Source organism: Rhinatrema bivittatum, unplaced genomic scaffold (genome assembly GCF_901001135.1).
Source record: "Rhinatrema bivittatum unplaced genomic scaffold, aRhiBiv1.1, whole genome shotgun sequence".
Lineage (NCBI taxonomy): Eukaryota > Metazoa > Chordata > Amphibia > Gymnophiona > Rhinatrematidae > Rhinatrema > Rhinatrema bivittatum.
This window is the reverse complement of record NW_021821452.1, coordinates 1-69,156: the sequence shown is the minus strand read 5'-3', so window position 1 is coordinate 69,156 and position 69,156 is coordinate 1. Positions and strand designations below refer to the sequence as shown.

Genomic DNA, 69,156 nt, shown 5'->3' with positions numbered 1-69,156 from the left:
CCAGCTGGCCATTTTATCAGATACAGACCCTTGCCCCTCAGCCATCAAGAGTATTATTTAGCCCCATGACAGTCCTGATCAAAATCCCCGGGTCTCCTACATAATCCCCTGGAATATACCTTTTTGAAGCAAGTAAACTACATGTTTAATTTTAGATGACTCAAAATCCACATTGAGCACACAGGGTCATAACTCCTTATTTTGTGCATCTGGGTCCCAACTAAGCTTCTGAAAACAGGACCCCTCTATGTACGTCTGCAGAGCAATATCTACTGTAGGTAGCTCCAAGGCATAAAGTTGGGCAGGGAGTAAGGTCTGATGTGTGTAAGGTTGGAGCATAATATCTGATATTGGTGCTTTTGGAGTGTCTCATGCAAATAGCACTGGAACATTTATTTATTTAGTAAAATTTATGAATCGCCTTCCAGACTCCAAAGAATCACCCAACGCAATGTACAAAATTAAAACAAATGCAATAAAAACACAAACAAAGAGGATAAACCAGGAATTAATACAAAGAACAATGCAAAACTCTTCTCCACCAACATCAACAACTTAACCGAATGTCAGAGAAATGACGGCGCATTCATTTTACAACTTCCGCATTTCTGACATCATCAGCCACGTTTTTAACTTCTTCCAAAAAGTCTAAAGGTAAATCATTCCACATCTTTCGCACCACTGTAGAGAATGCTCTGTTCTGAAATTTAAACTAACGAAAAGCCTCCACTGAGGGGAGCCGAAGTTGGCCATTGATACTGTGATCGTAACAATCTATTAGGTTTAGCCCAGCAAACTCAATTATTTATTTATTTGAAGCTTTTTTTAAACCAAAATTAGTAGCAACATCATATCGGTTTACATTAGAACTAAAGGTTGAAGGTTTACAAATAACAGGTTGCGGGGATGGAAGGAACCAAGGTGCACAAAGGAGCTGAGAAAGCAAGCAGAGAAAGCTGCTGAAAGTAAAGGCATAACAGTTGCAAAAAGGAACATAGCAACAATGAAACAGTAAGAGTATGAAAGTGTAACAATGTAACTGAAAGATATACAATGCTAAATGTCTTTATACAAGGGTCTGGATGGGGTGTTGGAGAAAGAGGGCAGGAACCTAATGTGGGTAGGCTTGTTTGAAGAGCCAGGTCTTCAAATTAGTTTTGAATCTAGTAGCGCTCGGCTCAAGTCGAAGGGTCGTAGGTAGTGTATTCCAGAGTGTGGGTCCGGCTCGTTCCCTGGTAGATGTAAGGTGTGCTTTTTCTTTAGGGGAGGGTACATGGAGGGTCCCTTTGTTGGTGGTTCTAGTGGGGCAGATGCGAGTATATTGGAAAGGTTCGTCTAGCCTGTCGGAGTTGTGGGTGTACATGGCTTTGTGTATAATATTAAGGGTTTTGTAGAGGATGCAAGAGGGGATTGGGAGCCAATGTAAATCCTTGAGGATGGGGGTGATGTGTTCCTGTTTACGAGTGTTGGGGATAGTCCTAGTTATGTAAATGAGGGGGACATGGTCCTCTCAAACTTTTGAATGCCAGCACTAAGACGGTAACTTTCAAAGCGGTGCACGGGCGCACATTGGCACATGCGTGTCAGCGAGAGCCCAGGGACGCCACAGTTTTATAACTTGCACACCCATTATGCACGTACATTATAAAATAACCTGACGACACGCTCACGTGCACCCAACTTTAAGTGGGCACACGCCTAGGCGTGCATATCCCGATTCTACCACATAGGTTAGAGTATTTTACAATAGGAGCACATCCACACCATTGCCAGTTCCAACAGTTCATCTACCAGTTTGCTAGGTCCTCCAAAACCCCTGGTTTGATAGCCTGCACTCCCTACAGTCACCCCAGACCCTTTAAACCTGGTAGAAATAGCTAATTTCTTTTATTCTTTTACACCTCCTCCACAGCAGAAGTAAAGTTTTGTGATGGTGGACCTGAGTTGCCCGTTAGGGTGTGTAAAATTTTATGCACACATCTCTTGGCTGTGCCCTGAAACATCCATGCCCCACTCACACCACGTGCCTTTTTGAATCGAAGAAAAGATGTGCGTGTTACTGGAACTACGCACGCATCTGGGCTGATCTTAAAATTCAGTGGGCATGTGCGAGCCTGACTTGTGCACGCAGCTCCTGATTTTGGTGCACGCCGGGCTTATAAAATTCACTTTTAAGATTTTAAACTTGCAATGCAGTTTAATGATGAAGCTTCCGGAGCAGTGGAACTGCTGGTGGTGTTCTCAGGCAACCCAAAACTACTCTGGCTGCCATGTTCGGGATTACTTGTAAACGCTGGGTAATTACATCTGGCAACCGCCAATAAACTGCATTGCAATAATCAATTATAGCTACAACCAAGGCATAGGTCACAAATTTTAGAGCCTGATAATTCGAAAAAGGATGCATCTGTCTAACCAATCTAATGCGAACATAAGACATCCTGAGCACTGCTGAGACTTGTTGTTCTAAATACAAGTGACTGTCCAATCAGACACTGAAGGACCTTCATGGTATCAACAGCTGTTACTTTAGCCCCTCAATAAGCAAGCAAATTTTTTTTAGCATCTTCCCAATTTGTAATACTTTCGCCTTTTTAGAATTTAGGACCAATTTACTTTTTTTCAACCAAACACTTAGGGCCAGATTTTCGAACCTACGTGCAGGCATAGATTTGTGGCACAACCCATTTTGCCCCGTCCCTTTTGTCGAGCCCCGGGACATACGCGCAGCTTTCCTCCGTTCCCTCCAAGGCCGCTCTGAAATTGGAGCGGCCTCGGAGGGAACTTTCCTTCCGCCCCCACCTTCCCCTCCCTTCCCCTACCTAACCCACCCCCTAGCCCTACCTAAAACCCCCCCCCCCCATACCTTTATCTTATAAGTTGCACCTGCCTTTGGGCAGGCGTAGATTGTGTGCGCTGGCCAACAGCCGGCCTGCGATCCCGGGCACAGCAGCAAATGGAAATAGGCTTGGCGCACGCAGGAGCAGGGATTCATGGTTACGCGCGTAATATACACACGTGAACCCTTTTAAAATCCGCCCCAAAATGATCAAATCAGTTCCCCAAAGGGTGTCATGTAGATGTTAAAAAGTAGGGGTGAAAGAGAGGATCCCCTGTGACCTAGCCTTTAAAAAATTGGTCACCCACTGCACAGGAAGATCCTCTAAACCCAACTCTTTACAACATGCTTTCAATATAGTATGGGCCACCAAGTCAAAAGTACTAGATAAATCCAACGAAACAGTCAGGGTGGTAAATCCTTTATCTAACTCCTGCAAAGTTACATCCATCAAATCCACCATGATTATTTCGGTACGACAGCCCCGCCTAAACCCAGCCTAGGTGCAAGCCAATTTCCTCCCAGTTCCAAGAACTCAGATAACTGAGCTGTAACAAAGGGGAGATTTGCTACTGGTCTATAATTAGCACAGTCTCTAGGATCAAGGTCTTCCTTTTTTTTTAAACTGGAGTTACTACCTACTACTACAGTTTTCAAAACTTCTGGAACCTTGCTTCAAGCATTGAAAAATGTATGAATTTCCACAAATCCTGCAAGATTGAATCAGGAAAACCTTCTCAACAAATACAAAGGGAAGGACGTAGAAGAAAAATCCCATTTTTTTACTTTCTTCATGAAAAACCTGAATCCCATGACCGGTGTCAAATTTTTCAATGTGAGCTGTGAACCTAAGTCCCCCACCCTAATGCTAATATTCTTTCACATTTCCATTACCCACGATTGGACTATTCTCATCTCATTATCCATCCTCAGAATTATCTCCTCCCCAACATCTCTTGACAGGCCCCTGCTGCAAATTGTGTGTCTTCTCCTCAAAATAATAGACTGTTTAGCAGAGGTACTCCTGGGGTACAAGGATCTGGTTCTGATTTCCCTAGGAAAAGGCGGAACTACATCTCCATGTGCTGTTACCCACAGGAAGGGATCTTACTTCACAGCAGAGAGAATTTCCTTTCAGATTGTGCAAGAAGAAGACGATGCAAAGAGATGGAGCACTGTGTTCCTTCATGAACAGTTTAGTTGCAAATAACCTCCAGTCTTTCTGATCAGTGACTATGACAACAGAGTCTGTGTTCTCACAACAGGAAGGGAAAATGAGAAGAATAAAGGGGCCCCTGTGGTTTTTCATCTGCCTTCCTAGTCAGTACTTCTTTAGGCTTCTTTGAGATTCAAGGGCAACGTCCTGGTGCAGGATCAAAGCCTAAGGAAGAGAGCGGGTTGCCCTGAAGATGCTTAAACGGTTCTCATTTTGCAGTTGTCGTACTAGATGTTTACAATTCAAATGGAATGCATTTCAAAAGGCGTTCGCTCTCATTTGAGGCAATATTGAACGACTACAAAATTGCTGTGTGGACTCCAGACCTTGGAGCCAGCACATGTCTCCTCCACTGGGAAGATGTAAGGTGCTCAGAGGAGCCAAATAGCCCAGTTACGTTGTACATTTTAGCCTTTTTTGACACCTAAATTCCCCCTCTATTGAAACTACAGCGGACTAAAAGTAACGATTTACCATCTTCTACAGCCCGAGTTCCAAACAGTGCCTTTAGCATCTACAGACCTCAAACGTTGCTAACCTGTTTGGAAAGTATTAAAGATTGGCATTGCAGGAGGAGTTTAAAGGGCTCTTTTTGAAATCCAAATTGTTCCAGTTCTCTCCCTACCCACCCCACTCCCAGCTATCCTAAGTCCAGCTTTCTCTGTATAGCCCACATAGGGTGGAGTATTGATTGAAGTTATCACCATGATCAGCCCTGAGGCTTTCAACGCCTTAAGGATCACCCTAAATCAACACTCCTTCCTGCCCGATCCTTTTTCTTACACGAGCCTTCCTCTTCCCAAGTCTAACCCTCCCCAACTTTTATCCCACAGCAAATCCAAGCCAAACAATTTCACTGCTCCCATTTCCCACCCTCCCTTCTGACCTGTCCTTTGCAGTTGAGACATTTGTTCCTCTGTCACAATTCTGAGTCTTTTATTTCGCTCATCTGTGTGTTCTCACTAGGTTGTAAGTACCATGGAGCAGGAGCTATACCTTGTGCGTGTCTGCACAGTGCAGTCTATGCCTTGTAGCACCATATACATGAAAGTAATGGGAAATTATTCCTCACCTGATAAATAAGTCACAACTTTTATTTCAGAACCTTCTCTTCCTCCTTCTAGCAAGGGTAAATCCTTAGCCCTGACCCCTGATCTCATGCTCCCTATCTACTTCTTACAATGGAATTCACCTGCCCTTTCTTTCCTCATTCTTTGCTTCTGCTCTCTCTCTAATGCATGAGAGAGATTTGAATATAATGGAGATGTTGTGTTTGTGGCATTGTATTTGGTTGCTGTGGAGATGACTCCGCCCATGGGAGGGGCCCCGTGGGGAACCACAGCGATAGGCTAAACTCAGATAGCAGACACAGAATGAATGGAAGGCTTTATTGTACTGCTGTAGATAGATTGTATAAAGCAGGAAGGTAAGGCACTGAGGTCTCGAGGTGCCAATATGTTCAACAGTCTCAGATGTAGAATCTCACCCAGATGTTCAAGAGAGGTGGGGACCCGCGGGGTGGGCAACGCCGAGCCTGGTGGGTGGAGTTGGAGCACCGGATCGTAGAGGTACTCACAGGAGTGTAGGCATCTTCTGGTAGTGAGATGGTGGACCGAAGGTCTGTGGTACAGGATACATAGACTGGTAGGCCCTCGAGGAGCGAGTACCTGATAGTCCGGAGATCCTGAAAAGAAAAGAAGAGAGAGAGACCCCCAATGAGCGGTTGTCTCAGTTAGTAGAGGCCACAAAGTGTGATGGAAGCAAGAGACCCCCGAGGAGCGGGTGTCTTGAGCTTCTGAAGGAGCGAGGCCTTTGGAGTGTAGAGTGGCGTCTAAGCGAGCAGCTTAGACCGGTCAGAGTAGCTTAAACCGAAGTCCTTGCTAACTCAGGTGGTAGCGAAGCAGAGGCTTTAAATACCCAGAGGTATTGACGTCATGCGGTGGGGACGCCCCCGAGGTTCCCGCCATGATGTGTATTTGAGCGTAGGAGATGTGTCGCGCGCACCCTAGGAGGCCACGGGATTGAGCATTGCGGACTGGAACGCCCATGCTAGGTTGGAGACGCCGAGGCACTCTGCACCGGAGGCAGCCATCTTGCCCAGGGAGGAGGAAAAGGGAAGAAAAGAGGTAAGGCAGAGCGGTCGCAGCTGTCTGTACATGCAAATCTGTCTGATACATATTCACTGCAGACATCCTGAAAACCAGACTGGCTGAGCGGGTCCAGTAGACTGGGTTGAGAACCTTTGCTCCTAATAATGAGCTCTCCACCACACCTGCACTTTCACCGAGTTTGGTGGAGCGTTTTCCTTCGGCGTGGGAGTGTGAGGACCTGCTTCTCTACACAGGTTCTTGCAGGCAAATGTGGAGAAGTGTGGGACAAGAACAGGCGGTCGCTGGAGCATCCTCTGAACGGGGCAGTGCTTGCTAGCACTAACCATGAGGGAAACAAAAGCCCTGGGCATGTTAGTCAAGATTAAGCCACTTTGATAAGTTTTGATAAAGCAGGCCACAACAGCTTGTCACAGAAGTGGTATCAGAGGAAATGCAAACAAAATTGGGGAGTGTGCCACCTATCTCCCTGGTACGGGTAGCGACTGACTGATAAACAGGGCAAGGACCCAGAGTCACTGGCTGCAGCACTGCACTAGGGTATAGTAAGTCCACTCCGTTGACCTCCCCCCCCCCCTCCCCCTCCCCCAGTAGTAAAAAAAAACAACAAAAACCCCAGTAATCCCTTAGTTGTTTTCGGCTGTGACTGGCAGTGTTATTTTCTCACAGCAAACAGGTGCAATGTGTGAGTATAAAGGTTGATTTTTACATTCCCTTCCTTTTTTTCTTAATAAATAAATTAAAGCTTTTGATACGGACCTACAGGAGGTTCTTGAATAAAATGAGGACCTTGGGTGGTGGCAGTGGATTACTAACTGGGATGACTGACAGAGCCCAACCTGTCTGGTAAATGGAACCTGCTCTGACTAGAGAACAGTATTAAGCGGATCACATCAAGAATCAGTTTTGGGACCGGTTCTGTTACTATCTCCGTGAGCAACATTGCGGAGGAGTTAGAAGGAAAGGTTTGCCTTTTTGTGGATGGTACTAAGATCTGCAACAGAATTAAGAAAAAAATATGAAGGGAATGTAAAAATCAACCTTTATACTCACACATTGCACCTGCTTGCTGTGAGAAAATAACACTGCCAGTCACAGGGATTACTGGGTTGTTTGTTTTTTTTTACTACTGGGGGAGGGGGAGGTCAACGGAGTGGACTTACTGTTCCCTAGTGCAGTGCGGCAGCTGGTCAGTCAGGTAGTCCGAGGTTCTGTGTCCTTGCCTGAAGAAGTAGAGAAAATGAAAAGCAGTTTGAGAAAACTTGAAGGGTGGTTGAAGATTTGACAGCTGGGATTCAATGCCAAGAAGTGCAGAGTCGTGCACCTGGGGAGCAGTATGATGGGGGCCAAAGACCCCCATCAGTCTGGCAGTCTGAAGGCAGTGAAACAATGTGACAAGGCGATAGCTAAAGCCAGAAGGATTCTGGGCTGGATAGAGAGAGGAATAGCGAGTAAGAAAAGGGAATGATTATCCCCTTGTACAGGTCCTTGGTGAGACCTCACCTGGAGTACTGTGTTCAGGTCTGGAGACCGTATCTCCGAAGAGACAGAGACAGGATGGAGGCGGTCCAGAGAAGGGTGACCAAAAAGGTGGAGGGTCTTCATCGAATGACATGAGGAGAGATTGAAGAATCTAAATATGTACACCCTGGAGGAAAGGAGGAGCAGAGGTGATATGATACAGACTTTCAGATACTTGAAAGGTTTTAATGATCCAAAGACAACGACAAACCTTTTCCGTCCGAAAAAAATCAGCAGAACCAGGGGTCACAATTTGAAGCTCCAGGGAGGAAGACTCAGAACCAATGTCAGGAAGTATTTCTTCACGGAGAGGGTGGTGGATGCCTGGAATGCCCTCTCGGAAGAGGTGGTTAAGACGAGAACAGTTAATGAATTTGAAAGGGCATGGGACAAACACTGCGGATCGTTAAAGGCTTGAAGAAAGGGCTGGTGTAACATTCTGCATGGGGGTAACTTGCACGGCGCGGCAGTTACTAGCATAAGCTAATTGCGGGGCAGACTAGATGGACCATTTGGTCTTTAACTGCCATCATTTCTATGTTACTAGGTTATGTAATTGTTTAACTCTTGCCTGCTGCCTTTTCTCACACTCAGTTTTGCCATGTGAAAAAGGCTCCTGAAGGAATAAAATAAAATGTTTAAAGACAAAGTTAATAATGTTGAAAATAATGGTAAAGGGCAGGGGATGGCACATCTTTTTTATGAGCTATGAAGATGATGTGAAATTTGTGGGCATCACAGAGGATAACTTCAGGAAAGAGTAGAGCAGGAAACTACAAAGCAGAATAAAAAGTGGCAAGAAATACTAGTGGAGAAAAAAGCAAATGAGCTGGGCTCAGTATGGCATCTCTTATCTTATGTTCACTTCCCTGCCTGTCTAGTTCTTCTTGCCCACCCCACACTCCGAGGCTGGTGCCAGTGCAAAACTTCAAAAGTGCCAGGTCCTTAGGGCTCCTTCCTCCCCTAGCCAGTTGGGTTGTCATGATTATGCCTATTCATTTGCGTGCACTGCCTCTAATGTATGCAAATATATGGGGTAGATTTTATAAAAGTATGCCCGTGAGTAGTTTTGTTTGCGCACCAGGCGCAAACAAAAGTACGCCGGATTTTAATAGATACGCGCGTATCCTTTAAAATCCGGGGTCGGCGCACGCAAGGCTGCCCAAAATCGGCAGCCTGCACGCGCTGAGCCGCGCAGCCTGCCTCCGTTCCCTCCGAGGCCACACCGAAATCGGAGCGGCCTCAGAGGGAACTTTCCTTCCACCCCCCTGCACCTTCCCCTCCCTAACCCATCGACCCAGCCCTATCTAACCCCCCCTACCTTTGTTAGAAAAGTTACGCCTGGCCTGGGAGCGGTGTCGGAGGCCTCGGCCACCCTGAAATGCCCCTGGGCCTGAACCATGCCCGCGGCCACGCCCCCAAATGTCGCACCACTGCAACACGCCCCCCTAGAAAAGCCCCGGGACTTACGCGCATCCCGGGGCTTGCGCGCGCCACCGAGCCTATTCAACATAGGCTCGGCGCGCGCAGGGGGAGGTTGGGGCAGGTTTTCTGGGGGTACATGTGTATCTTACCCATGTACCCCTTTGAAAATCTGCCCCATAATTTGCTATGAATATCCTGAAAACCCAATTGGCTAGTGGCGGGCAAGGAGATGGGGGTGCAAGGAATGATTTGGGTCCAGGCTGGATCCACAGTCATCGCCCCTTTCACACATGGGGGACCCAGCATAGACGTGTGTAGCCTCCCACGATACATGCTCCCTTTCTAAACAGGAAGCACCTGGGCAAGGAGGTGGGCCAGCGGAGGCACCTTGAGTGCCAGAACCCCTGTTGTGTCCCCATGCTAATAAACAGGTTGATGCAATACTGGTGTGCGTTAAACGGGCGCTCATGACTGAGCGCCCACTCCCTTAACATGCTTTGATCCACCTCTCCCGGGTGCCTGATTTAATATTTAAAACGGGTGCTGCGGTAAAAAGGGGGTGCTAGGGGAAATTGTGCCCCCAGGAGAGGTGGTGGTGGTCAGGTTATTTTATTTTATTTTATTTATTTATTTAGTCAGATTTATATACCGACTTTCAAATTCATATCAAGTCGGTTTACAATAGCAAGATCAAAAGCAATCAAATCACCAAACACATTACATAAATTAACACCCAATACATCCTAAATTAATTACTATCCTAGGACAGTAATTGCAATTCACTATTCTCATCACAATTTAAAAAATATCATAAATTGATTTTAAAAATAAATTAAAAAAATTAAACATAAAAAAACCACAATACAACATTTTAAGTAAAAAGCACCAAAATTAAATTAAAATTAAAGAGCACTAAAATTAAAACCTAAAATAAACTGCACTGTAGCTAAGCAGCTGAATAGATCGAAGGCAGCCAGATTCCAAGACCTATCAATCAACATGATTAAAAGCCTGATCAAACAACCAGGTTTTTATCATTTTTTTGAAACTCTTAATATTTTCCTCAGTACGAATGGAAACTGGCAATGAGTTCCACAGCTTTGATCCAGCCAATGACAGAGCTCTCTCACTAACTGAAACAAGATGGGTCAATTTAGGAGAAGGTATTGTCAACAGAGCCTGTCCTAAGATCTAAGATACGAGTTGGAACATGAATGCAAAGCGAAGCGTTCAGCCATTCAGTGTTGTGACCATAGATGGCTTGTGAATTAAAGTGAGACATTTATACTTAATTCTAAACTGAACGGGCAACCAATGTAATTTCATCAACACCGGAGAAACATGATCAAATTTCTTGGTCCCAGATAAAAGCCTTGCCGCGGCATTTTGCACCAGCTGCAAAGGTCTAATCGTGGATATTGGTACGCCCAATATAGGGCGTTACAGTAATCCAACTTTGGCAAGATCAGAGCCTGCAGTACCATCCGAAAATCATTTTCGTGGAGAAGTGGTTTCATTTTTTTCAATATATGCAATTTATAGAAGGTTAGGAGAATGGATACTCAATTTTATGCCTGTGAGTCGCTGGCAGAGAGAGAAGTCCCACCGCTGGTCTTCCACTTGCAGTCTCAGTATTAAGTTGTGGCAAACCTAGGAGAACTGGGACGACAAGCACTAGGCAGAGCAGTCAGCCCTGGACTGCCAGAAGCCGTGAGTGGCGTGGAACAGCAGGAGGCTAATTACAGCATTCGTGAAGAGGATGAGCTGACATCTGGGTCACAATCCAAGGAAAAAAAAAATGGCCAGTCTGTCTCGGGGACTGTTGGATGAAGTCCTGCGCGAGGAGCTTCCGTCTCGACCTCGCTTGAGGGATCTGCCACGTCCGTTACTTCAAGGTCAGTACTTTGTGGTTCGAGTACAAATACATTTCAGTTGGACACTTGTCTAGTCATTATGCTGAACGACAGCTACAATACTAGCCATATGACTGGCTTATGGTTTTTACATTCACCAACTCAGTGATAAACGTTTGGAGCTCTAAATGCATAGGCAGTCATTTTCAGGGGCAAGGCACAGGTTACTTTTCTACCCATGTAAATCTCAGCGAATTTTCAAAGAAAAGCTACCCGGGTTAACTTCGATAAATGCTCTGATCCAAAAGCCCCCACCACCACCCTATGCTTTAAAAGTGACTGAATACAGCCTTTTAGTAAAACTCGGTAGCTGTTTGTGGTCCCTCTAGGAGAAAGCAGTTTCACCCTATGGGATCTGGATGGATAAATCAGCCTCCTTCATGTTTGTTTTCTTTTAGATGGCTAAAAACGTTGAGAGTTAAAGGGGAGTAAAGTATCCCTGGCGCACAGATAAACCCAGTAGGATGAGATGGTTTTAGAGTTATACTGACGAAAGATTAAAAGGTTGGTCCTGCCAACACAATTGGTGATTGCTTCAGCCAAAGGCCCTGCTGCTCTGAGACAGGATGCCTTGGGGTCCCTGAAACCAGATTCTGAGGCTGGCGGGCAAAGGCGGCGATATATATTATTACACGGTCTGCCATTTGCACATGGAGGGCGAAACAAAAACCCAAAAAAAAGAAAAGTGTAGAGGAAGTTACGTTGTACAGGAACTGCTGTGGGCGGTGAAAGGGAAATCAGACTTTGGTTTAGTGCAGGGCCGGGTTGGAGGCAGGGGAGAAGCAGGGACCCGCCACCTTCAGCACAGGTTCTAGTCCTGAACGTCCGAGGTCGGCTCCAGCCTTGGTTCCCATTGAAGAGGTGAATCTTGTCACCCACAGCTTTTGCAGACTTCCATTCCCACACAATTAGTATCAGGTCGAAAGAAGACTACAGAAGGCACCATCCAGCCCCAGCTTTTTCTGATTGCCGAACCTGTGTGCGTTGATCCAGGGGAGGCAGGAAAAGGCCCGGGGGGGAAGGGACACTCTGTGTACCACAGATCCATCCATGCACGCGTGGTCCTCCAGTGTCATTCACAGGCCCTGCTGTTTATATACGCTGCCTCACAGGCCGAGGAAACAAAGCGCAGGTTAAAAAAAAAAAAGTGCCTCCAAAAAACACGTTAGCGAGAAATTGTGCATCCCTAGCTCGGCCATGGCACCGGGGTGCCCAGGAGCTGAGGCTGCGCGCGGGTCAGGAAATCGGCACTCGTACGTTGAGCGTCCGTTTCCCTAACCTGACCGCCGTCGAGACGTTTTTGTTTCCCCGTGGTGCTGCTTTCTGTGGTTCCTCCGACTTAATGTCTGTTTGGTTTTTGGGACGCCTCGAGACTTAACGCCAGCTCCGGGGCTCGTGCTAATTTTTGAGGGTTAAAACGTGCAAGTGTCGGGCGCACGGTGATTTTTATTTTTTTTGCATCGGGTGGGGGGGGGGGGTACATGCGATGAGCGCTATTAGCCACGCGCTGGTTTGGACGTGCGTTTTGGGCGCGCTGATCCCCCTCGTTGCATCAGGGGTTGGGGGGACGCACGTCCAACCGCAGGTTAACCTGAGCGCACAATATTGCATCGGGCTGTAGTGATTCTGAAGGGGTAACCAAAACACTGGAGGAAAATCTTCAGTAAGTTTTGGGTCTAAGATCTATATTTTACACTTCCTTTTTTTCATCTGTATTTAGGGAAATCTGTATTTGATGACAGGCTAATAAAAAAAGAATATATGCATGAGTCCCCTCCAACCCCATCTCCCCAATATACGCAAGCACAAAGATCCCGTGGATACCTAGGAACTGTCAGGATGTCACCTGGAGTTTCTTCGAATTTGTATCCATTGCCAGGTCTCCAGAGAAACACCAGAAAGCTCCGGGCTTCTGGTTTTGCAGTTCAGGAAGCCTGCAAGGTCACAGAAGAGGGAGGGGTGAGCCTAGAGAAAACCCTGCAGGCAGCAGCACGTGGGGAAAAGCTGGAGGAAGGGGCCTGGAACAGACACAGCTCAGGCTGCAGCCGGGATTCCAGGACTTGGGTCTCGGCTGAGGGTAGAGTGAGGTGCACGAGTCAGGGAGATGTGACTTAGGGGGGAGGGAGAAAAAAGGGATTGCTAGGGTCATGACTGGAGGGGGGAAAAGTGGTGGCGGTGGGGAGAGAAAGAGGTGGATTAGTAGGGGGGGGGGAGTGAGTTTAGAAAAGAGAGAGTCGATAACCTGATATGCATTCTGACTTGCTCTTCCCCTTCCTTTTGCTAATCAGTAAGCAGTGTCAGGGTGACAACAACACAAACGTTCCCAGGTGTACCCTGTGGTACTGTTTTACAGCTTTGAATGGAAAAATATTATCAACTGTAGATACCCCTAAATATTTCTGGGTTCCTTTTTTAGTTCACCTTCCAATTTTGGCAGAATGAAAGCCCTTTGTGGATACTTTTCCGAAACAAACCAGTGTGGAACTTCGGGGAAACTGCACCGCATCTCCAGAGCGTTTCCAGAAGACCTCTTTCAAGGCTGAGCGTGCACGATCAGAAAAAAGAGGTCAAAATGGCAGGATCTCCACAGTCAGGTCATACCATTATTCAGTTCAGTGGCCGCCATTAAAGGTGAATTTTATAAGCCCGACGTGCGTATTAATTACGGGATGCACGAATATTTCTTTATTTATTTAAAATGTTTTGTATACCGTTTTTTATACTGGATGTAATCAAAATGGTTCACAATGCAATATACATAATAAATATCACAAATACAAAAGTAAATAAGATGAAATAAAAGTTTAGTAGTAAATAAAATATACTTAAAAGAATATATTCATAAAAAAAACCCAGGGAACTATGTTGGGCTGGCACGAGCCGAGCGGATTTAAAAAGCCACCGAGATCCGCGCCTATCTCGAAGTTTGCAGAAAGGGGTGGGGCCTGGGCATTTTGGGGGTGAGAACCTGAGATGCAACACGTAAATACTTATGCGATCCGGCGCGCGCTGAGGCCCCCTTGCCGCTTAACTTTACTTCCGCCATGGAGGACGTGTAGTTAATAAATAAAGAAACATCAGCAGAACTGCGGAGCTGTAAAGTTCAGGGCTAGCTGGGGGACCGGCTATTGAACTAGGGGGGGTTTCGGAGGACCTTTTCTTAACTGGGCGAACTGGTAAAACTGGGAATAGCGTCTGCACGCGCCCCTTTTAAAATCCTCTGATTTGGGCAGCAGAGCGGGATTTGAGCGCGCCCACTTAAAATTTGGCGCACAGGTGCACGCGGCCAGGCTTTTTTTTTTTTATGGAACGTGCGCGGAAGTTATAAAATAGTCGCGTGCCGACGCATACGCGCACAAACGTGCGCCCGTGTGCCGGTCCGAAGTTACCGTCCCTGTGTGTTATTGAAGGCTCTCTCAGGTCTTCCAAGGCAGCAGTCTCTGCCCTGGCAATGATCATGTTTGATCCAGCAGCACACTGAAGCATCAGCGGGATAAAGATCACTTGCTACACCAAAATATCCATTTGTTCCTGCCTATTGTGCTGCAGAGGTCCTACTCAGTCTGTGGATCTTCTGCCTTCCCCTCCTCCAGCCTTCCCAATAGGGATCCCTTTGTTTACATGCCCAAACAGTCTTGATTCTATCGTCATTTCAAACCCCTACCATCTCCAATGGAAGTCTGTTCTAGCTGTCCAGTGAAAAATTCCTCATTTCCCATGCCCTATATTGAAAGGGTCTGATCTGGCAATTCATTGCTGGGTATTAGCATCTCTGTACTTTCTCATCACTGGGTCTCTGTTTTTCCTCTGGAATAGTGGCTCACTGCAGATAGGCTCTGTAGAACCTTTCAACCTGATCTGACTCACTATACCCTAGCCTATGACTTTAGTGTTCTTGTGCACTTGTTTTCCCAGTAGTATAGTATTTTTGCAAACAGGGAGGATAAGTTTCAACAGTGTGCATAACTCAGGCATATATAAGTTATGCCTGTACTTTATAATCTGTGCAGTGGAGGGTCACACAATTTACAAAATTCAGGTAGCTCTGTCCCAAGTACACACGTATGTGTCCGTACGTGCACAAGTTTGTACTGGAGTGGTCTGTGTTGGTTTTTTGCAAATATTTTCTGTATGGTTTTTGCAAATAACTTCAAACCTATCCGGGGTACAACATTTGCATCTGTAAGTGGTCGCACGGAGATTATTTAATTTAATTTATTTTAATGAATGCTATGGATTTTAAAACTTTGCAGCAGGAACTGCACAGTTTATGAAAGACCACCTATTTCTTCTCCGAAAGTACTGCAGTATGTTTCTTTTTGCAAAAAATGTAATATTTTGTCTACCTATTTTATAAACATCATGCATATAAATTAGTTATGTAAAAAAATGTAATATGCATACGTAATAACCTTGCTATTGACATGGAGGCAAGTATTTTTAAAAGTAGCACGTATACCATTTTGAAAATACTTGGACGCATACTTGGAACCACCAGCTTCGTTGTACCTCCACCAGTTCACCTAGTCCTTCTCCTGTTCACTTAGGCCATCTGGCACTTCAGCCTGAATCCCCACAAGTTCACACAGACCTCCCACCCAAAACTGCAGACAACCCTCGAGTCCGATTTTACTAGCATGAGCCAATTTGCAGGTGTAAAAGTGCACAAATACGTTGGTAATGTATACGTGTATCTCTTACAAAACAGTAAACTACTGCGTGTACTTCTGACCGCCCCTTTTTATTCCCCGGTAAAATATATGCGCAAAAACCAAAAATGCGTGCACAGTCTCGACATTTATAAAATAGCATACACACCCGTGCATGCATTTACACGTGAAACCTCTTTGAGAATTCACTCCGAATGTTTTGCATTTAAATAATTGTAACATGCACACGGAATAGCCCTCAGTTTATGCGCAGAAGCAGGTATTTAATTAAACTGGCTGCTGTACGCCCATATCTCACTTGTGGAAAATACTTCCAGGCACTAGTTCGCCGATACTTACCCCAATGGACTCAGACCTTCAGCAATTCACCCCACCCCCACCCAAAACTGCAGACAAACGGGAAATCAGATGTAATATCTGCCACGTGATTAGTAGGGTCTAAAAGCGTGCATGCATCTTTGTAAGCCCACTGGGGATAGAGAAATGCCTACTGTGCCTATATTCTGGTTTGAAAGGGCCAAAAGGCAGAAGCTAAATAATAAATGCATACACATACTCCTTGTAAATCTTTGAAAACTGACCCTCCTCCCCCTGGAAGCTAACACACATTTTTTTTTTGGTGTTTTACGTAGCCTTCTAAGTAGATTCTCTCCTCCTATCAAATATTGTAAAAGTGCTGGGATTGACGATATCTAATAGTGGAAGCATGCATTAGGGAAATGGCCTTCAGCCTTCCCCTTCTCGCAGCCGGCAAGCCGCACACTGTTGGCAGGAGTCCTGTAGACTGTTGGCGGGGCGCCCAGCTTCGCTGGCTGATGGCGGCGCCTTGATCCTACTGATTGTTCGACCTGCTTCCTGGCCAGGGCCAGCCCCAGTTTGTAACGCCAGATCCAGCTTTCGTGCCAGCAGGGGCTGGGATCACATTGGAGGTGGCCACCATGGCCCTGCCCTCCCCTGCAGTTAGGGGCTTGTGCAAGGGTTCACCACAGAGGTTCATTCCAGGAAAATCTTATCTCCCAACAACAACAAAAACTCTGGTCCGAAATGTTGTTTTGTTTTGTTTTTTTTAAATGCTGTAGTTTTCGGGATGTGATTTCTCAGATATTTATATTCCACTTTTTGGCATTTCAAAGCAGATAACATTCGGGTACCGTAATTATTTCTCTGTCCCCAGGAAGGCTCACAAGCTCACCTCGGGATTCATCATTCCACTATAAATATAAATATAAATATAGTGAAATGATGGTCCGTGGGGGAAATAAAAAGGCTGCCTACTTTCACCCCCATAGCGTCATGGGAAAAAGCGCTGTTATTTATTTATTTGTTTATTTATTTAAGAGTTTTTGTATACCGTCATTAAGTTATTTACCATCACAACGGTTTACAATAGGGCACCAATATGCAAAAAATATGGGTCGTACATTACATAGGTGGTGCCATTAGTATTCGGTAACAAAAAGGCATTTATTTGTGGATTGAGTGTTTCATAGTAATGTGACCTGAAGATTGCCTACAGTTAAAAAGGTTGGATTAATATTTACAGTAAGGATCGTTAAATTAGGCATTCGGTGCTTTATGCCGCATATCTTTGCTTAATTGCCTGCATCAGTTTTCTTTCTTGAAGGCTTGTATGTAAAGCCAGGTTTTGAGCTGTGTTTTGAAAAGTTTATGATTGCTCTGGAGTCGAAGGTCAAGGGGCATGGAGTTCCATAATATGGGACTGGCTAGGGACAGAGCTCGTTCCCTCACTTATTTAACATCTTTTCTGTACCTTCATGAAGTTATTTACCATCACAACGGTTTACAGGCTGGCACAAATAGGCAAAACAAAACGTTAGCACTTTAACAGAGGTGCCAATAGATAACCGGTAACATATCATTTCATACAATATCTATTGGAATCATGTTCCTATAATGTCCATCGAATACATGTCTCGTGGTTAGCTCACATGTACTTTCAGGTTTAATCTACTTTTATCAGTGTAGGAATCAGGTAGGGCGAGAATAAGGTAAAAGTAAAATAATATCTTTATTGATATACAATCTTAATAATTCTAAGTATTAAAGGTATACAGTTCTAAGCACTAAAATATACAATTCTAAACATATACAGTTTCTAAGTACTAAAGTATATACAGTTTTAAAGCACTAAAATATACAGTTCTAAGTACTAAAGTATACAGTTTCTAGCATGTACAGTTCTTAAGCATTATTGTTAAGCATATTCATCTGTATCCGTGCACAATATTTCGGCCAATACTCACAACACCCTTTTCATCAGCCTGCTTCAGAGAGAGAGCCCACCACAGGCAAAAGGGACCCAGTCACTTCGTACGTCTACAAAGTGACACGCAGCACTCTGCATGCCAGCAAAGTGGAAAGTATGTTTCTCGCTCTCCCCATTTTGCAGCCATAGCTGTTCGTCCTTTATAGCCCAATGTCAACAAGTGTGCGTGCCAAACTAGACTGTGTGTTTGTGGGACAGGATTACTCACTATCCCTGCCAGCAGTTCCAGTCTAAACAATACTCAAGGATAGATAGTTAGGTCATCTCACTCCAGGCCGAATGTCAGTGCTGCAGCTGATTCTGCAATATCCCTTACAATCAGTGAGAGTTTAAAAATAGTTGCCAGTGGCGAGTGTAACTGGCCATTTGGCGCTGATTTGTAATGCCAGCTTTCCTGACTTACTTTCTCTGTTCTCTGTTGTAAAAGGCCATGTTTTCGGACTTATTTTGAATAGTTTGAAATGTCCCTGTAACCTTACTTCCAGGGGGATAGTATTCCATAGATGGGTCCCAGCCAGTGACAGTGCTCGTTCTCTGACCTGGGTTAGCCGGGCTGTTTTGACTGACGGATGTGTTAGAGGGGCTTTGTTTGCTGATCTGAGATTCCTATGTGGTACATGTACCCTTAGCGCTGGTGTTGAGCCATTCTGCTTTTTCCTCCTGAATCAGTTCGTGTATGGTGGCAGAGTGCTTTAAACTGTACTCTTTGTTCTATCGGTAACCAGTGTGTCGGTGATGTGGTCTCTTTCCCTTTACCTGTGAGAATTCTTGCTGCGGAGTTCTGCTAAATTTGTAGTGATCTTATTGTCGTGTAGGGTACGCCAAGATTACGCACTTTTTCCTTTAATTCCACTTTTAGGTTGTTTTTCAGTGTTATTGGTGATTGAATTACTGTTTAGGTTTTTTCCTTTCTAAGTGTGAGGAATTCAGTTCTGTGTTGATATTTATCATCAGTTCCATTTGGTTTAGCAACCGTTTGATTGTGTCAAGATAAATATTGGCTAGGTTAACGTTTTTCCCCGTGGTTGCCGCCGGCGATAATGGGGAAGACGTTATCGTCCGCAGTGCTGCTGGGCCATAGCTCCTCCCCACACACCTCCTCTAACCCTGATTTACTGTCAGTTTGTACCTGCTGAGAACAGAGGGTAAAGTGACTCACCCGAGGTCCACGAGGAATCTGAACGCTTGCTCTCCCCAGCTCTGTCAGCTGCTCTAACCACTAGGGCTCCTCCTCCTTTCAGGCGGCGACCCCAACTTTCCACACTGATTTCTTCTGTTACAACTCTGAACTTCCCAGGCAAACCAAGATCCCCTATTTTTTTTGTTTTCTCCTTGTCCTCTTTCCCCTTCCCTCTTTTGCTCGTTTGCCCACTTGCTTTCCTTTTGCTCTCTCCTCCACTTCCCCCTTTTTTCACTCTTCCCTCCCTCTCTCTCGGTCTCACTCCCCTCTGGCCTCTGTACCCATTTCTCCTCCCCCTGATATTTCCTCCTCTTTCTTTTCTGCTCTATGCATCTCTGTCATTCTCCCCTTCCTCTTGCTTCTCTCCCTTTTTTATTTCTGTTTTTCATTCACTCGTACGTTACTTCCTCTTTCATATTCTCCTCTCCTGTGCCCTTATCCTGCTCTATTTCTTCACCTTCCCTTTTCTCGCATCTCATTTTCTCTTCTGTAGCTATCCCTGACTACACTGTAAGTAATTCTGTCTTTTAGATATTTGCAGCTCTTGTACGTCTCTAAGATCACTGTCTAGGCACCTGGTGACATCGATATGCCATCAATATATAGACATGGGTTTCCTGTATGTCATCTACATTGAAAAGTAGGACACAGCTCCAACCTACACAAACCAATATTGGAGAAACTGTTGTCTTTTGCACATTTAAACCACTACATAGTTGACTGATAACACAAGACATAGAATAAGTAGATGAAAAAGCTGCTACTCAGGGCCCTGTTGATTTCCCTTGAATCCTCCAATTACTATCTTACTCGATTGCGTGTTTGGCCTACAGCCAGGAGGGAAACTCACATACTCAGCAGTCCTGTGTTGCCAATTCCTTATCGAGGGGTTCTCGCCGGGTCTTTCTGTTCATAAAATAATCTAGCAGGGGGTCACCCAGGAGCCTCCTTTCCAGCGCATCACTAGTCCTAAGTAATTGCAAGGCCATGCCGTATCTGAGAAGAGACCTGTGCCTCTGCACCACTAGGTGGTTCCCAGAGGCTGGTAGCGTATTATGTGAAATACAGAGTCTGATTATACCACCCTGTGTCCCGGCCAGCGAGTGCCGGGAATTATTTTATGAAATTAAAGAGGGTGATGAGAAACTGGTGACAGCGTACATACTAAGCACCACGCCCATTATCCTACAGCTAAGAGGGACAACGAGTGTACTAATGTTCATTATCTATCCCCCTATGCAGGGAGAGGAAGGCATGCGCTAAGAAACCATTGAATTATCATTTACCTGAGATGAAGGAGTTCTTACTCCTCCGAGAGGGGCGAGAGGGACCTATGTACTACTGTGTCTGAGATCAGGAAACGGAAGAACAGACCATATGGACCTAGGGCCAGATCTACAAGGTGCACATCAGCAAATTACTGTTGGTGTGGGGGAACAGGAAAGAAAGTTTAATAATATATAAAAAGAAAGAGTAAGGAAGGGAAAGACTCAACTAAGCAGGGGAGAAAGAGAAAGGAGGGAAGGAGGAATTAGGATGGAAAAGGGTACGGGAGGGGAAAGGCATGATTGGGAGAAGAGCACAGGGAAGAGCCAAAGGAAAGGACAAAGGTGACTGGAGCAGATAGTCACAGGCAAAGTGAACAAAGGAGGGGAAAAGAAGGCAAAGAAACGCATTACATGGAAGAACATTTATTCCGCCTGTATCGGAAACCCATGCTAGGCGGCTTACAAGCAAGTAAAACAATTAAAATTAGCACACACACAAAAACCAATCAACATGTATGAATGCATATCCTTATATGAGACGACATTCCGTGCTGATATCACCCAAAGACGGAGCTGACATCCCGAATTTATGGTCTGTTAAACACGAAGACCTTCGGCTGCTTACGAAAAGACACGTCATCTCCTCAATGGCTCTCAAAGAATCGGGCAAAAGCCTTCCAAAGAATGGGACCGGGTCACCATGAAAGGCAGCAATTACCTGCCCTGCAACAGAGGGAACCTCTAATAAAAATGTGCTCTTCACAATGTAAATTACGATGAGGCAATTACTTTTTTTTAAATAAAAGCTAACAAATAAATTTGTTCCCCAAATTTTAAATATTAATGCTAGTATTTTAAGTTCAGTTTGTTTATTGACAGGCAGCCAATGCAAGCTGAATAAACAACTGGGAAACACGATCCCATCTGTGGCCCCCCCAGAGATCATATGGGCCACCAAACTTTGCAGGACCTGAAATGCCAAACAGCAGAAACTGAAATGTGCAAGGAAAGAAGAGGGAAAGCAGGGTTAGAAGCTGGGAGACAGGCCAGGAGGGCTGGAAGGGGAAAATGGAAGGAACATATAAAGAAGACACAAGATGATGCAGAGAAAAGAGAGACAAGAAGATCTGAACTATGGGCAGAGAGGGGGAGGGGAAGGTGGTAAATCAGCAGAATGAATATGTTTTTCTTAATGAAACAGAGTTTAAAAAAATAATATTTTATTCCCTGGGTCCTGGGGGAGAGAAGAGAGAGAAAGAAACAGAGCTGTATTAGCTCTAACAGAGAAATCCTGTGTTTTTTAATCAGTTGCTTGCTGACCTGTAGAGCCTTCTACAGGAAGGAAAGATAAGCAGAAAGAGCACTTGGACAGGAAACAAAAGAAGACAAGCAGTTGCACTAAGCAGTGCTTGTGTTTATTGCTTCTGCATGTGGAAAAGGAACAATTTGGAGCCAGATTGCAGAGAGATTTGGAGAGGACCATGAGCATTCCTGTGTAGCTGCAGCTAGTGAGAAAGGAAAGTAGGTTTTTCTTGGGTCAGAGAGCAAAATAGTTGTTTGGCAAAGGAAACTGCTTAAACAATGGCAGGTGTGGAGTTGCATTTGCTCTACTAGGAAAAGAGAAGGATAGTAGGTAGTGAGGCCAGACATGGACAGACGTGTTATGCTCACTGGTCCGCAGGCTATTCCTGTGGGACCACTGCTCTTACCCTCAGCCCAGCCTGATCAAAGGTGCCACATCCCTGGCACAAGGACGGTCCTTCCGCCTTATCACGCCGCTGGTCCGTGGCAGGATCACGGTTTTCTGGCCCAGCCTCAGGCCACTAGGACTCTCAGCTGCGACAGCCACCGACAGGCCCTGAGGCAGTGTGCCCTCCTTAGGTGCGCATGCGCACCTGTGTGCTGGATTTAAAGGGACCATGGCAGAAGAAGCCCAATGGCTTCTTCTGATGAGGTCACTATCCTAGGACTATTAAAGGGCTCTTCAAATCTTCCCACCAATGCCTTGGCAATAGGTCGTCTCATCTGAGAAATTCTTTGCCATCCACGTTCCTGGTTCCTGCTTCCTGTTCTTCATTCCTGTCTCCAATTCCTGTTGTGTTTTGCTCCTGTGTCTCTGTGTCATGTTCCTGGGTTCCCGGCAGTCTAGTTGTTCCGAGTCCTTCATCTTGTGGTCAGTTCTCCCTTGACTGTCTTTAGCATCTCATCTTGCTTCTGTGGTACTCTACCCATTCTCCTCCGTGGATTGGACTTCTGGTTTGACCTCAGATTGGACCTCGACACTGCTTGACTTCTGCCTGCCCTGACCTCCTGCATGACTCTTGTTACCACCGGATTCTGCCTGCCTCTGACCTACGTCATTCCTGACTCTGTTGGCCTGCTGCCTGTCTGACCTGACTCGCTCTTCATCACTGGCCTACCACGTCCTCTCTTCTTTGGATCCTCATCTTCACAGGGCCCTGTGTCGAAGTCCAGCCAGCCCTGGTACCGAAGGGCTCAACCTAAGGGGAACGAGGGCTGGTATTGGGTGAACCTCCAGTTGTGCCAGCCATATTAGCTTTTATTCAACCCATGTCTAGAGCACTGCCCAGCAAAGTGCCCAACCAAAATCATGAGATATACATAGGAGACAATCGGAGAACCACCATACATTTTGAGCATCACTCACACCCACAATTGTCCCCAAACAGACACAAAGACAAATAGATTACCAAACTCCAAGGGACTATACTATCTTACTGATCCCACTCATTCTGCAGCAGGAAGTATACCCTGGGGCCAGATAAATGATCCCCATATAGAGAAGAAAAACACATATGCTTTGAGGTGAGATAATGAAAATAAAATAAAATTATCACGTTAAAATGTATAATCCTGTGAAAAGGACATCGATACCATTGACATGGTAGCCAGGATATCAAAATAATGTAGAAAGCATACAATCTATATGTCAAAAACAAAAATAGAATTAGTCAGAAACATCTGTTGGCTCAATCAAGATCAGGAGATCACCATTCTTTCAGTAAATCCAAAGTAAAACTGGGCATTCATCTGTAGACCTGACATTCATATCCAGTTCTGAGTAACAAAGTGGTGAAAGCCATTGCAAAATGAGCTCTCTGATGATCAGTACAATCACAATATATCAGCGTATTTGCTATAATTCTGATGACTGTAGCTAGATGATGAAACCGTCCACGCTGATTTATACGAAGCCACCGCAACTATCGGGCCACTCACTCCAGTCATATAAAAAATTACGACTCTACTGATGGTGATATAGCACTGAATGTCCAGAAGGTTACAAAACGATAATATAATCACTCTTGTGTCAAATAGTAATTGCTTTCCAAAAAACGATAAAAATGGTAAGAAAATGGCGCTTAGATTGAGAATCACATTCATATTGTCATTCCGTCATTAAGATGACGGAGGTTCTTCCATAGTCAGCTACAACAAAACAAACTTAAACTTTCCCAACTGATTGTTTCCCAACTGATTGTTTCAAGATAAAGATCGTTGTAAAATCTCAGTCACCTCACAGTAGATTACTTTAATGACTGTATAATATTTATCAATCTCTTCCTTAATATTTAGTGTGATTGTGTCTGCTGCTCTTGTTGCACCAAAACATTTAAGCTCTGCTGTAAACAAAACTGCAAAGCATATGCTTTTATTCACCAACTCTTTGCAAACAGGATTGAAGGCCCTCTGACTTGCCAATGCTTTTGCCAAATAGTCATTGAACAAAAAGAGTTTGCTGCCTTTAAAATTCTAAGGTTTTCAGCTTTTTGTAGATCAGCCATGATATTAGCTTTAGTACATAATTCAAGATGCGCGCTACAACAGGTCGTGGGCATCCATTCAATCTCCAATCGGGCCCACCCAGTGCACTCTTTCTACTAGCATAGTCTCTGCTTCTAAAGACAGTCCTAATGTTTCAGGCAACCAAACTTGAACAAGACCCATCAATTCAACGTCTTTTACGTGTTCAGACAATCCAATAATCTGAATGTTGTTTCTTCTGCGCCATCTGTTTTCCTGGTCTTCTATTTGCACTTCTAGACATTCGTATTCTTTTTGCAATGCAGTCAGCTGCGTGGTTAAGGCCGCGGTAGTTATTTCTTGTGCAGACAGCCTGTGTTCCATGTTATCGATTCTACTGGTATGTCGTTCCACAGTTTCTTTAATATCCTCAAGAGCTGCTTGGAATTTGTTCAACCGATCATTCACCACAGCTGACACACTCTTAGAAATATCATGAATTAGCTAGTCTTTAAATGCCATTATTTCCATAGAAGGTTCCGCCACCATTTAGTTTCCACTGGTTTAGGCTTTTCCCGCACTCGCAGCGAATTAGAATGCAGCGGCAGTCCTCCGCACTTCCACCAGCAATGTAGTGACCAAAAATTATCAAGGGGGGGGTCATAAGGAGTGAGAAAAAACGTTAAAAACTAGCCCGGGGGCTCCACCAAGATGGCTGCGATCTGCTCAGGCAGCCATCTTGACTTGTACAAATCAAATACGAAAAAGAATGTGTTCTTGTACGTGGTACTGCCACTGAGGAAAAGTGAGGGAGAAAGGTTATTCACATTGGCCCAGTGACAGTTCAAAAGCTCTCCCTTTTCCTGTTCTGCTGCCCTTGGGGGCTACGTTAACACGGTAAAGAAAAGCAAGGATATATGTATTGTCCTTTGACATTCAGCAGATCCTAGAAAAGTCACAAGCAAGCTTTCCACATGCTGTGGTTTCTGGTCAGGATGGCATACCTTATTCTTCACCCTGTGGGAGATTGCAGGGGGGGGGCCCGATTTCACACAGGGCAGAACAGGAAGATTGGGCCTGGTCCTCCTCTGTTTTTATACCGAGGGAAAAGACAGTACCATCTTCAAAATATGATTTTAAAACCTACCAGAATGCTGGTTTCAATGATGGGTGTCGTAATTTTCCTGTGCAAAGTGTTTGTTGCCCAGAATCCTCCTTGTATTGGAGCAAGCGCACAGGCAAATTACTACTTTCCACAGGAATGTTTCAGTGCAAAGGGTTCCAAATGTCCTCCTGCATATTTCATTCTATCTGATTTCAGAAAATGCTGCTTGTGGCTGCATCTTTCTTGTGCATGATTCCTTCCATAAAAGAGACAGGTTCCTTCCAGAGAGAATTAAAACGGAGCCAACTTTCCAGAATGCATGCACACATAAGTGGATCCCAAACAATTATATGGTACCCCAGTCATGATCTTTTTGGATTCCAAACTGACCTCTAAAGCTCAGGTTCAAAATGTGAGAAAAGCAGCTTTCTTCCTGCTCCACCCCCTCCGTCTACCACTAGAATGATGTCAACTGTGGTGCAGGCTACTGTGGTCTCACGCCTGAAACTACTGCAATGCAGCGTATGTGGGGATCCCGAACAACTCTAAACCACTGCTTATAACTAATATAAAATGCTGCTGCTCACACCATCATAAATGCACATAAATACGACTGCATAGCCCCACTCCTAAAAAGTCTCAACTGGATGCCAACTTTCTACCACAGCAGTTTAAAGATCCTGACCTAGCCTACAAATCCCTCAAAGATCTGACCTCCGTTAGCAGCTCGTTCATTCCCTAGAGACCACCACCACCTGCTACTCTCAGCCTCCTAGGCCTGTCTGGTGATACCTTCCCTAAGAACTATGCACCTCACAACTCTCCGGAGAAAAACATTCACATGGCTCTGCCCCCATTCTGTGGAATACCCTGCCCCAGTACAATCAGGGCAGGCCCAAACCTCCTAACTTCAGGAAAGCCATAAAAGTATTTCTTCACGGAGAGAGTGGTGGATGCCTGGAATGCCCTTCCGGAGGAAGTGGTGAAGTCCAAAACTGTGAAGGACTTCAAAGGGGCGTGGGATAAACACTGTGGATCCATCAGTCTAGAGGACGCGTATAAAGAGCAGGCAGCAAAACACTGCACGGAGCGGCAGTAGCCACAGAGGCATTCACGGAGCGGGATGCCAGTGTTGGTGTTCCACCTTCACGGAGGCGGAAGGATGGAGGGCTGCCATCTCCCAATTGAAAAAAAACAAACAAAAAAACAAAACAAAACAGGGATGGGTTTATGGGCTATAGGTATTACCAATTATTAGGCTTATTCAATTACCAATTATTAGGCTTTTCAATATTTGATGATAGTTAATGTGACTTTCAAGGCATGCTTCACTTTCAATGCATATCCAGCATATCTTACTCTCTGCTTCAACGGCAGGGGAGAAGAAAAACTAATACTTCACGCATATCATCCAGCATTGCTCTCTGCTTCAACAGCAGAGAGCTATGCTGCCGCTTACCCAACTAATCAAACTTAATATTTCACTTGGAAGCAGCTCCATCACTGCTCTCTAACATTAATAGTGGGGGTGAAAAGGGAAATAGAACCTAAGGTTACTAAGAGCCAAGAGAAACAGATAAGTAGGAGAAAAAAAGAAGCGTGAAGCTTGCTTGGCAGACTTGGATGGACCAATTGGTCGTCTTCTTCTGCGTCATTTCTATGTTTCTAAAAACCTGGTCCTCGGCTCTAATGAACGCTAGCGCCTGCTACGATCTTGCTCAAGTGTCCACCACGGGGGGGTGGTGGAGAGACCCAGACACGGTGAGCTCACATACCTTCTTCACCCTGCAAGGTGGGGGAGGGGCTAATCCATCTATAGAAACCGGCCAATAAGGCATCTGAGCCAGAAGCTTCTCTTCTGAGGCAACCTAACTTTCACAAAAAAAATAAGCACTGGTGTGCCGAACTCCCCACTCTGAAAGAAAGGCTTATCACCCATTCCTTGTGCTTTTCTATCCATTATATATTTTTTTACAATAAAAATCTCTACTGCAAAAGAAGGAATCTGATCTCCAACGCATCCTTGCCAACAGTTCCCAAAAAGATGGGGAACTAAACTCATACTTCAATTCTACGTCCCTGTTTTCAGGTGTTTGTTTGTTTGTTTTTTTTTTGCAGGGGGGGAAGAAGGGCAGTAAGTATTTATCTACCAGGGTCTTATACGGAAAACCCCCCCCCAAAAGATCATTTTTTCATCAATAAATTCAATATTAGTAGGATCACTGGGTAACACCCACGATGTGTAGACTTTCACCCAGGCAAACAGCAGGAACAATAAAAGCCTCAGTCATTCTGAAAAATGGCAGTAATTAACTCTCCCAGAAAAAGGCATCTGAAGTCTCTTCATTTAAAGGGAAGTATTTTAATTTTGCGAGCTCCTTAGGCACAAAACCACCCAACATTTTGCCATTTCCATCGTATTGGTTGAGTTTCAACTTGGCTGGATAAGGTATAATAGTTACCCCCGGCTTTAATTCCCAAAATATCTTCTTAAAAGACGCGAGTCTTTTCTACATGTTCCAAGTATTTCTAAAAAAACTGTGAAGTACATGTGATAGGCTCTACGTGCATTAACAGACTCGTGGCGGTCTCTTTCAGCCTAAGGTTATGAAGCAAATGGTCAAGGCCATTCCCAGCCTGCTGCTTAGCTTTCGTTTGCAGTGGGGATTTAGGGGTTTTTTCTCTGTCAGAAGGCTATGGCCAGGGGCACCGTGTTTCTGATGTAAGAAAGCTTTCTGGTTTGACTCAGTAGCAAAAGGCCACGGTGAGGAGCTGCCATGCGGAGGCCCCGCTTTGCTTCCTGGTTCTGGGCTTCCAATTCTCCAGGCTGGCGAGTGCTGTGGGCGGTGGAATTCATGACCTTCCGAGGGGGTTATAGAAAAGGGAGGGAATCCCGATCATCGTGCAAACACCGCGCACCTTGGGCCAGACAAAAGCAGAGTAACCGGAGAGCCTGGGTGCATGGCCGGCGCTGCAATGACTGCACAGGCGAGTTGAGAGGGGATATAAAAACAGGGGGGAAAAGCCACGGGTAGTTGTAGGTAAGGACTCATGGCACTGTAGCCCAGCAGAAGCCAGTTTCAATTCATTTGGAAGTCTGAACAAGCAGCTGAAAACTGCTGAGCCAAAAAATTACAACCCACCCAAAGACAGCTTTTCTTTAGGGTTAATTAGTTCCACAGAAGTAATGAAATTTAGCCACCTGACAATTTGTTCTCATAAAGCTCCAGTTAATGCATTCTCTGCTACTCTGCGCTCCATGTGTCTATAAGAGATTCACTGAGGGGCAGATTTTTAAAAAAGTACGCCCGCGTGTACTTTTGTTCGCGCAACCGGCGCAAACAAGAATCCGCCGGATTTAATAGATACGCGCGGCTAAAATCCGGGGGTTGGCGGGCACAAGGCTGTGCAAAATCGGCAGCCTGGGCGTGCCGAGCCGCGCAGCCTGCCTCCATTTCCCTCCGAGGCCTTGAAGGGAACTTTCCTTCCACCCTCCCCCGCACTTTCTCCCTCCCTTACCCTCCCTAACCCAGCCCCCAGCCCTATCTAAACCCCACCCCCCCCACCTTTCTTGAAAAGTTACGCCAAATTATCGCTCAGCGACGGATTCTCGCTGAGCGATAATTTGGTGAATTTTTTCGTCTGAATTTTCTTCACTGATATGGTATGCATACCCACAATTTAGAGCATTGCTTTGAAAGCAATTGATCTGAACATTATTCTAAAGAAATCTGCTGTGCTATTCCTTCTTTACTCCACCGTGTGATGTTTTAAGCCAATTCATGTGGCTTGTAAGCCCCTGAGGCAGCTCTTTGAGCGAAACTCGGCCAGAGTCGGGCAAGCTTCAATAAATTCTGTTTACACACCGATCTATCTACTTGTTTTCATGGGGAAAATAAGTCCTGGAGCTAGGGGGCATGATCTGAAGCTCCAAGGGGATTGACTCAGGGCCAACGTCAGACAAGGGGAGTGGATGCCTAGAAATGCCCTCCCGGTGCAGGTAGTAGAGAAAAAACAAACAAACCCAGTACTGGAATTCAAGAAGGTGTGGGATAATTACAGAGGATCCCTAGGATGGTAATGAAGCACTGGGGTAGCGGTGAGGCAGTTACCTAAACCTAAACAGGAGGGCATGAGGGTAAGCTGCAGGGAGCAGCAGGGACAAACCCCGAAAAAACCTTACTGCGCAGACTGGCTGGGGCATGTGTGTCTCTTTTGGTCACCATTTAACACGTTACTGTGCTAAATAACCGCTCTTGTTTGTTTCCTTTGGCCTGTTTACCAAAGCCAAGATATTAAGCTCCTCTTCCGTTTTAATATAGCTTAGTTTATTAGAGTTCTTTATACACTGCAATTTCATGTTACTATCAAAGCATTTTACAGATAAAATGATAAATAATATAGGTAAAAAACACCAAGAACAAATAATAAAAAATCATCCAAGATCTACTATCATAAAACCAAAAACAGGTAAAGATTCACGTATTAATACTTAATGTTCACCATGAATATGCATGGTATGATTTGCACACACTAGAAACGTTTTATATTTCAATTTATCTCGGGGATATTCATTGTTGGCTATCCTGAAAAATCCATCCAGCTGTGGGGTCTGCAGGACAGGTTTGAGGAGCCCTGAAGTAAGAGGGATGGGGAAAGGAACGGAGGCAGTCGTTTACAAAAGAAACAATAATTTCAATTCTGGCATTTGTTATAAACCATTTAGGTGGCCATGTTTGGGATGAAGTGAAGTGGGGGAGTTTAGCGACGTTGGTGTTAGGGGGACAGCTTAGCGGGTTCATTGCAAGCTTTGGGGGAGTCAGGGTGGAGGTGGAAGCTCGGGGGGGACCAGCATTCATTCACGGCCTCTGGTGAGAAAGGAGTCCCGGCCATCAGGCAATGGCAGCACTGAATGGCCAGGCCGAGCGTGTGCTGGTTTCGGTGCCGAGGATCGCCCCTGCATTTAAGACAGAAGAGGACTGAAAACTGGGCTGTGCAGGTAAGTGGATTTATACAGTCCGGCTTTGAGGTCTCTGTCTTAAACGAGAGAGGGCGATGGCATAGGAAGAAGGCAGGAAGGTGAGGCTGCATAGAGTCACGCCATCGCAGGACCAGGTTGCAGGCCATGAGGCAGAGTGGCCTTTTGACCACTCTGCCTCATGGGAGGATGGCAGGATGTGGTCTTGCTACGCCAGAGACGAAAAGAGCCAGAAGTACCATAACTGCAGAGGTACTCTAGCCCTGCTGCCTGATGCTTTCTGTGGCTATTTTACTCTGAAATGGGGCTGAAAATCAGGGATCGGGCACTTTGTTGTTCTGGCTTTTTTTTTTTTTCTAATATGCTTTTCCCCATTACCCCCAACCTCGTCAACCTCTTCTGAATTCTGGACAGGTTTTTATGGTCCCGATCCAAGATCTTGAGTTCCAGCTGCAGTTCAGCTACGGCAGTGCAATGCAGTCCTGGCTCTTCCCTCTCTCTCTCTCCACCTGCTGCTGACTCAGAAAGCTTAGCTAGTAAGCCCTGCACATCCGTCTCCTGCTTCTGCACATCCTGCACATCCGTCTCCTGCTTCTGCATAAAACCTCCAAAAAGCAAGAGCTCCTCTGCAGAAAAAAATCCATCGCCTCCCCCATCTGGCCCCAGCCTGCAGACGAACGTGCTGGTGGCATTGCTTGCAATCTGATCATATGTTCTGCTGCTAGCGCCTGTCCCTCCTTTGTGAATCAGTGATTTGAGTCGATGATTTCTGAAGCACGTGGCAGGAGGGAGCAGGTCAGAAGTAAGCTGCCTGTGCTGCTGTTTATGCTGGGAGGGGGGGGCTGCAGGAGGGAGGCCCAGTTGAGGAGGGGAGAACAGGGACCACGACTGAGTGGGCCGGGGAGGGAGAGGAGTGGTTTAGAGCGTGGATTCTGGGCTTGACTGCGGGGAGAGGGAGAACATGGACTGGAGGCTAGGGTTGGAGAGACAGAGATCAAGCAGGAGAGTGAATTCAGGGATTGAGTGGGGGGTAAACGAGAGTGGGAATTGAGTGAGTGAGGTCTCAGATGGGAAGGGGAGAATGGGGACTACAGGACCGAGTGAGACAGTAGGTAGTGGAATAGAGTATGGCTTAAGAGAGGGAAAGGGTGGAGGGAGAGAGACGCTCAGGAACTGGAGAGAATGGATTCAGGGACCAAGTTCGAGAACAGACTCGAAGATGGGCGTAGGTCTGTTTTAGAAATGTTTTATTTATTGCTGTATTTTTATTGCTGCTATGCAAACTAAGGCCAATGAACTTGCATCCTTCTTTCAGAAAAAAATCTCTAACCTCTTAACACTTCTCTCCCCCAATACCACGTTATCTCCCCTTCCATTCGCCACCTCATCTTACGCTGGAGCCAACCTCGACTCCTTCAAACTTACGTCCTCCCTGGAGATCGAGTCCATCCTAAAGAAACTGAAACCCTCCACCCACCCTTCCGACCACATCCCGACAAAACTACTTATATCTATTCCGGACACTATCTCCAGCCTTTGGCGGATATTATAAACTGTTCCTTATCGCAAGGAATCGTCCCAGACGCACTAAAACTCGCTACCCTGAAACCTCTACTGAGAAACCGAACCTAGACCCCAGAGATCATACCAACTTCCGTCCAATCTCCAATCTGCCTTTTATTGCCAAACTCATGGAGAGACTAGTCAATACCCAACTCTCAGACTACCTAGACAATCATAAAATTCTCTATCCATTCAATACGGTTTCTGCAAATCTCTAAATACCGAATCCCTCCTTATTTCACTCACAGATTACCTTATTATGGGCCTAAACAAAGGACACTCCTTTCTACTAATACTTCTGACATCTCTGCTGCGTTCGATACAGTGAATCACTCTATCCTACTAAATCGTCTATCAGACATTGGTATTTCTGGAACTGTCCTCAGAAGGTTTGAGTCATTCCTCAGGCAATAGACACTATAAAGTCAAATAAATGACAAAGAATCCTCCAGCATCAAATCATCCTAGGAGTACCTCAAGGCTCTTCACTTTCTCCTCCACTCTCTTTAATATCTACCTGCTGCCATTCTGCCAGCTGCTATCTAATCTAAAACTAAAGCATTTCCTATATGCCGATGCCGTGCAAGATTCTGATCCCTATAACAGAATCCCTACCCAAAACACTCAAGTTCTGGGAAAAGCTGCTTCCACTCTATTAACCTCCTCCTCACCAGCCTAAATCTAATCCTCAACTCAGCCAAGACCGAACTCCTCCTCATCTCCCCTGATCACATTGAATTTTAACTCTATCCCTATCCTATCTATCCTTCAACCACCATGGTCACCAAGTAAGAGAACCTCGGAGTGATACTAGATAACCGTCTGAACTTAAAGAAATTCATCAACAATACAAACCAAGGACTGTTTCTACAAATTACAAATTCTAAAAAGACTTAAACCACTCCTCCATTTCCATGACTTCAGGACAATCCTCCAGGCCACTCTATTTTCCAAGATAGACTACTTGCAACACCCTCCTATTGGATCTCCCCGCCTCTACCACCAAACCCCTTCAGATGCTCCAGAATGCAGCCGCCAGAATTCTGACAAACACCAATCGAGGAGATCACATCACACCCATCCTCAGGAATCTACACTGGCTCCCCTTAAGCTTCAGAATCCTACATAAGTCCCTCACCATTATTCACAAGACCATACACAATCAGCACTCACTGAGACCTTCATATCCCGCTAAGACTGCACACTTCTACAAGACCTATAAGAGAGGCTTATAAAGGAACCCTGCACGCCCCCACCTCCAAATCCACCACTCGTACATCCACCAGAGAACGGGCCTTCTCATCAGCGGGGCCAGCCATCTGGAATGCCATTCCTCCAGACCTCAGACAGGAACCCTGCCTGGTGCCCTTTAGGAAAAAAAACTCAAGACCTGGCTGTTCCAAACAAGCCTTCCCATAGCCCTTTCCCCTCCTATCCCTACTCCCTTCCCCCTTCCCCCTCCTAACTCCTTGATCCTAGACAAGTCCCCCTTCACCCCCTGCTAATCCTCCGCCCAGTACGGTCACAGCCCTGCATTGTTAGCCAGTTTCATGATTGTATATAAGTTCTATATATATATTTAGAGTGCCTTATTTCTGACCCAATGCACTGCCAGTATAGCCTTGTTAAGTTTACAGCGTTATTCCTCTGTCTCCGACACATTTCTGTTTCCAAGTTCACATAACCTTGTTTTATTGTAACTTTTCTTCCTCTTCAATATTATTGTTACAACCCCTGTTCCTTGTGAACCGATATGATATGATTTCTATCATGAATGTTGGTATAGAAAAGAGTTAAATAAATAAATAAATGATGTAAACCAGTAACCACCGGGGTGGATTAGTCTAATAGGCCTTCGGGCATGCCCTAGTGTTGGTTGGTGTTGGCCGCAGCAGCTGTTCCTGAAGAGCAGGATCCACCTCTGACTCTTGTCTCTGCTCACTCCTGCCTGATTTCATTTTCCATGCTCTCTTTAGACCCCTATCAGACCACCACCCTCACCGCAAGGTGGGAAACGCACCTGTCACTGCTTCTCCTTACACAAACCCTATCACGCCTGGCAGCAGGCAGACTTCCCACTGCTGCTTCACTACCTGCTGAATGCATCTCACTACTTTCCTCTGCCACCAGTCCCCCTCATGGCAAAAAATAATAATAAAGCATTGAGGTCTTCCCAAACCTAGAGACACCCTCCTCCTGGAGCCTCAATAGCCCACCCAGACCCACACTGTTCTCATTGGATCCTGGCTGGATGCCTCCTGACCACCAGTGTCATCTCTTGTGCATGCTGAATGGAAGAAGAGTAGATGTGTGGAAACGTGTGTCAGTGAGCATGTCTGTAGGAAAGTGTGTGAACATAAGAACATGCCATACTGGGTCAGACCAAGGGTACATCAAGCCTAGCATCCTGTTTCCAACAGTGGCCAATCCAGGCCATAAGAACCTGGCAAGTACCCAAACATTAGATAGATCATAAGCTAATATTGCTTATTAATTAATTACTGTAATAGCAGTTTATGGATTTAACCTCTAGGAACTTATCCAAACCTTTTTTTAAACCCAGTTGTACTAACTTCTGTAACCACATCCTCTGGCAATGAATTCCAGAGTTTAACTATGCGCTGAATGAAAAATAATTTTCTTCAATTTGCTTTAAATAAGCTACTTGCTACTTCATGGAGTGCCTGCTGGTCCTTCTATTATCTGAGAGACTAAATAACCGATTTACAGTAACTTGTTCAAGTCCTTTCATGATTTTGTAGACTTCTATCATATCCCCACTCAGTCGTCTCTTCTCAAAACTGAACAGCTCTAATTTCTTTAGCCTTACCTCAAAGGGCAGCCGTTCCATGCCCCTTATTTTGGTTGCCCTTCTCTGCACTTTCTCCAATGCAGCTATATCCTTTTTGATATGCAGTGACAGAATTGTACACAGTATTCAAGATGTGGTCTCACCATGGAGCAATACAGAGGCATTATGACATCATCCATTTTGTCATTCCCTTCCTAATAATTCCTAACATTCTGTTTGCTTTCTTGATCACCACAGCACACTGAGCCGACGATTTCAATGTATTATCCACTATGACGTCTAGATCTCTTTCCTGGGTGGTAACTCCTAAGAGAGAACCTAACATTGTGTAACTACAGCAAGGGTTATTTTTCCCTATATGCATCACCTTGCACTTGTCCATGTTAAATTTCATCTGCCATTTGGAAGCCTAATCTTCCAGTCTCGCAAGGTCCTCCTGCAATTCTTCACAATCTGCTTGAGATTTAACTACTCTGCATAATTTTGTGTCATCTACAAATCTGAGCACCTCACTCATTGAACCGCTTTCCAGATTATTTATAAATATATTAAGAAGCGCTGGTTTGAGTACAGATCCCTGAGGCACTCCACTGTTTACCCTTTTCCACTGTGAAAACTGACCATGTAATCCTACTGTTTCCTGTCTTTTAACCTGCTTTCAATCCACAAAAGGACATCGCCTCATACATATGAGTGTGTGTGAGAATGAACATATGTATGTAGGTGTGTGTATATGGGAAGAGAACGTTTGTACAATCCCATCCCCTTCTGGCCTCCTTGCCACCCCCAACTAATCCACAACAATCTCAAGATCACCCGAAATCAAGTCTCCAAGTATGGAGGATGGGGATTTTTTAAAATCCTTATTAGTCTTAATGAATTATTAGGTTGTTGTTTGATATGTTTGCTATTTTGAAATATTTTATTGGCTGTGCTATTTATCAACTCTTTCTTTTTATTAGTATAGTTTTCCTATTATGATTGATATGTTATATTTCTTGATTTTATTGTTTGATGTTTCTGAAGAATAGGGAAGTTTCTGTTTCTCCATTGTTGTACTGCATATAGAGTCTGGCTTGTTGCAGTTTCCTCTTTACTTTTTGTGTGTATGCTTCTGTTTATATTTTAGGGTCTCTCTATTTGATGAGGGTCTGTCTATGTTCTGCATGTGTGACTGAGGTGAGATATTCTGCTGGTGTATAGTTTGTGTAGGGATCTACAGCAGACTAGCTTGTTCTGTTTTCCTAGGAGGTGTATTTGTGTTCTAGGGTCTGGTGTAATATTTGCAGCTTCCTTTTCATAAGTAAGTACTGGCAGTGCTGTTTTGATATGGGAGGTTTACTGTATTGTAATTCTAATTCAGATACTCATGGATTTCTAAGAGCCAAGCTCATACCGAACATGCGTTACTATAGGCATAATATCACATGTGTTCCAAGTGTCATTTTTGCTTTTTTCACAGGGTTTTCTGGTTGGCATCAGAACAGTCCATGTAAATATAATATATATGTTGCAAGTGATATAGTTACCTCAAGAATGCACTTTTCATGCTTTGTTTCAGTGCGTCTCCTGGAGTGTGAGAGTGCTGAGAAAGGATGGGAAGGGGAGGGGCTGCTGCAGCATGGAGACCAGCTGGCAGCAAGAACTCTACATAATTATGCAGAAGTGATGGGGCAAGGGGCACTCAGTGTGTGAGCACATGACCAGCAGCACAACAGCAAAATGTGTGTGTGTAGTATGTGTGTGTGTGTGTGTGTGTGTGTGTCTTTGAGGCCGAGACAGTGTGCAGAGTATGTATGTTGTGTGTATCTTGTTTTGGTTGAGCCAGGGGCTGTTAGTGTTGTTGTTTTCATTACTTGGCAAAATGTTTAAGAGCTGATTGATTGGTAAGAGACATTAACATCAGACCAGGAATCCAGAGATTAGAGATGTAACCAAACTTGTAGCATTCAAACAATTGCATGGATGGAAGAGGGAATGCAGCTCAGTTTATTCATCCCTATCCAGGGGGTGCTATTTAGGAAAAAAGGGGAAATGTATGTTGGAGATTTGGGGCACAATTCTGTCAGGTTCTGGTCACATGATGTACCTTCAGGGGTCAGCTTGGCGTGCTTTTGGAAGCTGCTGAAGCACATACTACACAGAGAACACATGAGGCAGTGTGTTCTCTGTGTAGCCCAGGGCTAGTTTTGAAAACCTGCCCTGGGCTGATATTTTCCTGCAATCCGCCCCTGGCTGACCAGCCTAGATTTTTGTGTTGTCATATTTACACACCATCCATAGCAGTAGTAAGTACTTACAAGCACATTTGTTGCCAGGCCCTGAAACACCCATGCCCCACCCAGGCCATGCCCCACCCCTCTGCCCCTGTTCAGAAACTTTCACATGTGCATGCAGAGGGAGATACGTGTTTCCATGGGCAGCTTTTAAAACCCAATCGGCGCGCGCTGGCCCAACTTGTGCGTGTGTTTCCTGGTTTGGCACGTGCAGGGCTTTTAAAATTTGCCTAACAGGCTCTCACATGCATGTACACACACACATTAGCATGGAATTTCCATTTCCATGCTAATTCTCTGTTCCTATGCAACCACTTCCCGATTCCTGTTTATTGTAATTTCCACCTGCCGTTCTGCTGTAAACCGATATGAAGTCGCTACGAATATCGGTATAAAAAGTTTATAAATAAAATAAATAATACGTGTTGTATGTGTGTGAATGAGAGCATGAGTATGTGCATGAAAGAGGAGTGTGTGAGAGAATGAACACGTAAGTGTGTGTGAGAGAGACAGCCTATTTGCATGTGTGCGTGTGAGCCTATATATCACACATAGCCTCTCACACGCACACACACACACACACATGGCTCTACCATGCATAAGGCATTTTTTGTTGTTTTGTCTTCGCCAAGGTGGGGGGGGGGGGAGAGAAAGTGGTCCTGCAGGCCCTGTTTTTTATTTTTTCAATTTTACGGGCTACCGGGTTTCTATGGATCCAGGAACCATTCTCTGGAGGCTGCACAAACCCCTAAGGGTACTGAGATAACCTTCCAGGAGTTCAGTCAGGGCAGAAAAATCAACCCCTAGATGCTGTTGTAACAGGAGCAATAAGGAAGCCCCAGATTGTGGGAGTTTAACATACCTTTCACATGTCCGCAGTCAGCGGCGGATTCATGATGTCGGACCTGCCCGGGTATTCGCCACCCAGGCCGGCCCAGGACACGTCATGTGGGTCTGCTGAGCGCGGCTCTGTCACGGCCGCGCATGGCAGACCACGTGACTGGAGCGATCGGCCCACCGAGGGATGCCCGATCCCCCGATAGGCCAATCCGCCCCGTCCACAGTTGCCAGAGACTGAATTTGGACTAGGACTACAACTCCTCTTGTAGCCCAGCATCCTCCGTCAGCTGTGGAGGAGGGAAAATCCCATAAATAATGATTGGTCAAGTAGGAAAAAAATTGAAATATTCATTCTAAGAATATACTTGTGAAGTTGCTCAGTAAGACGGTAACTTTTAAACCGTTGCGTGGGCGCACATTCGCCAGTCAGCGCCCAGGGACCCAGTCATTTTATAAACGTGCACGTATATGCGCACGTCACTAAATAGCCTGACCACATGCACATCTGTGCACCACTTTAAGTGGGCGAGTGCCTGTGCCGGCAAATGTTTGCTTCTACTGTGAAAAGTGGGGGGGATTGTAGAAGGCAAGCCTGCCGATGCCATTTGCCATTTTCCCAGTTTGCTCCCAGTTCACCCAGTTAAAGGGAAAGGACTTCCAAACCCCCCCTAGTTTAATAGCCCCCCTTCTCCCCGTTAGCCCCGACCTTTAAAACCCCTCTGATCTGCCTAGATTTTTTTTTTTTGTTTTACTAATTACACGTTAACCATAGCAGAGGTAAAGTTACGCGGCGGGGGAACCCTGGCACGAGCCAGGGTACGTAAGCATTTATGCGCTAATCTCAAGCTTAAATCCAGGGACGCCCACACCATGCCCAAGCCACGCCCCTTTTTTGAACTTTTCAGTCGTGCGCGCAGCGGCAAGTATTGTGCGTATCTGGATGGCTTTTAAGATCCGCTCGACACGCGCCAGCCCGACATATTCTCGCATCCCCTAATTTAGGCACGGGCTTTTTAAATTCCGCCTGGAAGCCTTTTTCCTTCTGTAGACAGAGGGTAATGGCTGTCCTTCATACAGTTCACCCAGTTTCTCCCTTCAGCTTTCTTAGCACAATTTTTCGTGGCCCGGTATTCTCTCTGCTTCACAGATCTGTAATTCAAACCACTTCTTATTGATACTCATACTGATTGCCTCACTTGCTTAATCTAAGTATCTCATAAAACTGTAATTTCATATTCAATGAGATAACATAAATGCCAAATTATTCAGCGACTCTTTTTTTGCTTCCATAAACAAATTAGAACGGCGATTCTCTGCACACTTTCTTCTTCTCAGCAATCTGGATTCAGTAAACCCCGTCCATGTGGTAAGTTGGAATACCATCATCCAGACGCAATGCTATAAGAAAAACTTGTAAACACACTGTGAAAAACATCATTGAAAAGGTGTTTAGCAATTCTTTACCATGGCAATTCCCCCATACAATTTCAACAGTCTTTTCCTTCACCTTTCTTAACACAAACTACCTCGTGATTTTCATTCTGTGTCACAGATCTGCCATTCAAGCAACACGTCAACGAGAAAAACCTTGTTGCCTCGTTCATTTACATAGTCATGTCCACCACGTATATTATTTTCAGTTTTACAATGGTAAACGAATAACAAAAAACCAATAGGTTAAAATAATTTTCTCATAATGGCATCCATTCAGAAAGAAAACTGGGGAAATAAATGTATAATTTATTCAGCGCTATGATCAATTTTTACTAAAGAATCTCCATGAATTTCCTAACTTTGTCTTTGTTAACAAAACCCTTTGCTTCTCTAGCATGGAAAATTTATAACAGAGAACTGTGAGGAAAATCTAAATCTTTATGCTACAGATCTGTGCAATATGGCATCATCTCTCTATGACTTGTTATAACCTTTGCCGAAAAATCCGGGAAGAGCCAATAATGTGTGATTGCAAAAGGGCCAGTTTGACTTTTGTCCACAAAATTGAACTATGACTTGCCTTAGACTTTCCATGATTGGCACCTTAAGTACCAAGTCGATGGGCCTTTTCGCTTATGTTTTCACTGTTCTCAAGCTTTCCAAGGGCCTCTGGTAACTATTTTTCACAGGAATCACACCAATTCTACCTCTTTCAGGAAGGTCCCACTATATGGATATTACTCCTTCTATGATTCTCCAAATTTTCTATTTTGTTTTCCAGTTTTTGGGTTTTCTTTTGTTAGCTTGAGCATGACCTGTTTGCGAGTGCAGCCTTCTGCTGCCAATGGCGAGGACTCGGAAGTGCATCACCAGCTCATAGGAAAGCATGTGCCCTTAGCCATGGGATGGCTCGAGGCAGAGCACAAAGCCGCACCCCGTGGAGAGGTGTGTGTGCAGGTACGGGCGGAGAACAAGAACAGAGCTAGACGGAACAGAGGCAAGGAACGATGGGACGGAAACAAGACAGGAACACCCCTCTGCTGGACCTCCATGCACCAGCGAGGCTAGCAACGCAATGCTGGTCTCAAGAGTAGCCCTCTGGCCACTCGACAGCTCTTCTAGACCCGCCGCTTGGGAACGCTGAGTGCAGGAGGCCAGACGGAGGTTGAGGACCGGAATAGGCCAAGATAGGAACACTGGGACAGAGACAGGAATGTAGAAGCACGAATACGAGGGCTTGGAGCAAGGAGACTCAGACGAGGAACTTGGAACTTGAAGACTCAGATGAGGAACTTGGAACTTGGAAACTCAGACAAGAGACTTGGAACTTGGAGACTCATCAAGAGACTTGGAGACTCAGACGAAAGACTTGGAACTTGGAGACTCAGGACACGGGTCAGGGAAGAAGCAGTCCCAAGACCCTCCGAGGTTAGGACAGGATATAAAGCTCAGGATTAGAACTCAGAACTTGGAACTTTAAAAGCAAGGAACCTCTGGAGGTGCGGGCTGCTGACAAGGAGAACATCAGGATCAATACATTGGGAAATGTCGGGACAGCAGCATCTGAACATTCAGAACATCTGTACAACCGGGACCTCTGGAGATGACATCAGGTATGTCCCACACAAGCACAAGGACATCAGACATCCAAGTAGCAGGCAGGTGGACACTAACAACATCAAATACATCTGGAACCGAGAAGAAAAGGTGGCTCCAGCAATGGGAGCAATTGAGGCAAGGAAAACACTTACGGACCACGCAGGAGCGGGGCCAGATTAGGAAGGAGTCCAACTGCCCGAGGCACCAATACCCGGAAACAGGAACAGAACGGAATGGCTTTACCCTTGGAATGGACATCTGAAGACTCAAGTTGCAAGGACAACATGGGGAAAGCATCAGGAACAACGGGACATAAGGACCTCTGGCCATCTGGGACATCGGAACATCTGGTACCTGGAACATCAAGGACGAGAGGGCATCTGATGTCCAGAACAACAAGCTGTCAGAACTTCTAGGACATCAGGACTAAGTCACAGACCTCAGGGACAATGAACATGGAACATCTCGGGCATCAGATCCTCGGAGACATCAAAGGAATTCAGAGATCGGAACATGGAACATCGGGTCCTAGGAAACAGCAAGAGAGTTAGGACCTCTGGACCTCTTTTACATGGAACATCTGGAACATCGGGTCCTTGGAGACAGCAAGAGGGTGGACCTCTTGGACATGGAACATCAAAACAAGGACATCAGGAACCAGGAAGACGATGAAGGAGCTCCATTGGAGAACAGGAAGATGACATCGAGACGTGGAGACCAGGAACATGAAAGAACAAAGAAACATCCAAAATCAAATGAAGAAAACACTACAGAACCGGTTCAGGAACCATGGAGGACCATGGCTTCTCAGGAAACGACTCCAGACGGAGGGAGCTCAGGAACAAGGCATCCGAGCTGATGTGAAGGCTCTGATGGACTGAAGCAGGGCCCTTTTATAGGGCTGACCCAGGAAGTAGGCGGAGACTGGAAACCGGTGGGGCCACGTGCTCTTCCTGCCGCTGGCCCTTTAAATAGGTTGAAGAGGCACGCCGGCACCTAGAAGAGGGCCAGAGAGAAGCAGGACCATGGAAGCAGCGTCCCTGCTGCACAGACATAGGAAGGAGCAGGCAGGTGTCGAAGCGGCCTCCAGGCCACAGGGTGGTGTCAGCAGCGGCAGCGGCTTTCCCCGGCTGCTCAGGAATGACTTCGGCGGCGGCAGCAGGGTCCCCAATGGCGGCGCAGCTCGCAAGGCTGGCCTTGGCGTGGCGGCTTCATGCCACCGGAGATGGCGCCTCGGCAGCCTCACAGGGTCATGAGCAATGGCGTCCAAGGGCAGGTCCTGCCACAAAGAAGCCTATGGCGGCATCCAGGCCACAGGGGCAGCGTCAAACCGGGCCGCGGAGGTAAGAGCCTGTCTGCGGGATGGAGTCCGCTGGGCAAGGTCGCAACACGTTCACATTCAGGATCTCCACCTGCTCCTCGTGTCTACAACATCCTCTGTCCCATCGCAATGATTTCAGCATTATTCATCTCTGTTTTTCATTAAGTTTGTCAATTGACAATTGGAGTGTTTGCAGTTTATCATTTACAGCCCTTGGGACTGTTTTTTGGAGTACACAGAGTAGATTTTCAGAAATTTCCTCAATAATAAGAACATAAGAATCCTGTTTCCAACAGTGGCCAAACCATTAGGTTCTGACATCGTTTTGTCTTCCTGCACGTTCAGCTTTTCGCTAATCATTCTTTTTGGTTTATATGACGTGTCATAGTTTCTCTGAATAAGAGTTGTCCACAGAAGATCATCACTGCCATACGCAAAATTCAAATTGCCCGTAAATTTACGATAATTCCACTGGCTGACACAGAGCCACGGCAGAGGCATCACTGGAAGAATTGGTGTGGATGTGTAAATGTGTACAGGTAGTTTTGGTGGGATAATTTTAAAAGGGAACTGGTGGTGTCCTTATGCACATATTTACCAGCTAATGTATGTGGGATGTTACCCTCTTAGCTACATTCCTTCACTTGGGTGACACTTTGTCAATCAGTTAATATGAACACATCTTGCAAGATCTAAAGCTTTCTTCACACTAATTGGCATTCAAAGGTTAGGCTTAATTCCCAACAAAACCAACACGTTTCCAAAGGACTGTCTGGTTTAGTTATGTCGAATTCTAGATAGAATCCTCTCTCCAGACATTTGTATTTTAGAGTATAGAACAAAATATATAGAAAGGAATCTCTATTTTGACCACAGAAGGAGTTCCCTTTCATACTCTTTCGTACTTTATTATATATTATCCGTTTATTAATTCGATATGTTCCATGTAAACCGCCTCCCCGGCGATAGTTATTTCTGTTAAATGTGAACCGGAGTGATATGTATTGTATACAGGAACTTCCGGTATATAAAAACCAAAAATAAATAAAAATAAATACTCATTCAACCGATTTATAAAACCTCTGAGGCCCATATTCAGAAGCATTTAGCTGGCTAACGCAGACATTGTCCAGCTACATTCTAAGTGAAGGGGCTGGAATTTAGCTGGATAAGTTAGGAGCATTCCAGGGGCGTAACTGGGAGCAGTTGAGTTAGCCGGCTGTTAACTAGCTAACTGCGATATTCAGAGTTAGCCGGATGCTCAGCCAGCTAAGTCTGGTCGCGGGGATTCAAACTATGAGTCGTAAATCAGTCAGGTTTTCAGGCTATCCCTAATGAATATGCATGAGTTATAAGGCAATGCATGCAAAAATCTCTCTTATGCATATTCCTCAAGAATAGCCTGAAAACCCGACTGGTTTGCCGCCCTCCAGAACTGCAGGTTTATACCCCTGAAATAGAGCGCAGACTGTTGGATTCTGCAGTACAGAACTTGCCCTTTTGGATCCGGAGCCCTATTTGCGCGGGTGCTAGCAGTCGTCTCCGTATAATGAGGATGTGAGAAGAGAGAGAATACTTCTGAAGTCACCGTTTCAATTTTACTGGGCTGTCTCACTTTTTCTTTTTACTTTTGTAATGTCTAAATTTACTTTTATCGTGTCTAAATGAAAGAGCTAGGAAGGAAAACAATGGTCGGTCAAAAAGAACAAGTAAATTAATTTAAAAAAAATTCTGTTTTCAAAAAACATTGTTGCTGGTGTCTCAATGGTTCTTAATATTGGAAGAGAAAGGATGCTCTACTGAGTGGGAAAGCAGCAGGCAACGACCCAGGGAAAGCAGAGTTCGAATCCCACCGCCACTCCTTTATGGCAGAACGATGAGTCGCGGGGAAAAAGGGCTGGGGTGGGCGATAGTGGGCAGCCGGCCGCATCGTGGTGGTGCGGTTCCCCCCCCCCCCCCCGCTGCGGTGCGGCCGCACCGTACGCTATTGCCCCCCACGGTGCCACGAGGAAAAGGCGTCGCTATTTCCCCCCGGTGCCGCCGGCGATAACGTGAAACTCCGCCCAAACCCCGCCCACACTCCTCCCCTTCCCCTAATTTAAATAATGCCGCTGCGATTCCGGCACATTGCAGAATAATGAACGATCCTGTTAGATGGTCCAGGGAGACGGCCATTTTACAACACATCTCGCTTGTCGTAGAATAGCCTGGCCGTGCGCACGCGCGTACGCCGAACCTAAAGTGGGTGCGCGTCTCTGCGCGCAAATCCCGCATCTGCCGCATAAACCAGGGGATTTTGAAAGGGGCACGTGCCGATGCCATTGCCAGCTTTTCCAGCTGGTCCCCAGTTTGCCCAGTTAAGAGCGAGGTCCTCCAAACCCCCTCTAGTTCAACAGCCCTTCCTTCCTCCCAGTTCTCCCCATCCCTTAAAACCTCACAGATCTGCCTAGTTTTCTTTATTTTCATAACTTACTAGTCATCCGTGGCGGAAGTAACATTCCATGGCATGGGGGCCACGTTGCACGCCGGGGCGCACAGGTATTTACGCACACATCTCTGGCTCAAGCCCCTTTCTGAAAGCTTTCGAGCTGTGCGCGCTGCGGGACACACCCGCGGATCCTGGCGGCTTTTAATATCTGCTCGGCACGTGCAGGCCCAACTTATTCCTGCATCCCCTAATTCAAATCCGCCTCTTAGATGGTGAGCCCTTTGGCGATACCCCAATAGTTCCTGAATGTAATCCACTCTGAAGTGCCAAAAAAAAAAAAAAAAAAAGACATGAATTTACGTGTATTATCATTTATACAAAAAAAAAAAAGTGCACAAAATAATTGTGCCCATGCCCAAAACCCTCAAACGTTATAACCATCAACTTGAAAAAGAGACTTCTGTGCTAATGACACATTCTCAGTTCACAAGGTAGTTTGCGTCAGGAGGGCCTCCTCGGGCTGCTACTTTGCGAGCAATCTAATTCTGAAACCGGATTTATTATTTGCTTTTATATACCGGCGTTCACCCAAGGGGATCAGGTCGGTTTACGTAAAATCTAGGGAGATAGTGTGATGACAGGTCACACTACCTTTACATTGAGACATCGTAAAATTACAAGTGAGGCCCTGTAACGCTTAAACTATAACCTTGCAAAACAAAGTGATTATTTTTTTTATCTTAACAATATAACCGCTGACGTTTAAGTTGACTGTTGAGCGTTCTCATTGTGGGACATGTGCGGGGTTAAGGTTCTGCTTGGGGATGACAAGGGGGTTAGCTGTTGGCTGGGGGGGCTTTTTGGAAAAGCCATGTTTTCAGTGATTTCTTGATTTCAACATCACCGTCAGTTTTTACAATTGTTTTAAATACTGAGATTGACAGACCAGTGGGTTGGGTTTTTTTCTTATTTACTTGGCCTGCATGGCTATTGCTATAATTCGCCTTTCTTTATCTGTGCTGTAAATTTTCACAGCTGCCATTGCAAGGTTGCATGAAAGCTGTTTTGCTTTATTGCTGGATATTGTTTAATGTGGCTTTCCTCTTCTTTTTCTTCCTCTTTTAGTCTCTACTGAGTTACTGGCTTTGGAGAAGAGGCCGGGCACGTGGGAAAGGCTGGGTGGGGGAAACGAGAAGTGGCCATTAAAAAACAAAAAAAACCAAAATACAAACCAGAAAGGATCTCTTTTTCCTCCCTGAGAGAGAGGATGTAACATTTGCCGGCTCCCCCTGCTTCTGGATTACAGAAAAATCCTAAGGGGACCCAGCAGGAAGTACATGGGAGGCAGGGAGATACCCAGGCTACTTACGGTTTGCAGGACCCAAAGGAACAGCAAAGGTTTAAATTAAAGCAGAACCTGGAAAGGGAAGTCAGTCTATGTACAGATGTAAACCTGGCATTTCAGATTGGTGTTTTTCTTACTTGCACCTTGTATCCGCCAGCCTGCATGCCCTGCTTTCAAAGGGAAACGCCCCGCAGAGATTTCCTTTGGGAATTAACCTGCAACGTGCGCGGGGACAAAAATACCCGCAGACTTTGCGCCTGACATTGTGTGGGTCGGGTCCACATAGGGAAGAGTGGGGGGGAAATGACATCCCCATGCGTTATTTAGCTCCCTTATTACCTTCCTGTCCATGGCAACACCCCTTCCCTCCACAGTAACGGAAGGGCAATTCTCACAGTCCTGTATTACATGGGGTGAAACACAAAACCTTTTTGGAAAAAATCGTCCTGCCCGCTTTATGGTCTTGCCCTTTTCAGGCCTGGATTTATCAATAGGCTCACTAGCCCCGGGCCTAGGTGGGAAACTCCTGGGGCTGGGGGAGAGCTTCGCGCCAGCTAAGAGTTGCTGCCTCCCAGCTCTGCTGACTCTCACTCAGCGCCTCCTACTTCAGCACAGGAGGCAAAGGCCCTGCTCTGAGCCATATCAGCTGCTTCAGCCCCTCCCCTCCCAGGGCAGAGAACAAAAGGGGAGAGGGGTGAGGCCAGTGAGAGCCTTACCCCAGGGAAGAGGGGGGAGTGAGGTCAGAGCACACAGCAGGGAGCAACCAAAAGCAGCTTGTCTAGGATGGAGTGAGGGACTGAGGGGGCCATAGCACAACAGGGCGAAGGGCAGGAAAAAATACGAAATCTGTCACTGGCCTTTGTGTTACAAAAGCATAGGGAGGAGGACAAATTTAGCAAGAAAAACAGAACTTTTTTCTTCCATCCAGGATAAGTACTTGGGAATTAAAGTTAACATTGCAACCTAGAAGGATAGATGGAATGAAGATTGTATTTCCAACAAGCCGATCCTCTCTGGTGGCTCCCTAGTAGAAGTCTACAGGAAGGCAGGAAGATATTGTCATTATTCTCCTCACTTCAAGAAACTTTATTGGCAGGGTAATTTTCTACGTGTGTAGTTCCTTTACAGAGCAGACTTTCCAGCTGTTACAACTAGCTGGGATTTCTCCATCACTCTGACTCTCTGGAAAGGTGTCAAAAAAGCAAACAGAATGTTGGGAATTATTAGGAAGGGAATGGTGAATAAAACGGAAAATGTCATAATGCCTCTGTATCGTTCCATGGTGAGACCGCACCTTGAATACTGTGTACAATTCTGGTCGCCGCATCTCAAGAAAGATATAATTGTGATGGAGAAGGTACAGAGAAGGGCTACCAAAATGATAAGAGGAATGGAACAGCTCTCTTATGAGGAAAGACTAAAGAGGTTAGGACTTTTCAGCTTGGAGAAGAGACGACTGAGGGGGGATATGATAGAGATGTTTAAAATCATGAGAGGTCTAGAACGGGTAGATGTGAATCAGTTATTTACTCTTTCGGATAATAGAAAGACTAGGGGGCACTCCTTGAAGTTAGCATGTGGCACATTTAAAACTAATCAGAGAAAGTTCTTTTTCACTCAGTGCACAATTAAACTCTGGCATTTGTTGCCAGAGGATGTGGTTAGTGCAGTTAGTATAGCTGTGTTTAAAAAAGAATTGGATAAGTTCTTGGAGGAGAAGTCCATTACCTGCTATTAATTAAGTTGACTTAGAAAATAGCCACTGCTAATACTAGCAATGGTAACATGGAATAGACTTAGTTTTTGGGTACTTGCCAGGTTCTTATGGCCTGGATTGGCCACTGTTGGAAACAGGATGCTGGGCTTGATGGACCCAGCGTGGCATATTCTTATGTTCTTATTTGTTGTAATTATGTAATTCTCTGTGTTCATTTGCAGGAAGAGAAGGAGAATTTTAAAAATTTAAGGGCAAGGTTCCATGTGAGCCAGCAAGACTCAGAAGGAAGTAGAGGTTGTAAACCTCCATCCCCAGGAGGCCAGTCGGTGTTTTCGGCAGCCATGAAGCAAAGACACGGCTTTGTCGCCAACCAGCTGGTGAAGAAGGACGGCTCTGTGAGCGTCTTGCCGACCAAACCACAAGTGCCCAAGAGGATGGATCTGGCGCATGGTCCTCTTTCATCGCCGGCTCCTCAAGCTCGAGTGCAGGATCATCTCAACTCCAAGATCCAAGGAGAAGTGGCTAAGTGTGAGACCAGGGGGTCAACGTCCTCGTCAGACACCAGCCCATGCTCCACCCTTCAGAAACCTGGAGCAAGGAAGGTCTTCCCTGACGGGAGGAGTAAAACTGGCACCTTCGTTTCCGATGTTCCCCAGAGGAGTAAGGCTGCTGAGATCCAACAGAGCCTGATGGAGAAGTTTGCACAAAGTCAAGGGACCACTAGAGCAGCTGCGACAGTCCCTGCCAAAGTGCCATCACTTGCTGTGCCGCAGAAGAGTGCATCGGAAAGCAGTTTAAATATTCCTAAGAGGAAACCCTTACCCAGTGAAAAAGTACTGGGGCCCCGGCCAGAGAAACCTCGTCGTCCCCCTTCAGTAAATCTAGATAAGTTCAGGAAGTCACCCGTCGCTAAAACAGAAAGGTCTTGTGCAAATGGAAACAATTCAGGTTTGTATTAATCGCCCTAGAAAGGAATGACTGCAAGTGGCCCAGGACTGGATCACGAGCCAGCTCTGATATGGGCACTATAGTTTATTATATTACCTTGTGGACTTTGCATTCTCATTCCAGACAGCCTCAGCCCTTCCATGTGATAGAGACATTTGAATACCTCAGTGTATAAATGCCCAAGGAAGAATGCTCTAGCACAAGAATCTCCAAGGGGGTAGACTTAGGAGCAACATCAGAAAATATTTCTTGGGATAAGCATAGAGGAATCCTAGTTGTGGAAAAGTGTGTGTGTGTGTGTGTGAATGCATATGTGGTGGCGGTGGGTTGGGGGTGGGGAGCACGTGTGTGTGTGTGTCTGTCTGTGAATGTACGTGTGGTGGCGGTGGGTTGGGGGTGGGGAGCACGTGTGTGTGTGTGTCTGTCTGTGAATGTACGTGTGGTGGCGGTGGATTGGGAGTGGGGAGCACGTGTGTGTGTGTGTGTGTGTGTCTGTCTGTGAATGTACGTGTGGTGGCGGTGGATTGGGGGCGGGGAGCACGTGTGTGTGTCTGTGTGTGTGTCTATGAATGTATGTGTAGTATCGGTGGGTTGGGGGCGGGAAGCATGTGTGTGTGTGTGTGTTTGTCTGTGAATGTATGTGTGGTATCGGTGGGTTGGCGGCCCTTGCTCAGAACACATTCTCACTCTGGATAGTCACAAAGCCCAACCTGCCGGCCGCCAAAACCCAAGGACTCAACCTGCGGGAGAGGTGGCTGGTGTAGGCGAAGCTCCAGCTGGTCCTGCCTATGGACTTCTTCGCCGGCTGCTGGTGTGGGCTTAGCGAGCTCACTCACTAGGTGGTGCCAACCACATCACAGTCACAGGGTCGACAGTGTCACGAGTGGCTTCTGCTCATCACGCCAGCTTCTCTTCTTTTCATCCTGTGGCAGACACTGCATGGAGCTGGCTTATCCCTTTCCTCTCCCACTCCCTCTCCTCCACTGGCAGGAAGAGTGGGTGGTGCTTAACTGCACAGTTCAACTTCCTGCCTTCCTGAGGTATTACCACGAGACTAACTCAACAGGCAGGAAATTGATGATCTATGCTATTAAACATTGCCCATGAAGGGAGCAGGCGAGAAGGGCGACGGAGGAGGGGGGTGAGCAGTGCTGACCTGTGCTAGTGGTCCTTTCCCTGTCTGCAGCAGTTGGCGCTGAGGTAGGCAGGAGGGAAGCAGCGGCAGAGTCGCTATAATGTGGAGATGGTCCCGGCATGTGAAAAGCAGAGGTCCCTTCGGAGCAGCCATGCTATGCTCTCCCCTCCCTGCTCCTGACTCCCTTCCCTTTGATTATCCTTCAGGATCTGTAACCAGGCCCTAGCTGCTCCTCCCGCTGCCTAGCCCAGGTCTATTTTCTTACCCTCACTCACTGCCTGTACTGCTGCTTGAACTGGGCAGGCATTAGATGGGGGGGGGAAGAAAAGAGGTGCAGAAACAGCTGGGAACTGGTTAGAGGTCCCGCAGGGCCCAGGAACTAAGGGGGAGAGATGCGGAACAAGAAGAGGAGCGTGGGAGGATGGGGGGAGGAGGGAGAGAGGCAAGGACTCATGGATTGGGGTCAAAAGGTGCTAGTTCTGTGGGTAATTGTTATTGAGTTTAGCACCCCCCAAAATATTTTGGAAGTTGGCTTCTAGGAGTGGAGATTTCGTGGGGAGTGGAGACTCAGAGATTATTGGGTGGAGAAGAAGGGGACTGGGCTTTGGGTGGGAGCAGGGGCAGGGTTGAGAAGAATGGGGATTTGGTAGAGTCGGGGGCAAGAGGGCCGGGATTTCAACATTGGGAATGGAGGGGAGCAGGGACTCTAAGAGTGGGTGGGAGAGTGGAAGCTTGGAAAATGAGTGAGGGGGACAAGGAGACTTGAGACTGAGCAGAGGTTTGTAGAGAACCAGGGGGGATTTGGCGATTGGGTGGCATGAGTAAGTGTATAAGATGGGAGGTAGGAAGGGGCTGAAGGGCACGGTGGAATCAAGAGATGATAGGAATAACCTGGGTGAGAGGGACAGGGAGGAGTGAGATGAAAGGAATGTATCTGTCCCAAAATCACAAAAGAGAGGGAATACAAAATATAAGACAATAAGAAATCCTTCTCAAGACAATACGTATGATAACTAAAAAACAAAGGGGTCAATTTTAAAAGATGCGTGCGTGTCCATGTGCGCGCGGTTCCCGGCACGGGCACATGGATGTGCCCATTTTATAACGTGCGCTCGCTAGCATGTGCATGTTATAAAAATCCGTTGGCCGCGCGCACGTGTGTGCCAGGTTTTATAATCCGCATGCAGAAGGCGGAGTGAGGTTTCGTAAAGTTCGTGCAGCGACGCTATTGAGCCTTCCCCAGTTCCCTCCCAGTCCACTCCAATTAAACCTAGCCTGCCTTTCCTCAGAAGTAATTTACGTGCGCCGGCCGCTGGCGCTTGCCTCCTCGGGACAGCGGCTAATGGCCGCTATCTTGGCCACCTCTGTCCTGCCCCTCCCTGCCCAGACCAGGGCCCGGCACTTGTGCGCGTATCGGCACTTATGCGCGTGGTCAGGCCCTTTTGAAAACGTACGCGACGCGCACAGGGCCCGACCACACGCGTAAGTATTGATTTTTATGTGTGCCGGGCTTTTAAATTCGGTCGGAAATGAGGAGAGCAGTATCAGAAAAGCCGGTGCATTGAGGTTAATCCACTGTCTCCCCTCGGGCAGTATCCGTTACATCTACACCATGGATTTAAATCATGTACCGCAAAGCACAAGTTTACCAAAATTACACAATTCTTTTATTTTATTCTACTTAAATTGTAATGCTAATCAGAAAAATAACTGAGACACTGTATACCATTTCTATGTATTGGAAAAACCCAACACAGTCCATGTTTCGGCAAACAACGCCTTCTTCAGGGGTTTTATATTATCATCTAAAATAAAACAAAACATAAAATCAAGCTTCAGATAATATAGACATATAATTCAAGAAAAAACATATATAAGCCACACACACACACACACACACACACACACACACACACACACACACACACGCCATTGGACACTTAAACTGAAAATGGCGGACGTGTTCTCAGCAAAAGGAAATCCCTTCCTGTTTAAAGGGCTAATAACACTTAACTACCCAAATAAAGGAAATGATGTCATATAGAGAAAATATGTCCATCAGCAAGACGAAGGGGGTAGATTTTAAAAGGTGCGCGCGCAGGTTATAAAATCGGGGGTCGGCGCACACAAGGGGCTGCACAATTGTGCACCTTGCAGGTGCCGAGCCGCGCTGCCTCCCCCCGTTCCCTCCCAGGCCCCTCCAAAATCGGAGCGGTGTGTAAGGGAACTTCCCTTTCCCCCTAGCCTGACCTTCCCACCCCTTCCCTTAACCTCCCCCTCCCAGCCCTACTCTAACACTCCCCCCCGACCTTTGTCTTATCTTTTGCGCCTGCCGGCACACGATCCTCCAACCCAGCAGCAAATGGCCGCACTGTCAGAGGCCTCTGGTCCCGCTCCCGGACCACCCCGCCCCTTTACAAGCATCCCGGGGCTTTAGGCCCGGCGCGCGTAACCTTGTTAAGATCTGGCCCCAAGTCTAAAAGCCACCCTATCAATCCTGAAAGCCCAACCAGTCAATTTCCTTATTCAGTCCTTCTGGTTCCACAGTGCCAAAATAATAAATCCACTTTTGCTCCTTTTGCAATAAAATTTTATAAAAAAAAAAAATCCCCTCCCTGTGGTGAGGGTTTGGGTTGCTCTACTACTGCAAAAGTGAGATCAGAAAAACTATGTAGTGCACTAATGGAGCTTCGGTGCGTCCACGATTTATTGCGCTGCCATGTTCTGTCATGCATCACGCAAGCACCATCGTGTTTTACCTCTATGTAGTAAAAGGCTGCAGTAAATAACTCCCACAGAACCACAGCCAGTCAAAGAACGCAAGTGAAAAACATTCCTTTGTCACAAAAGGTAAGGGGGTCCCCTGAAAAAGGTTGCTGACAAACGGAACGTTTATTGCATGGGTAATGATCAAACTTAACTGTCCACTCACTTTTATAAGCCACCCATATGCGTGCATATGCGTCACCATCTCACATCAGGAAGAAAAGGGTGGAATGTGGTCGGCATGAGCGTCCCAGGGCGGGGCCAAGAGATATTGGGCTAGATTTAAAAGGTGTGCGCGGGAGTAGATTTGTTCGCGCAACAAATCTACTCCCGATTTTATAAAATACATGTCGGCCCTGTGCAAGGCTGCGCAAAATCGACGCCTGCGCGCGCCGAGCCGCGCAGCCATCCTCCATTCCCTCCGAGGCCGCTCCGAAATCGGCCCTCGGAGGGAACTTTCCTTCCGGCACCCCCCACCTTCCCCTCCCTTCCCCTATCTAACCCACCCCCAGCCCTAACTAATTCCCCCCCCTACCTTTATTTTACAAGTTACACCTGACCGGGGCAGGAGTAACTGCGCGTGCCCGGGCCGGCTGCAAGCGCACCATGTTCCAGTCCGGGGGCTGGTCCGGATGGCCTGCGGCCAGCCCCTGGGCCGGAATCACGCTCGCGGCCCCCCACCCACGGAACGCCCCCGATGACGTGCCGGCGCGACACGGCCCCCGACACGCTCCCCCAGGAAAAGCCCCAAGACTTACACACGTCCCGGGGCTTGTACGCGCCGCCGAGCCTATGGAAGATAGGCCTCAGCGCGCACAGGGCCGTGGAAGGGGGCAGCTTTTCAGGGGTTACACGCTATTCTTAGGTGCGTATCCCTTTGAAAATCTGCCCCAATTGTGCACAAATAGCTGCACACCATGGATGCGCACCCAGGTGTGTAGCTGAGCACAAATTTACTTCTGCTCTGGAGGAAGTGTAAGTCTCAGCGCATAGTTAAGCTCTGGCATTCATTGCCAGAGGATGTGGTTACAGCAGTTAGTGTAACTGGGTTTAAAAAAGGTTTGGATAGGTTCCTAGAGATAAATCCATAAACTGCTATCATGGTAATCAGTAAGGGGACAGTAGCTTGTGATCTATCTAATGTTTGGGTTACTTGCCAGGTTCTTATGGCCTGGTTTGACCTCTGTTGGAAACAGGATGCTGGGCTTGATGGACCCTTGGTCTGACCCAGTATAGCATGTTCTTATGCTCTTAATTTATTTCAGGCATCTCTGAAGTGTTTGAGGGGTCTGGGTTAACGGAGCGGAGTGCAGACTAAAAGAACCAGGGGTTTGGAGGACCCCAGCTCTAGAATGGGCAAACTGGAAGAAGAACTGGTGAAGCTGGTCGGGGGCTGGACGTGCATCTGTTATAAAATTCTGCCACTTGCGTAGCCCGAAGCTGACTTACGCTGGTGTGTGGGCACAAGCTTAAAGCTGGGAGCACAAGTATACGTACCAGGGTTATTTTATAAAATGTGCGCTCAGGATAGCAAATTGCCACGTGCCCATATATGTGCCACATGTATATGTACGCCTGTTTGAAAGTTTTCACCCCTTCAGAACTACTGGCCTCGCCATGATTAACTGCTTCCTGCCACGGGCTCTCTACAGCTTTGCTCATCCCTTCCAGCAGACCAATGCACTCTCCTCCGAACCAACCTCAGGTCTTCAGAAGGGAGAGTGCTATTTTTATAGGGATGTGCAGGGGATACAATTTTAATTATTTTTCTTTTTCCTACTAGTGGGGTTTTTTTTTGTTACATTTTTTAATTTATGCATGTAAAATGCAGTCAAGCTTTAAGTAGATTTTCGTGCATATAAATACGATTTTTATGCACATAAATTTAATGTCTGCACATAAAAGTAACCAAATAAAAAAATGCACATTCCATTTCCTGCTGCTTCACTTTACGGCAGTATTATAGAGCTGGATTATGTGGGTCATGAGGTTGTTGCAATCCAAACGTCAATTAGCTGCAAGCACTTACTTGCACTGAAAAACACCCAACATTCACTTTTCTATATTGCATGAGCGATACCTTTAAACGTAAAATGACTCCATTTTTTTCCTCAACTCCCACAAGGGCCCCCCCTTGTCTTCTTTTGACTCGCGTGTTTTCTAATCTTCCCCTTCTTGGGTGGTTGGTCTTATTCCCCAGGGGACAATTCACCTCCACTAGTGACTTAGAGACTTTTTTCAACAAAAAATGCATTTTCCAGCTTGGGGAGGAATAAAAAAAAAAAAAAAGAAACATAATCCTCAATCAATCAAACTGTATTTATATCCTGCATTTCTGACAGCTCAATGTGGGGACGATGATTAAATAATATAATATCCCATATTTCTGGAGAGGCTGCAGAGGGGGTGCCACACAGCGGGGCAGCCCTAAATAAATAAACCCTTTTAACCAGCAGCAGGTTTACGTCCCAATTGAAAAGGCGGCGTGCCTTCATGGTTCCAGCGTGGGCATTGCTCTGCACCAGAGTAGTGGCTTTCACCTGGGACGTTCTGCCATCGCCTGACTGGCTTTATCCACTGTATTTAATGGCAGGACCTGTCTATGTGACCTCAGAAGTGTGTGAATAGTTTTCCTGGTGATCTCACGAAAGGTATCGCTTCCCGCAAGGAATCCGGGACCCCCCGGCAGTGTTGCCAGCTGCCAAGCATTTTTTTTTTCCAGCCCAGTGTTGGGTCACCCAATCTGGGCCAAAGGTAGCCCAAAACTCAAAAGTTGGGAAAATAATTTTTACTCTGCATGACAGCACTCAAATGCCTGCATTGTCTGCATACAAGTTTACAAAAATTAACAAAGTATATAAAAAAAGTAAAAAAAAAAAGATTGATAGAAAAGTTATAAAGTCTGGGTTGTCGTGCTCAGTGTGCAGAGCTGCGCCATTCAAGATGTATTAGCAAGGTCGGGGGCCCTGACCCCAGGGCACTAAATATTTATGCTCCGGCCAGGCTGATCCCCTGCACTTTCAGTGCAATATTGTAAAAGCAAGTGAAAATAAAAAAATAAATAAAAATGCACGCGTTATTATGCAGATATTGAATTCTCACACCCAGTTTGGGTTTAGAAAAACATGCTTGGCAAAATACGTGGCGGGCGCGGGAATTGGTCAAGACTCATTAGCGGAAGCATAGAAGATAATTTTAGAGATTTATTTAAAAAAAACTTTCCCAAATTTTGTAGTTCAAATCAACACAGAGATATAAGTGCACATATACTGGCCAACCCCTGCCCCTCCCCCCCCTTCTGCCCAGCAGATTCTCCTCCGGCCATAAATGGGGCGTTGTAAGGGATTTTTTTTTTTTTTTTTTGGTAATGGTGTGGCTAAAGAAAGAAGGGGGTTCTCATACGCACAGAGTCTAAGAATTTTTCAACAAAGCTAAGTTCTTTGCGGCGGCGATGGCCATTCATTTAAGAAGTGACGACAATTAGAATCGGATAAAAGAAAGCCCTTTATTAAAACGCCCGACTCTGGCCGAGTTTCGCTCTTTTTGCACAGAGCTGCCTCAGGGGCAATTCATTCAAGCAGGACTTGGAAAAGTCAATATCGTATTGATTATAACTGCTCGTTATGTGGATTCAATATATATCGAATGCATTCAATTCCATTGCTGACACTACACAGCATCGCTACGTGAACAAATGAAAGTCTAACTGCTTTGGAGTGAAATCATCCGTGCTGTAGGATAATCAATACGATATTGACTTTTCCAAGTCCTGCTTGAATGAATTGCCCCTGAGGCAGCTCTGTGCAAAAAGAGCGAAACTCGGCCAGAGTCGGGCGTTTTAATAAAGGGCTTTCTTTTATCCGATTCTCATTGTCGTCACTGCTACACAGTTCACTGGATCGGTTACCGATTTGTTTTTTGGGTCCATTCATTTAAGAAGCCTTAGTTGGCTCCATGTACATGTAGGCGTGACGGTAGCCATGAAATTATGAAGCATTAAATTAGGTGAATTTATACACATTCGAGCACAACAAAAATGAATACAGGGGAGGTTGGATGGTGTGTTTATGATTAAAAAATAAAAGAAGGTTTTTGACCTGGATGGTTTTACCTTTGAAATATATGAAACCACCACCTTTTGTTAGTAAATTGTGCAGCAGGCTTAAGAAATAGAAAGACCTACATTTGGTAATAAGCAACGACCACTTTAAAGCCTTCCTTTTCTTTGCTGATTTAGATCGGTTGAAACAGAAGATTCCTGCATTGTCCCCGTTACACTCTTGGGCTCACCTGGGCCCCAAGCCTGTATTTCCTCCTGGGCTTCCTCAGCCTGCTAACTCTTCACCAAGGTAAGGGCCCAGTTCTGACTATTTATTCTCCGTCTGCCGATTCCCATAGGGACAGTCCGGCTCCATTCCTCTGGTGATGGTGTTAAAGTCACAGGTTCTCTGATGGTTAGCAATACCCGTGCTTGGATATGATTCCTATGTCTGTGATCAATGCCTGTCAGTGGGGGGTCAGTCGTGGTCAATATTCCATTCCTTGAGGACCAATATATTTGCATTATTCAGCGAGCGTGGCAGGTCCATGTTAGCTGTACGGTCCTATCGTGAGGGACTAGAGCCAGCAACCTTCCGATCGAGAGGATGCCAGCTCTGTGCACCTGCCAAGAAGCGGCAGCTATTGAATATTCCCTCAACTGTAGCTTGTTCTCCCACTGTTGCAGAAGATATGTTTTAGATATTTTCTTATTACCTATAGGTTTCACCAGTCAAACTACCAGCAGGGTCCTTTTCAACGTCTTATAAATCAGTTCACAGGTCTCCATCATATCCAAATATTTCCGGACTTGTTTGTGCTGTTACAGGATAACCACCATAATATTATCCGTCATATGAGGGGGGTGGTGTAGGCTTTGTTAGTGCAGCAGGTAGAGATGGGGAGGATCATATCCTGGGTGAGGGTGTACTGGGTCACCAATGGCTTGCAGCAGCTTTTCCAAAGGCTGAAGTCACCCAGTGTAAGGACTTGGAAAACTTTCCGGCAGAAGGCTATTCACCAGTTTTGATGAACAAAAATAATTTGATCCCATATTTTAAATTGCAGGATTTATTTATTCCAGGCTATTCCTGCCCGGGGGGGCGGGGGAGGGGGGGTGTCACCCTACAGCCAGCACGGCTGCGACCCCCTCTCAATTTTATATTGTACATGTTGGCAGAAAGCCCGTAGTGTGGTCCGCATAGCCAGTGGGTTCTCAGGAGGTCAATAACTGCCCTGGTGAAACTGAAGGGCACTACTCTAGAGCTATTTTCAGTCAACAGATGGGTGCGGGAATGGAGTTAACAGCAGGACTGGACACACAGCACTGTACAGATACCCATAACAGACAGGTCCTGCTCTGTGGAGCTTGCGTTCTAGTGGAAGCCCTAATAATCACACAACTATGCCAGACAAACATGCTTAATGTGAGATGGCCGAGATACCAGTTATCAGTTATATAAACCCACAATAATATACTCCGAGCGCCCGCAAGCCAGGAGCAGGGGGTAGAGAGGCCGTGTTTCCAGTACCCGCAAACCCATTATAGCCATCATTTGCTCTGTGTCCCGATGCCGCTGGCCTGCTAGAGATCCCCAAGAGGCACACCTGGGGGGGGAGGGGGGGTCCTTGCCACACCTCAGTCATCACACGTGGCCCTTCCTCCCAGTCGCTATTAATTTCACGACGGGTACGACGGCTTGCATTGCGGTGGCTGCTCACTGAAGTGGCTCACAATTAGATTATGGTTGCTACTGGCTGGTTTGCTGGTGCGCCCGGGAGTTTGCTGCTGCTGCTCTCGCGTTTCCAGGCAGATTGCCCATGTTCCTCATAATTACACTGCATTCCTCTTTTTTTGATTTATTTCTTCACCTCGCTGAAGGAAACTGCTCTGCAATGCAACCGCAATCCATTACTCAGTCTGCCTGACCGTTAAGTGTGTCTCAACCTCTGTCTAGGGAGCCGGAAGCTTCTTGCACCCTTACTTTTTTTTTTTTTAAAGTTATACTTATATACCACCCTTTTCCTCCCAAAAAGGGACCCGGAGCGGTTTACATCATAAAAAGCAATAAAATACATCAAATGCAACATACACAAAGGCTAATGCAGACCCAGCCACCTCCCTGCTCTCACCAGGGGGAAAACCAGGCCACATCACATTAACTAAACAAAAAACATTCCCCTCTCAAGGTTCCCTTGTGGCCCACAAAAGGCTCTGCCTCTTTGGTGCATCCCTTTAGGTTTAACCTGCCCCCATGATGGCCGCTGGCCTGTTACCCCTTCATCCTCAGCCCACCCCCTCCCCCGGCACTGCAATCCTTGTGGGCCGGGCCCAAAGAGTCCCTCCCAGCAGAGGGACCAGGAGAATGTGGTTCCCGCTGCAGAACTGGCCTCCAGAGGGGACAGGAGCCGCCCCCTACTTGTCTCTCTCTCTCTCTCTCTGCTCTCTGCTAGGGTGCTCGTCACTCCCCCCCCCCCCCCCTCCCAGCAACCTTTGCACCTTGTACAACCTTTCGTTTTAGCAAGTGCAGGCCTCACCTTCTCCAATGTCTTCCCCTGATCTCAGAGGTTGATCATGGTTCTCCCTTTACCAAAAAACATGCAGCAGGTAAAGAGGCGAATTGTGGGGAGCAGGTCCCAAAGCTGAGGTCCTGCCTATCATCAGGGCACGGACTTCTGAAGCCAGATTTAAGTTTCTGGCTAAATTAGGGCAAAGAGGTGCCGAAAGCCTGTAGGCCAGGGTGCTAGGGATGTGCATTCGTTTCATCCGTTTCCTATACAAGCATGTAATATGAAACATATGAAACGAATGCACATCTAATTGACATGTAATGGGAAATGTATGAAACGAATGCACATCCCTAGAGGGTGCTTGCCCAGTTTTGAAATAGCGCATCTTTTACCCAAGGGTTTAATTTCCTGCAAAATCTATAAGGGAAAACAAACCACCTGTAAAGAATTTATGCAAACAAAAGTGCAGTGAGGATGTGTTCCCCAAAAGTGCTCGGTTTAAGAACAGATCAGAAGTACTACGGTGCTTTTCTATGGAAACGTTTGTGAGCGCAGTCTCTTTTTCTCAGCAAGGGTTTTTTTTTTTCCCCCCTTCCAAAAGTTGCAGGAAATTCAGTCCTCGGCCAAACGTTGTGCTGTTTCAAAACTATTTATTGGCCTGAAACTTAAACCTGCCCCATGATGAGTTTTATTTGGCAGCATCAAAGAATGAAAAGTGCAGGGTTTTTAGAAGGAAAAGCAATCAATGTGCTGCCTACCAACGTGAGATCCGGGGATGACGCAGCAAAGCCAGCGAGAGGACCTGCATCACTTTCAGCAACAAAACGTCCTCTCCCTTCAGTCCACAGGGACCTGTGTAAGTTCTACAGCCGTTCCTCCAAATGGCTTTCTTTAAATTTGGCCACTGGTCCGTGCTTAGCATTTGACCCAGGCCGGCTTGAGCTCTGCCTGCGTCTTAGCCCCTCCTCCTCTGATCTGTTCACCCCCGGCTCCATCCATTCAGCCAGGGTGGAAGTCATGGAGGGCCCAGGCTGCTGCATATGGGAATATCGCCCTGCCCCACCCACCCCCAGATGGATCTGCTCCACTAGCAAAAGAAGGCCATGGGATGAGCCCCCGGATACCCCCCCTCCCTTCAGTGCCCACCCCCCTTAACCAGGGATTTAGAACCCCTTTGAATCCTAAAGTGGCCCTTGGGGATGAAACGCTACGATAGGTCAGATGAGATCACATGACAAATAAAATCACTCCCCAGACTTCTAGATATCCGTGTGCCACCCTGGGATCCATGAGAGCCCACGTAATGTGGAAATGTCTCTGAGGAGGAGGTTTTGGAAAGATTCTAGCCAGCTGTCTTTGGGTATTAGCTGGCTAGGCCCAGCTTCTAGAAAATGTGTCCCCACAGAGCAGCTAATTATCGCTCCGTGGTGCGGCCGCACCGTAAGTACTGCGTGGAGGTCGGTCCTTCATTTCAAGAACTAGAGAAGGGCAATAGAAATGATAAAGGGGCTGGAATGGATCCCTATGATGAGAGGCTACACAGGTTAGGACTCTTCAGCTTGGAGAAGATATACCCCAGAGGGGTTTTGATAGAGGTTTATAAAACCATGGGTAGCATAAGAAAAGTTTATAGGGAATGATTTTTTACCCTTTCAAATAGTACTAGGACTAAGGGGGGGGCCATGCCGTAAAACTAACTGGTAACACATTTAGAACAAAATTTAAGAAAGTATTTTTTTTCAGTCGACGCATAATTAAAGTTGTGGAATATGTTGCCAGAAGAGGCAGTCAAGGTTAATGGTATAGCAGGGTTCTAAAAAAATATAAAATTTGGACTGTTCCTGGAGGACAGATCCGTTAATAATAATAGTCAGGCAGGTTTGGGAATTGCCATCCCTTAGTTCTGGGATTAGGCAATAAGTAATGGACTTCCAGATTTCACCTGACCCAGGATGCTGGGTTCAGTGGACCTTTGGGTCTGACCTAGCATAGTACAACTTATGTTCTTACATTTAACTTTTTTTTTAATTAAATGCCCTCGTCTGTCTCTACCCTACTGAGCCGAATTTTTCAGAAATCTGACAGACTGACAAGAATTGATGCAGAGGGTGTACGTGTGAATTCTGAGGGGGAAACTCTCCCTCCACCTTCACCCGATGTTTCTCAAGTTAAATGGCAAACGTGGTTACAAAGAACGGCCTTGGAGCTGTAAGTGTGGAATGGCAGGCAATAAGAAGTAAATTCTACGGTAAGAAAGCCCAGAAATCTGGAGGTAGAAGAAAGTTGTCGGGCTAAAGTTAGTTGGATAATTTGTTCCGTATATTCAGCTGGATATACCCACTTAAAGGTATCCACCAGTGGCTACATGTAGCTGGCTAACTTAAAAACCTAACTAGCTGTGTTTGAATATAACCGTTTAGGTTTTTAAGTTAGTCGGTCTTGTGTGGCTGGATAACTTGCTACTTATCCGGTTATCTTCAAAATATACCCGGGTAAACGGCACTGCTGGAAGCGTAGACTACCCCCTGTATCTTACTCTTCTGTGCTGGAAGCCCTGGGAGCAGGGGAAACGGGTAGGTCGCTCCCGGCAGGGATATCAGGGGAGTTGGAGGAGGGGGCAGAGGCATAATAGGCTCTATGGCCTGCTGGTAGGTGAGTCGGGAGGGGCAGCGACCAGATACGATTTATATTTTTATGAATGGGCAGGTGTGGGGGGAGTGGGGATCCCATTTCTTGTATTTAGTTGGGGTTGGGAAGTGGGAGAATGCATGTCCCATTAGGGCCAGAAGAAATTTTGTTGCCTTGTTGGGGATTGGGTCACAGGCCCTTTTACATGGGTAGACTAGCTCTGGAGCAGGCCTAAATTTATCTGGCTAACCTAACAATATATATCTGATATTCGGCTAGGTTACCCAGATAGCTCAACCCCCTCCCTAGAATGCCCTTTTTTTTATCAGCTATAATTTAGCTGAATAAGTGCCCTGAATATGTCAAATTTGCGATTTAGACGGATAACCTTGAGTTATATTTCCAAATGTTTTTTAATATGGTCCTCCACGTGATTATCAAGTGTCTGTCAGCCACTTTTATTATTGTACTTCTTTTGCATAACAAATTAGGAAAATTAAAAAAAATACAGTGGATGGAGAGGATCCAAGATGGCCGCACACTGAATGTTGAGATATGGAGATCCTGACCTCGTTTCTCCTTATAAGCAGTTTTCTTGCACATTACTTACTTTTTCAATGAGTATGAGGGAAGAGTAAGGCCCATGTCTACCTCGAACAACTCGGGCGTGAAACCCACAAGTCTATGGATTGGCATCTTCTCCCTCCAGTGGACCCTGTGTTTCTCTCCGGTGGCAGGTCATTGGAATGTAAACAGGTTGTAGGTTCATCTGTTCCTCTCCTAGACCTGGAGGTGTCACTCTCCCCAGAGCAGCATCAGATCCCTCTCCAGCCAGTGTTCCACCTTTGCAAGTGTTCCACTTGCAAAGGTGGTTCCTGGATGACAACACGTTGTGCTCCAAGAATGTTCTGGTAGTACCAGAGCCATTGTTGTCAGATGCTGAAGTTATGGTGGCTTCTGGGAAGATGGAGGCTGTATTGAGCCGTTCCGCTATCATTCCTGCTTCTTCCTCTGGCCAAATTGGCGAGTTGGTTTCTTCAGAGAGGTACAATGTTTTTCGCATCCTAAACCACAGATTGTGATGCTGGATGTAATTTGGGAAGCATTATCTAAGCTCTTTCTGCAAGTGGGTCAGTTTCTGGACCAACAACAGGGATTGACATTAAAACTGAAAACATTTCGAGAGTAGTCTGAAGCTGTCTCTCAAAAGGTCTAATTGTTGGATAGTAAAACCCACAGTGCTCAGGAATCTGTGATCATCTTCATTTGATAAATAAAATTAGGAATTTAAAGAATGTCATTAGGCGACATAATCCTCGGTTTATCAACTTTCCGAAGAAAAACATGGTATCTCCCATTGAAATGCTGAGGTCATCTCTTTTTGAGGTTCTGAAGATTCCTGAAAATGTAATACCCCCTGTTTCTAAGGCTTATTATTGCCCATGTATAAAGTTGGCTCAAGATGCAAAAATACCCCAACCTTCTTTGAAGAGCTGAGGAAACTGAAAGTGGACAAAGCCATGGGGCCTGATGAGGTTCATCCCAGGACCTGAGGGAGCTCAGAGATGTGCTGGCGGGTCCGCTGTGTGATCTGTTCAATAGATCCCTAGATAGGGTCACATTGTGCAGTTGATTCGATTTGGGGTTTGGCTGGAATTTTGTGAGCTAGGGAAAACCTGGACCAGTTGCTTGCTGGTTTGAATGGCCAAAATTCAAGTGCACACCTCTCGGTTCCTATTCCTTTTTTTTTCCCCTCCAAAACTCGTCGCTTCAAAGCAGAGTGGTGACGACTCCAGACAAGTGGTCAACATTGAACACGACAGAAAGCCCTGGCTGAAAGTAATTGTTTGGATTTTTTAAGTTGTTTCAGTCATGAGAAATGTTTCCTGCCCACCCGGTAGCCCAAGTGAATTGGAACTGTGGCCACAAGAAAAACAGCAGAATGGGCAGTTTGGACCAATCAAATGGAACCAAGCAGTCCCTGTTTTTAAGGGACATGCATGGAAAAAAAACTTGTTTTTTTTTTAAATTTCAGTTTCTGTTTATTTTGCACTAAAACAAATGGAAGCAAAGCAAAATGACATTGGTTGTTTTTTTCTGTTTTGGATGGGAAACAAAAACAAAAACCCCAAACACTTGTTGTTTCGATGATGTTTTCAAAATAACAGTGCATCCCTATTATTTCTTATGGCAGGTAGCGAAGTGCCGAAAAAGAGGAATCTAAATCTAAATAAATAAATAAACTGAATAGAAGACAAGGCCAAGGTGATTGATCAGATGCTATAATGCAGGGGTCGGGAACCTTTTTGGCTGAGAGAGCCCATGAACGCCACATATTTTAAATGTAATTCCGTGAGAGCCATACTAACTACAACCCCCCCCCCACCCTCCTGACTCCCCCAAGACCTACCAAATTCATTTTACTACAACCCCCCATCCTCCTAACCCCCCCCCCCAAGACTGCCAAAAGTTCCCTGGTGATCCAGCAGGGGTCCAGTGCTCGCAGACAAATCTTTAATAAAAAAGTAAAAATCTACAAAAACCCCCACCCTCCTGATGCCCCCCCAAGACCTCCCAAATTAAATTTACTGCAACTCCCACCCTCCTGACCCCCCCCAAACCTGCAAAAGTCCCTGGTGTCCAGCGGGGGTCCGGGAGCGATCTCCTGGACTTGGGCTGTCGGCTGCCAGTAGTCAAAATGGCGCCGATGGCCCTTGCCCTCACTATGTCACTGGGTCGACCAAATGGCGGCGGGTAGCCCCTGTGACATAGTAAGGGCAAAGGGCCGTCGACGCCATTTTGATTACTGGCAGCCATCGGCCCTTTGCCCTTACTATGTCACAGGGGCTACCGCCGCCTTTGGTCGACCCCAGTGACATAGTAGAGGGCATTCAGCGCCATGTTTTTGACTACTGCAGCGGACAGCCCAAGTCCAGGAGGATCGCTCCCGGACCGCTCCTGGACCCCCGCTGGACCACCAGGGACTTTTGGCAGTCTTGGGGGGTCAGGAGGGTGGGGGTGGTGTAGTAAATTAATTTTGGAGGTCTTGGGGGCCGTCAGGAGGGTGGGGGATTTTGTTAGATTTTTACTTTTTTATTAAGAGATTTGTCTGCGAGCCAGATGCAGCCATCAAAAGAGCCATAGGTTCCTGACCCCTGCTATAATGCACAGCAATTACGTCAGACAGACTCCGTGCAGGGCACTCCATTTAAATTGAATGTTCATGCTAGCAAAAGTCAATTTAGCATAGCAAAAGCATTGGCATTTTGCCACTATGAGAATATGGCAGATGACCAGGAAGGTCCTGGCTATTTCTGCAAGGTCCCAATTCACATTTCTCTCTCTCCGTTGCAGTGAGGCAGAAGAGGATTATGACGACGTGGCAACCATTGAGCCCCTACAGTAAACACACAACGCCTTCTAGAGCACTGAAACGTTCAAGTCCCAACAAGGTACAGCACTGGTTCTGACACTTTTTTACTCCCGGCTTACATATAGCCTTAGAGAAACAGAGATGATATGTCACTCTTAGGATATGATTCTCCATTTTGTTGTATTTGTATACTGCATTCCTTAGGTATAACCCAACCCAAAGCAGTTCACAAAGCAAAAATAATACAATAAAAAGCAATTACACGGGGGCAGATTGGCCTACTGGGGCTTCGGGCATGCTCCAAGGGATATATACCCCGGGAAGCCTATCCCACAAAAAGTTGGGGTTTTGGCAATGCCTAACTGATGGAAAAATGCCGAGGAATGAATAGTGATGGGCAAAGCCCCGGTCAGACCTAATGTACATGTATACAGTGTGTATGTGCATAATTTTACACGCATATTGGTGTCACGGTTTTCTAAAGGGCCATTTCTGCAGGTAAAGCACTCCTTTATCCATGGAAGTCCCTTTGAAAATGACCCTTCTAAAGCATTATATACTTGTGGAGGAAGGGGAAGGTGACATTTTATTTTGGCCAACTGTATAGACCCTGTGCTGACTTAGGTGGGTCAGCGCCAAATATCAGATCTATAAAGCACACAAGTGTTTACTTACTGTAGCCAACCAATTGTACTCAGCATTATTAATGGATAAGACTAACCTTGGTCATCGTTACCAATCTCATATTGTGCCGTCTCATATTTTATGTGCATAGTTTCCTCCCCCCCACCCCCCGATATATAATCTGCTTACCCTTGATAGAGTGCCTAGATTGAGTTTGTTTTTTTTCACCGGCCCCTCAGGGCTGGCGAGATGTCTCCTGCAAGATGATCCCCCAGAGATGCTCCGTGTCTGACAGGGGACACCATGATGGTGCGCGATGTGCCCAGGCCCTGCCAGCCTCATTAGACAGCAGACCCAAACGCTGGTCTGGTGCCCCATTGCGTTGCAATGATATGGCCTGAGCCATGGGCTGGTTCTGCCGCCATCTTTTTTTAGCCCATGCTATACATCAGTTGGGTTATGACAACTTGGGTGCTACCAAATGCCCAGGCATGGCGGTAGGTACTAGACAATGACAACACTGAGGTCACCACACCTCTCCTGCTTTCCTTTGTATTACTATTATAATATGCACCTCTCTAGGAGGTTGATCCTCCTAATCCTAATAGTCGTGGCACCTTCCAGAGCCTGGTGATGTTGGCTGCATGGAGGCCTTCTTTTGCCGCAACAGTAGTTCTCAAATTTGATCCCCCCAAACTCCTGTGCAAGACTGGAATTTTCAGGTTACCCACCACAAATATTCATGAGATGCATTTAGGACAGAACCAAAACTGATTTTGCATATCAGTTACCCTGAAAACCAGGCTTGTTGGGGGGGGGTCATGAGAACCAAATTTAAGAGCCCCGCTGCACCAACACAGTGTGGTTATTTCCTGAAGACGGTTAACCCTTTCTGGTGGTTAAATTTGGTATGACTGATAAGCTCCTACTTTTGTTATGTTATTTATTTATTTTTAAATGATGTTGGTCTGGTTTATAGTAGTATTGTTTTTAATATATTGTTCTTATACATTTATTAATTTTAGTATGGTACAACCACCTTGGGCAGCCATTTTGTCCTGGAAAGTCATTTAGAAATCTTTTAAATAAAGATCTTTTCCCCTACTTCTCAACCATCACTGCCTTTTAGGGCTGCCAACATTTCCATCCTAAACGACAGGCTGATCCAGTCCTGGTTTTACCTTACTACATCCCTGGAACTTACATCCCCCTGCATGCAACAGGGTAAAATCAGGGCCGGCTAAGACTGACCCATAGAACAAGGAACTGCTGACAGCCCTAGGAGGGGGGGGGTGGGGGGGGCCATCATGCTGCTTCGATGTGGTTTTTTTCTGGGTGGGGGAATGGAAACTGTTCAGGATTGCTTTCTCGCTCTGCAGCATAGTGTGGTTAACCCTAGGAAACAGTCGCTATCTGCCTTCAGTCCACGGAGAGCCTCGGCTGCTCTGTCACAGGGCTGACGCCGCGTGGAGCAGGGCCTGGGCGCTTCAGCTGGAATAGATCCCCATCCCTCCGATATATTGAAGGTTAGGGGGCAGCTGGAAACCGTTCCTCCTAACCTGCTGCAGGTATCGCTGGTGCTCCCAAGAGATGCCCAGATGTTAGGAGCGGGGCCGGCGCAGGGACCCCCTGGGTGGTCACCCCAGATTAGTTACCCATGCAGGGACGGCCCTGCCTGCACACCAGGCTGTATGAGAGAGGTTTCCTGCCGTTTGCATGATCAAATTCTACCCAGGCAAATATTGAATTCTAATCCATTCCTGCGCTGCTTCTCTTTCTCTTTCAGCAGAGTACTACGTTGATGTGGAGATGATTCCTGATGACTTTCCCCCTCCTCCTGTCAACCTTCGGTAACAATTTTTATTTTTTGCTTTTGGTATTTGCACTGCCTATATGGGTCCTTACAATTTATTACCTAGGGCTGGCCCCCAGGCCGCAGCTGTAATTTCCTCTCCAGCTGGGTAGGGAGAGCTGTACTACACCCCAAAGGCGATTCGCTTGAGCCTGGAGAAGGAGGAAAGATGGCTGCCAGTCCTGTAGCGCCCCCTTAGGGTCAGGACTGCGGGAAGATTTCATTCTCCTGGCCCTGTACTGATCCCCCCCCACCTCTAAGATTGGGTAGGACACAACTGGCTTTTTACCTGCTACAATTTCCTCCGATACTATAAACAATAATGTCGTTTCATAGTGCCTGTCATTCAACTGGGATCGTTAGGATTAGCATTGTCAGAAAGAAGGTTCATAGCTGCCACGTCACCTGATTACTGGAGGGAGAATTTAGGCCAGGGCTGGTTCGGACCAGGCCCCATCCTGGTACCTGCAGGGCTGGTTTCAAATGGTAGAACGGCAAATACCGTAGTAGGCCCTGGGATTGCCCTATGACTGGCCTAAACCCCCTGCGGGAAGTGGCAGGCTTCCGTCTTTCATTCTCCGTTCTGTTCCCGGCCCTCCACAGGCCTGCGAGCCCTGGCCCTGCTGACGGCCAGATTTCCTTGGAAAAAAACCAGGACTGGCTGAGCTCTCAGAGCCTGCTGCCAGCTGCTTACCATAAAGTGGTTCCTACCCCTGGCATTTAGGCCAGAGGTTCCCAGACTTGTCCCAGCCAGTCAGGGTTTCAGGATTTCCACAAGGAAAACGCACGAGGTAGATTTGCATACGGATGGAAGCAGGGCCTGCAGATCTCTCTCTCGTGCATATTCCTTGTGGATAATCCTCAAAACCAGAGTTCTTTTGTGGCTCTTGAGGACTGCAGTTGGCCACCCCTGTTGTAGTGAAACCTTTTCTTCTTCTGCCTTTCTAAACCGTGCGCCAGAAAGCCCTTGAAACCTGTGCATAGAAAAACTGAAATGGAAGCCGCAATAAGCCAATCCTGAAAAACAAAAAACCAACAACACATCGCCACTCTCCAACAGTGCTGCGCCCTCACCCGCCCTGATCCTGGAATGTCCCCCTCAGAGGCGGCAGTGGCTCCCTGCAAACAGCTGCCGCCCGCCTTCTCCTGGGGCCTGCACAGGCCATCTGTGAAAACGTGGCACAGATGCAGGCACGGGAAATGACGCTGGAGCCACGCAGGCGCCGAGTGATTGGCAGCACCGTGCGGGAGGCGACACGGACTCCCTGTTCCACGGGCCGTGGATCGGCGGATGATTACAGTGAATAGTTACTGTGCTAACACTTTTTTTTTATACAAGTTTTGGCCCTAGCCCATGGCTACAAACGATCCTTCCTTGCTCCCGGCAGGGGGTCTTTGGAAGCAGGCAGGCAGCAAAGAGAAGCCCCAGAGAATTGGGATAAGAGTTGGGACAGCAGTGGAGTCTAATAGAAGCATAGAAATATGTGGCAGAAAAGTCTGCCCAGCAAGCTAGGTAGCTTCCAGCTGTAGCCATGCAGGTCTCCCCCCATACTTAGTTTCCCAAAGTGTCAAAGTCAGGGTCTTTGTTGGTTGCTGTTTGAGTGCAATTCCCCGTACCTCTTGCTGTAGAAGCAGAGAGCAATGTTGGAGTTGCATCAAAAGTATCAGGCT

General features: G+C 46.3%; 1 protein-coding gene across 1 annotated transcript; it reads left to right on the top strand.

Moving 5' to 3' along the window:
- Nucleotides 1–40,745: 40,745 nt before the first annotated feature.
- LOC115082670 (FYN-binding protein 1-like) lies at nt 40,746–68,785 on the top strand (the record flags this gene model as incomplete). The annotated part of the gene is made up of 7 exons (XM_029586865.1): nt 40,746–40,934; nt 47,832–48,558; nt 56,697–56,808; nt 64,991–65,038; nt 66,763–66,857; nt 67,420–67,483; nt 68,589–68,785. Coding segments are annotated over exons 1-7 (1,432 nt in total), but the record flags the coding sequence as incomplete, so codon positions are not given.
- Between the last annotated feature and the right edge of the window lie 371 nt (nt 68,786–69,156).